The following is a 72089-nucleotide window of genomic DNA, read 5'->3' on the forward strand; positions in this document are numbered from 1 at the left end:
AAAATATTGTAGTAGCAGGAAGTACAGTCAGTTCCCTCCCCAAAACAGTTCTCCAAACAAATATTTTAAAAATGCACCAGGCAGAACCCTAATTAGGAAATTAAAAACAAAACAAAAACTCTAGTCATTCTTTTAGACCAATTCTATAGAGGGAGACAGAGAGGTCTGCTGACAAAGGGGACAAGGAATGGCCAGGAGCATGTGTGGCAGATGGATGACTCCAGCACAGGAAGAGGCTGTCTGTGTGCCTGGGCCAGAAGCCATCTCAGACCCAGCTCAGAGAGGCTTAAATTTGCTCATGGAGCAGGAATATGTACCAAGTGTCATTTATTATGCAGTTCTAGGGCAGATTGCAGAGAGGACTTGTACCCGAGTAGCATCCTGGGGAAAAAGTCATTGGTCCTTGGCTGTGTTTTGAGAGAGGAGCAAGTTCAGAAGCAAATAGCAGCTGTGTGGCTCATACATCCCAGGAGAGGAGAGGGAGTCTCATTTCCTGCGGTTAGCCAAGTCTGAAACCTGAAGCAGAATAACTAGGGCGAGAATCCCAAAATAAAAGGGAGCCTGGGTGACTCCATGAGACTCCAAGTATTTTTTTTTAAACAAAGTCACTTTATTATAAAATTTTTTGACAGTATATATGCATGAGTAATTTTTTTTATAACATTATCCCTTGTAATCATTTTTCCAAATTATCCCCTCCCTCCCTCTATTCCCTCCCCTCGATGATAGGCAATCCCACACATTTTACATGTGTTACAATATAACCTAGATACAATATGTGTGTGTAAATCCAATTTTCTTGTTGCACGTTAAGTATTAGATTCCGAAGGTATAAGTAACCTGGGGAGATAGACAGTCGTGCTAACAATTTACATTCACTTCCCAGTGTTCCTTCACTGGGTGTAGTTGTTTCTGTCCATTATTGATCAGCTGGAAATGAGTTGGATCTTTTTTATGTTGAAGATATCCACTTCCATCAGAATACATCCTCATACAGCATTGAAGTGTACAGCGATCTTCTGGTTCTGCTCATTTCACTCAGCATCAGTTGATGTAAGTCTCTCCTGCTGGTCATTTCTCACAGAGCAATAATATTCCATAACCTTCATAAACCATAATTTACCCAACCATTCTCCAATTAATGGGCATCCATTCATTTTCCAGTTTCTGGCCACTACAAAAAGGGCTGCCACAAATATTTTGGCACGTACAGGTCCCTTTCCCCTCCTCCGTATTTCTTTGGGATATAAGACCAATAACAGCACTGCTGGATCAAAGGGTGTGCACAGTTTGATAACTTTTTGGGCATAGTTCCAAATTACTCTCCAGAATGGTTGGATTCTTTCACAACTCCACCAACAATGTATTAGTGTTCCAGTTTTCCCACAGCCCCTCCAACATTCATCATTATTTGTTCCTGTCATCTTAGCCAATCTGACAGGTGTGTAGTGGTATCTCAGAGTTGTCTTAATTTGCATTTCTCTGATCAGTAGTGATTTGGAACACTCTTTCATATGAGTGGAAATAGTTTTTACTTTCATCATCTGAGAATTGTCTGTTCATATGCTTTGACCATTTATCAATTGGAGAATGGTTTGATTTCTTATAAATTAGGGTCAGTTCTCTATATATTTTGGAAATTAGACCTTTATCAGAACCTTTAACTATAAAAATATTTTCCCAATTTGTTACTTCCCTTCTAATCTTATTTATTGTTTATACAGAAACTTTTTAGTTTGATGTAATCAAAATCTTCTATCTTGTGATCAATAATGATCTCTAGTTCTCCTCTCATCATAAATTCCTTCCTCCTCCACAGGTCTGAGAGGTAGACTATTCTCTGTTCCTCTAATCTATTTATGATCTCATTCTTTATGCCTAAGTCATGGACCCATTTTGATCTTATCTTGGTATATGGTGTTAAGTGTGGATCCATATCTAATTTCTGCCATACTAATTTCCACTTTTCCCAACAATTTTTTTCAAATAATGAATTTTTATCCCTAATGTTGGTATCTTTGTGTTTGTCAAAGACTAGATTGCTATAGATGTACCCTTTTTTGTCTTTTGTACCTAATCTGTTCCACTGATCGACTGGTCTATTTCTTAGCCAATACCAAATGGTTTTGGTGACTGCTGCTTTATAATATAGCTTTAGATCAGGTACACCTAGACCACCTTCATCTGACTTTTTTTTCATTAATTCCCTTGCAATTCTCGACCTTTTATTCTTCCATATGAATTTTGTTGTTATTTTTTCTAGTTCATTAAAATAGTTTCTTGGGAGTCTGATTGGTATAGCACTAAATAAATAGATTAGTTTGGGGAGTATTGTCATCTTGATTATATTCGCTCGGCCTATCCAAGAGCACTGAATGTCTTTCCAATTATTTAAATCTGACTTTATTTTTGTGGCAAGTGTTTCGGAATTTTGCTCATATAATTCCTGACTATTCTTTGGTAGATGGATTCCCAAATATTTTATACTCTCAACATTTGTTTGGAATGGAATTTCTCTTTGTATCTCTTGCTGTTGCATTTTGTTGGTGATATATAAAAATGCTGAGGATTTATGTGAATTTATTTTGTATCCTGCCACTTTGCTAAAGTTCTGAATTATTTCTAATAGCTTTTTAGCAGAGTCTTTGGGGTTCTCTAAGTATACCATCATGTCATCTGCAAAGAGTGATAGTTTGATTTCCTCATTTCCTACTCTAATTCCTTGAATCTCTTTCTCGGCTCTTATTGCCGAGGCTAGCTCTTCTAGCATCCAAGAAGTGTTAAACAAAGTCAAAAGGACTGAAGAAAAAAAAAAAAGAAAGAAAGAAAGAAAAGAAAAGAAAATGTAAGGTCCCTCATAGCAAAAACAACTAGCCTGGAAACCAGACCAAGGAGGAAAAAATTTAAGAATCATTGGACCATTGAATCAAGAGCCCAGACATCATATTTCAAGACATCTTAGAAAGAAATCACCTCAGAGTTTTAAGAGCTCTTAGAACCAGAGGGCAGAGTGGAAACAGAAAGAATCAATGAGTCTCCACTAGAAAGAGACTCCAAAATGAAAATTCTCAGCAACATTATAATCCAAAAAGCAGAGCTTCCAGGTCAATGAAAGAATACTACAAGTAGTCAGAAAGAAAAAAAGAAAAAAATCAAGTACTGAGAAGCCACAGTCAGGATCATACACAATTTAGCATTTTCTACTATAGAAGACCAGAGAGAATCGAATATGATATTCCAAAAGACAAAAAATATGAGCTTACAGCCAAAAGAACTTACTCAGAAAAATTGAGTATAATCTTATAGAGGTTCTGAGGGAAATGAATTTTTAATAAAAGAAAAGACTTCTAGGCCTTCCTGATGAAAAGAACAGAGCTGTGTAGAAACTATGAAGTACAAACCCAGGAATCAAAAGAAACTTTAAAAGGTTAGTATGTTAAATTGCTCAATCATCAGGAACTAAATAAACTAGGATACACTGCCTGCCTCTTAATAAGAGGTGATGTGTGTGTCCCCTCTGAACCTTATAACCCTCTGAAATCTTAGAGGGAGTCTAATTTAAAAGAAGATCTGGAAGTGCTTCCATTATGTCTTGATGATCTGAAAAGAAAAATGAAAGGGGAAGGAAAGAAAAATACATTGGGGGAGGAAAAGAAGGAAAAGTTTAGGGAAATGTATCAAGGTGCACAAATAGAGGAAGATAATGAAACAAGAAGAAAGTGATGGGAAGAGTAGCTGATACTAATCCTCATTTGAATCTGTCAAAGAAAGGAAGAATACACACACAAAATTAGGCAAAGAAATATATTTTATTCAATAAGGAAATAGGTAAAGGGGGAAAGGAAGTGGGAAAATTAGAATAAGAATAAATTAAGGGAGGAATCAGTCCTAAACAAGCTCCAAGAATGTAAGAAAATATAATGCTCCTGAGGTGATGAAGAATAGATATATAAGGCAATGCACATAAATTGGGAAATGGCTGAACAAATTATGGTACATTGGTGTAATGAAACACCATTGTGCTGTTAAAAAATGATAAACAGGATGGTTTTAGAGAAATCTGAGGAGACGTATGAATTGATGTAAAGTGAAGTGAGCAGAACAAAAGAATAATTTATACCATATTAATAAATACTATTATATACTATATAAATATATTAAATATTTAATTGATTAAATTAAGGAGAAATTCTTTCTTGTAAAAAACAAAGAAAACAATAAAAAAAAATTTTAAATCCTAAATGAAAACAGTACTGGAAAACAACTGAACTCAGATTAAAAGTAATGATCCCTATTGATTTCAAAATGTAAAGAATTAAATATACTTCTGTTTTCTCTATAGAGATGAATTAGCACATAGGTTGTTTCATGCTCAGTAGATATAATTATTGTATCTGATGATTTTGCTTAACTATTTTCCTTAATTTCAATGGAGGGTGCTATGGTGATATCAGGAAATATCTTTGGTGTAAAACACAAAATGCATCAATAAAACTTTTTTTTTTTTTTTAAGTTACTGATGACTTGAGGATATATCTTTTTCCAGATACAGAATGGCTCCAGCTGCGACCTACCTGTTCACAGAGAAAGTGCCTTAAACATCCAGGAAGGAAGTGGTGATATGTAGCTGACATTTGTTGGGTCTGGGATGTTTGTTACATATTGAGCACTCTGGAATAGATTTACAAAAGCAAAGATGACATGATCTCATAAGTATAGATTTAGAGATTAGAAAAACTTGAGATATCATCTAATTCACTCATTCATTTTTACCAATGAAAAAACCAAGACTTAGGTGAAGTACTTTGCCCAAGGTTATACAAATAGTAGGTAGCAGGGTTGAAATGAAAAATCTAGGTCCCTCAATTCCAAACCTATACATACATATGAATTCACATATATATGTATGCATATATATATATATATATATATATATATATATATATATATATATATATATATATTCATATATCCAAACCTCCTATAACAAGACTGGCCAAGGGCAATACAATTTGTAAAGCATGTACAGGTGTTCTGTGACTATTTTTTAATTCTCAATTGACTGCTAAGTCAGAACAGAGTGTGAATATAAAAATTCCAAATAGATAAAAGCTTTCTGTCTTTCCCTGTTGGCTTTTAAATGAGGAAAGATGCTATAAGCCTTGGATAGGGGTGGCCTTCCCACACCTGGTTGATATGTGTCTCTGTTGTGGTTTTTTTTGTTGTTGTTGTTTTGTTTTTTTGAGACTAGGGTTAAGTGACTTGCCCAGGGTCACACAACTAGGAAGTATTAAGTGTCTGAGGCCAGATTTGAACTCTGGTCCTCCTGAATTCAGGGCTGGTGCTCTATCCACTGTGCCACCTAGCTGCCCCTCTGTTGTGTTTTGAACAAATGTTTAGAAGTGCCTACTATGTGCCAGCTATACTAAATACGAGGGCTACAAAGCAAAAAGTAAAATTACTGCTTTCAGGGAGTTCACAAGTCTAATTAGGAAATCAGTATTATGTAGGTGTTTAGAGAAATTTTTGTATGTTGTCTCATTGGCTTCCTTATCTTTAATGAAATTATTATTTCCATAATTTGTTCTGTAATCCACTTATTCTTTAGGACTAGGTTATTTAGTTTCCAATTAACTTTATTCTGTTTTTCAAAGACTCTTTGTAATTTTTGAATTGCAAATTTGAATGTTTTTTTTTTTATCACATTATGGTGTGGAAAAGGAACATTCAATATTTCTGCTTTTCTGCATTTGTTTGTGAGGTTTTTATGCCCTAATACACGGCCAGTTTTTGTGAGGGTGCCATGCACAGCTAAGGGACAATTATAATCTTTTAAAAATATTCTCTAGAGGACTCATACCTAACTTTTCTAAAATTCTATTCATCTCTTTAACTTCTTTTTTATTTAGTTTATGATTAGATTTATCTAAATCTAAGAGGGATAAATTGAGGGCCCCCACTAGTTTAGATTTACTGTCTATTTCCTCCTGTATCTCCTTTAACTTTTCCTTGAAGAATTTGTATACTATGCTATTTGGTCCATATATGGTAAGTAATGATATTACTTCACTGTCTATAGTACTTTTTTGTAAGGTGTAATTTGTTTGATTATTTCTTTTTAATAAGGTCTACTTTTGTTTTTGCATTATCTGAAATCATGATTGCTATCCCTGTCTTTTTTACTTCAATTTGAAGTAGAATAGATTTGATTCCAGCCCCTTATCCTAATTCTGTATGTATGTTTCTGTTTCAAGTGTTTTTCTGGTAAACAACATATTGTCTGACTCTGGTTTCTAATCTATTCTACTATCTTCTTTCATGTTATGGGTGAGTTCATCCCATTCATATTCACAGTTATGATTGCTAATTGTATATTTCCCTGTACCCTATCCTATTTATCCTTCTCTTTTTACCCTGTCCCCATCTCAAGAATATCTTTTGTTTTTGATTCCTACCTCCTTTAATCTATCTTCTTATTTTTAAAAAATATATATATTTATTTTTTTAAAAATTTAATTTAAATATTTTTAACTAGAGCCTTTTATTTTCAAAATATATACATGGATAATTTTCAACATTCACTCTTACAAAACTTTGTGTTCGAATTTTTTCCTCCCTTCCCCCCATCCTACCCTTAGATGGCAAGTGATCTAACACATGTTAAACATGTACAATTCCTCTATACATATTTCCACTTTTATTATGGTGCACAAGAAAAATCAGATCAAAAAGGAAAAAATGAGAAAGAAAATAAAATGCAAGCAAACAACAACAGAAAAAGTGAAAATGCTGTGTTGTGATCCACACTTAGTTCCCACAATGTACAGATGGGTACAGATGGCTCTCTTCATCATAAGACCATCGGAACTGGTAAAGAGCCATGTCCAGCAGAATTGATCATTGTATAGTCTTGTTGTTACCATGTACAATGATCTCCTGATTCTGCTCATTTCACTTAGCATCAGTTCATGTAAGTCTCCCCAGGCCTGTCTGAAATCATCCTCCTGATCGTTTCTTACAGAACAATAATATTCCATAACATTCATATACCTTAACTTATTCAGCCATTCTCCACCTGAGGCACAAACACTCAGTTTCCAGTTTCTTGCCACTACAAAAAGGCTGCTACTAACATTACCCTCTTATTTATCATCTTTTCCACTCTTCCCTTTAATCTTTCTCTTAGCCATTTTCCCTCCTACTTCCTTGTGAGGCAAGTTGAATTTTTGTGCCCAGCTGTGTATGTGTGTGTGTGTGTGTGTGTGTGTGTGAACCAATTTCAGATGAGTGGAGATTCAGCTATTGCCTGATCCTCTTCCTTTTTTCCTTTTCCACTATATAAAGTTTTCCTTGAATGCTTCTTTTATGTGAAAGTTTTTCCTTTTTCCCCAGTGCTTATGTCCCATTTGCTTTCCTTTTTGAGATTTTTTGCTCATATTCTTTTTGTTGTCATCCACTCATTTTCTCACCCTATTTTTTTGTGTTTAGACTTTATGTTAGATTTTGGACCTCTGCTCACTTCTGAGAAGAATGACTAATTTGAGTCTAATTGTACCAACAAATTGGTATAATTCAAGAAAAGATCCTTTCACTGTTCTTCTGGCCCTTACACAGGTTGGCTCCTTCTTTCTCTCCTGGAATTGAGTAATGAGCAACAGAGCTGCTAAAATGCCCAGTGGTAGGGTCCTCTGGTATCTCTGTCTAGATTTCTAATACCTAAACATCCCTAAATGCTGGACTTTGCTCCCTTTTATTTCTGCCATGGTTATTGTCCAATAACTGGGTTGTGCTCCTGGCCATTTCTCACCCCAGTACCCACAGGTCTTTCCTTTTACTTCCTAAACTTCTGTGGGGTGAAAAAATGACCGTAATTTAATTCTTGGCTTTCCACTCAGAATTAAGTTGACATGTTTTCTGGGGTCATTATAAAAGAGGTTTGGGGGGCTTTGGTAGTTGTAACCACTTACTCTGCCATCTTACAGAGGGAAGGCAATAGAATTAAGGGGGAACTGGGAAAGACTTTCCCCTTCTCTTCCCTTCCCTTCTATCCTTCCTTTCTCTTCTATCCTTCCCTTCCCTTCTATCCTTCCCTTCCTCTCCATTCCCTTCCCTTCCCTTCCTTCTGACTTGAAGGAAGCCAGGGAAACCGGGAGGTAAAGGTGACTAGGAAGGATATTCCAGGCGTAGGAGACAAGCAACAAAAATGCCTGAAATTGAGGAATGGAGGGTCTTGTTGATATATAATAGCAAGGATTCCAGTGTCACTGGACTGATATGTGAGGGTGAGGATAAGGTATAAGAAGACTAGAAAGGTAAGAAGGGACTAGGTTATGAAGGGCTTTCAAATAGAGGCTTTAGTATTTGATTCTGAAGGTGCTAGGGGTGCACTGGAAGTCACTGAGGAGAGAGACCCGTGCTTCAGGAAAATCACTTTGTCCCAGAGGATGGACCGAAGTGGAAAAAGATTTTTGGCAGGGAGACCCACCAGCGGGCCATTGCAACAGTCCAGGTGTGAGATAATTAAGGGCCTGAAGCTAGGGTGGTACAGAGGAGAAAATGGACTTTTTAGAGAGATGTTGGGTAAAATGGTCAGGCTTTGGTGAGCTGGAACACAAAGGTGACACCAAATAAAGATCAAGGACTCACCAAAATTAAGATCACCAGGGTATCTCAGAAAGGAATAACACAAATTCAGAGAAGTCCTGAAGATGCTATTTTGTTATTTGGGGTTTTCTTGGCAAAATGCTGGGGTGGTTGGCCATTTCTTTCTATAATTCATTTTACAGATGAGAAAATTGAGGCAAATGGGGTGAAATGACTAGCCCAGGGTCCCATAGCTAGTAAGTGTGTGAGGCTGGATTTAAAGTTAGGTCCTCCTGACTTCAGGGCTAGTGCGTGTGTGAGACATCCCAAAAAGAAGTAAAGTAATTGAGATTTCTGGGACTCAATCCCTCAGACCTTGAATGAGTCCGCACCATATGACCTGTGGCCCAGGGGGTCTCCAACCCATAAGTTACTCCAGTTCAGGTCTCACATGGACAAAGGTCATCCTCAGAGAAGTGAAGGTCGGGATTTTCTCTTTTCTCTTGATGGCTCATTTTCTATACTAGGGAATCTCTAAAAAGATATAATAATAATAATGATAATGATAATAATGATAATGATGATGATGATGATGATAATAATAATAATAAATAGTATGGTTTATGTCTGGAGTATCACCCAAGGTAATGGAGTCAGACATAGAATACTGATTTATTTCGTCCACCACTGAAAGTCCCTAAAGCCCGGAAGACATCGAAACAAGCATTAACAATAATAGAAACTTAAAACAATACCCCATTATACACATTAAACTCCCCCCAAAGGGAAAACCAGTTATGGAGGACTGCGGAAATAGAACTTTCATTTCACACCGGGCCTGCCTGAACAGCCCAAAGGACAGATTTCCCGGCCGGCCCCTCGTGGCTTGGACTGTCCGAATCCTTCGGCCGCTGTTCCCCCTTCCCCTCACCCACCCTTGCGCCCTTTTCCTTGGGGGGTACACTTGCTCTCCACGCTGGTTGCGGCGATCTTCTCCAGATCTAGTCTCTGACCAGGGCTGCAGCACCCATTCCTCGGGCTCGCGGTGGGTTCAGGGAAGAACACATTAAGTGTTGGGCAGATGCCATGTGTTGGGCAAGCACGTGGGTGGTGCATTCACCCGCCAGGGCTGGCTCTGGCAGAAGGACGGCTCACTGCGGGGACGTCAGCGCCTGCTCCCTCCTCGACCCTACGTCTATACAATGGGGCACTTGAGGCCGCCCGGCCCCGCGGCTCGCGCGCCCAGGTGCACACGTTGTCGGCTGTGGCCCCGGACGGATGGCGGAGGGGAGAGAACGTGGGGGGGGAAATGCGAGAAGTAACGTGTTGGGCAGAAGGCACAGAGCGCGGTGGATGAAGGAGAAATGAGACCGCACTGAGAAGACTGAGCAGACCTGCGGAAGCCGGGCTCCAGGTGAGCCGGAGGGTTTGCAGGATGTGGCCGGGCGGAGCTTCCTGACTGGGAGCACTGCCACTCTCCGATCTAGGAGGGGTGCTGGGGGGCAGTGGAGGGAGCACCAGCCCCGAAGTCAGGAGGATTTCAAACCTGGTCTCAGACACAACACTTCCTAGCTGTGCGACCCTGGGCAAGTCACTTACCCTCAGCCTCAGCAAAAACAAAAAGTGCTTGCCATTTCGTTTTTCACACCTGTGTGCTTCTAAAGTCATCATACTTTATTTAAGAAGTGTCTATCTCGAGCCCACGTAGTATTCTGTTTTTAAAACTTATCAATGAGAAGGACAACCATTTCACCTTTTCCTCCAAGCCCTGCAGTAGTGGTCCTGAAGGGTTAGGGTTACTAAGTATCTAATGTATCCCAAGCGTTTTGCTAAGAATTGGAAAACACAATTCCTGGCACCTGGTGAAAGTGCTGGCTCATACTAGGTGAGTAACAACTGTTGAACTGCTGAATTATTGAGAGAAATTAGACTAGAACCCTGTGCTTTGAATTCACTATCTAGTTAGTGTTTTTTCCCTAACAGCCAAAATTTAAAATTAATGAAATAAAATACAAGTCTGCCTTATATAAAAAAGGAATTGAAATACAAAGGCAAAAATACAATATTCTTTGCTTTCAAGGAGCCTAGATTCTATGGGGTCATCAAGAATATGAGTAAGTAAAATAAAAAGAAAATGAGTAAGGGAAAGGTTTCCCCCAATTGATGTAGTACAGAATGTAGTTTTCCATGATGAGGTGGGCTTTAATATATGAACAAGACTTACTAATGACCACCAGTCCCTTTTATGAAATTCAGAGGATCATGAAAGAGAACAGTGTGATGGAATGAGCAAGCAAATAAACCACCTTTCTGGGGGCTCTAAGATAAGTTACAGAATTCAAGAGCTGGAGGCAGTTTTGGCATTTTATTTATACCAAGGGGCATCGATTGAGGGTGAAGAGAGTTTCTCTCCTTCTCTACACTGGCCATTTGATTGGAACTACAATCAGTTCCAGTAGGAAAAGTGGGAGACATTGAGCCAATAGGATCAGTAGGAGAAAGACAGAGAGACAGTCACTAAAGGAAGGAAGCAGCTAAAAGGAATATAATTCCTAAAAGAAGAAAAAAAAGTCAGACCATGGAGAAGCTGACCCTGGCAACCTAGCTGAGTATTCCACCCTTTTATTACACACAAGATAATCATGGGTAGAAAGTAAACATATTTATCAAGTAGTAAATACAAGTAATAAAACAGTTGTAGGAAAGTTATACAAATTAGGTTAGAGAGAGAACATTTTATCTTAATCGGAGAGAATAATCTCAATAGAGAATTATGCTCTTAGTAGTTGCTGAGAGGGCAATTACAGGGAATTAAGGGACATATTAGGAGATCTTTCATCTGCCAGTAAGGTTTGTACTTTGCCTCTTGGCCTCCATTTTTAGCCACTATTCTCTTTCCAGTCTCTCCACATAAAAAGTGAACACAGTGTCACATTTTTAGGGGTCTGTAGCTTCATGGTGAAGAAAGGCAAAAAATAGGAGTGGGATGGGGAAACAATATATATCAACTATGTACAAGCAAGATCTATGCAGGATAAATTGGAAGGAGTCTCAGAAGAAAGACATCACTATTAAGGGAGCAGGAAAAGGCTTCTTATGGAAGGTGGAATTTTAGCTAAGAGCCAAAGAAAGTCAAGAGGCAAAGATGAGAAGGAAGAGAATCCTAGGCATGGGGATAGCCACTTAAAATCCCAGAAGTGAGTGTGTGGGCATGAGTAATGTGTAAGAGGATGGGAAAGGTAGAAAGAGGCCAGATTACCCAGGGCTTTACAAGTCAAACAAAATGTCATATTTAATCCTGAAAGTAATAGGGAGCCACTGAAGTATTTAAGGGAAGTAGGAGGTGAGAAGAGATGATAGAGACATGACATGATATGCTTATGATCCAGTTTGATAGGTGGATGGAGACAGAGTACAATAGACAGAGACCAAGGCTGGGAGGCCAGCCGGCAGGTTATGACAATAATTTATCACTAATATTCTTTCAACTCATAGAGCTAGTGAAGCTGAGGACTTTAGAGTCAGGCTCTGAAAGCCCAGAACCACTGCTGTCAAACTCACTCCCCATCCTCTCTCCCCCTCTCCCCCACCAAATCATTACTGTACTTCAACCAGGCAGCTACATCTACAATCTCCTCACCTGAAGGAACTGGGATTATTCATTTGAAACAGCTAAACAAGTGGAATAGAGGATGAAGTAAAAGAAGCTCAGGCCCAGGGAATTTATCCCTCAGGGGGAAGATGGGCCTGAAGGCATGAAAAAGGCTAGACACAAACTCTCTGATCAGGGAGGAGTGTCTTTGTTTTGTTGTTGTTGTTTTAGAAGTTTAATTTTTTTTTATTAAAGTTTTTTTTTTATTTTTAAAAACATATGGATGGATAATTTTCAGCATTCACCTTTGCAAAACTTTGTGTTCCAAATTTTTTCCTTCCCTTTCACCCACCCCTTCCCCTAGACAGCAAGTAATCTAATATATGTTAAACATGTGCAATACTTCTATACATATTTCCATAATTGTCATGCTGCACAAGAAAAATCAGCTCAAAGAGGAAAAAAATGAGAAAGAAAACAAAATGCAAGCAAATAACAACAAGAGTGAAAATGCTATGTTGTGAACCTCACTCAGTTCCCACAGTCCTCTCTTTGGATGTGGATGGCTTTCTTCTTCACAAGATCATTGGAATTGACCTGAATAATCACAATGTTGAAGAGAGCCATGTCCATCAGAATTGATCATCATATAATCTTCTTGTTGCCATGTACAATGATCTCCTGGTTTTGCTCATTTCACTTAGCATCAGTTCATGTAAGTCTCAAGGAGTGTCTTTGTAAGAGTTTGTTCCTGAATATTCCTAAAGTGCACAGAACATGCATAGGAATAAAAAAAATCCTCTCTTAGATTAGCTTTTGGCTTTCAGTCTCACATGATCCTCATAACAAATCTATCAGGTGTGTAATTACATGATGTTCTCTCCATTTGACAAATGAAGAAACTGAGACTGGGAGAAATTAAGTTCACTTGTTCACAGTTAGTAAAGGATAGAATAAGAATTCAAATGCAGGGGTAAAAGTGAAAATATGTTTAGAAGAATCATACATGTTTAACCCATGTTGAATTACTTGCTTATCTGGGGAGGAAAAGGAGGGAGAAATATATGGAATACAAGGTTTTGCAAGAGTGAATGTTGAAAACTATCTTTGCATATATTTTGGAAATAAAAAGCTACTCTTATTAAATTAAAAAAAAAAGAATTCAAATGCAGCTTTGTTAGTGGAACGAATAGTTGCTTGAAGATGGAATGGAGAGTACAGGTAAGACCTTATTTTGATTAAGTTTTTTAGCTAATTGGCTAAGTACCTGAAACTCCCACTATTAGTTCAGAGAAAAGGATGTTTCTTTTTGGACCTTATGGATTTTTCATTCTCCTGACTGCTATTGCTACTGATCAACCTAGGCTGGCTTCCCAAATGTGGGTGACGTGGAGAGCTGTGATTGCCAATGCATACCACAAAGTGTCTATCTATATCTTTGTTATCTTTATGTAGTAAAAGAATCTTTTTTGCTGTTTCCTTGACTCACTTTCACCACATTTTGATTTTGCCCTTAGGACCAATATAAATCTGGCCCAGAAACACAGGTTTTCTCAACCTTTTGGAGTCAAAAGGGTTTGTTGGATTTCCTCAAATGGCCTAGCTCTTTGTGAGGGGGGTTGAGGAAGGAGGGTAAGGTGGGGGTGTCAAATCAGCTTTCTAGCTTTCTTTCTAGCCCCTTTCTAGCCCCCTCCCCTTCCTCATTGGTAAAATGTGGTTAAGAATGCTGACACACCCTGCTGCACAAAATTGTTGTGAGGAAATAATTCATAAACCATGGTAGTATACCGGGGAGCTATTATTAATTTGCCTCCTGTCTGAATTTCTTGTCTTTCTCTTACTGTTTTATAAACAGGTCCCTACTTGTAAGTTCTTTATATTTGTACTGGGGCTGACTCTGCCAGAACTCTTTCAGAGATTAGCCTGTCTGCCATGATTCTGCCTCCAGCCTCTCAAGTACCTTGAGGAATTTGGAATGTCTTTTTTCCACCTCGGCTTAGCCAATACCAGCAGTATTCCCTCATTTTAGGGGATTAGTGCCTGGGAACCCAGTTCCATGAAGCCATTTAATTATTAATTGGCTTTTACAAAGGAATATTTACTTCACAGATGTAGCAAAAACAAACATTTTCCTTTAATGTTGTAGGATTGCAATTCCCAGGATACCACCTGGTTTGGGGCTGGGATGAGTGGGGAAGGAGTCTCATCTTAGTTCTCACATAACCTTTGTTCCATCAAGTTCACATCTAAAGATAGCATCACTTCAGGTTTCCACTGGTTTGGAGTCCTGGACCCTAGAACATCAGATCATTTGCAGCTAGGCTGGTTGTGATATTTTGCCTGGATTCATGGGTTCCTCTGGATTGAACTCCTGGCCCAGATGAAAGAGTCCATTCCTTGCATCTAGAACAGAACCTAGCTGCCCCCAAAACATGGTGGCTATGACTCAGTCCCTTTTGAAATAGCCAGTGGAGGAAAAAAGATTAATTTCCACCATTCCCACCATAGGCCAGTGAATTCTGAGAAAATGTGAACTATTCTTCAGGTCTCACAATTTCTCCAGAAGTAGCAAATGGCCTCCACATAGATGATTCATTTTAGCAAAAAGATGGGATCTGTACATGTGCCAGATCTACATTATATACTTTGAAGTAGGAAGTTATTTTCTCTGTTTAATTAGCCAGTTCTCCTGTACCTTAGTCTCTTCCTTCGGAGACTAACTTCTATTCTTGTTTATAGATTTTTTTGGGGAACATATCTGGTGTATGCTGTATCCCCAGTTAGAGTAATACTAACCAAAGTGGAATAAGTTATCTTGAAATGGGTTACCCCATCATGCAAGCTCACACCCAAAGATAGCATCACTTCAGTTCTTACTGGTGTGGAGTCCAGAACTCATGCATATCCACTCACCTGGTGCTAGGTCAGTAATTTCTGAATCCTGGAAGTCCTCACTGGAAATCATCAAGCAAAGGCTGATTGACTATTTGTCTGATATATAATAAAGAAATTCTCTTTCATATGGGTCAGTAGATAGTCTGAGATTCTGTTATTCCCTTATAATTATACCTCAGATTACTTTGATTAATATTTTTTAAAAGAAATGCCCATTAGCAGAGCTTCTAGATATTTCTGTTAAGCATACAATTTTCATTGTAAAAGAATTGATCACAATAGTATTTGATCTGTATGAAATTTTCTACCTAAAAAAATAGCATTATATTATTTTCACCTGTTTGTTGTTGTTATTTGTTTGCTTCTTTTTTCTCATTTTTTCCCCTTTTGATCTGATTATTCTTGCACAGCATGACAAATATGGAAACATGTTTAAAAGAATTGTATATATTTAACTTATATCAGAATGCTTATTGACTGGAAGAGTGGGGAGAGGAGGAAGGGAGAAAAACTTGGAAAACAAAGTTTTATAAAATTGAATGTTGAAAACTATCTTTACATGTATTTGGAAAAATAAAGTATTGTTTAAAAATAGCATTAAGGTCAAAGGAAATGAATAATTTTCAGATGATAACCATTCTGGAGAACAATTTGGAACTATGTCCAAAGGACTATCAAACTGTACATATCATTTGATGCAGTAGTGTCATTACTGGGTCTATATTCCAAGGAAATCAAAAAGAAAGGAAAGGTCCCACATGGCCCAAAATGTTTGCAGCAGCTCTTTTTGTGATGATAAAGAACTGGAAAATGAATAGATACTCATCATTTGGGGAATGGTTGAACAAGTTGTGGTATATGATGGTAATTGAATATTATTGTTCTATAAAAAATGATGACCAAGATTTTTAGAAAGTCCCAGAAAGATTTATGTGAACTGGTGAGTGAAACAAGTAGAACCAGGGATACATTGAACATAGTAATAGCAAGATTGTACAATGATCAACTATGAAAGACTTGGTTCTTCTCAGTGGTTCAGTAATCCATGGCAATCCTAATAAACTTTGGATAGAAAACTCCATCTGCATCCAGAAAGAGAACTGTGGAGATTGAATGTAAATCAACACCTGCTATGTTCACTTCTTTTTTCTGGTTTGTTTGTTTTTTTCCTCCTCTCATGGTTTTTCCCTTTTGTTTTGATTTTTTTCCTCCCAACATGAGTCATAAAAAATATGTATTCAAAAAGTTAATAAACATGTATAACCAGAAAAAAAATTAAGAAATGGGAAATATAGTATTAAGGAATAATAAAGATTCTATGATCTCAATTTCTCTATGAAACTTAAGCAGTTAGCAAAAGAGACATGACTTGTTTTTTTTCCCCCAATATGTATGATTTTAGTTCATTTCAACTGTTGTTGGTCTGACTTTAAAAAGAACATTGACAAATGTTTATTGATAATAATGAAATATACTTCTCTCTTCTAGGTAGAGATACTGAGATATATACTGTCAGAAATAATCAATGACCCCGGTTTGCTACAAGAAATGGTTTTACCTATATCAGATTGCTTGCTGTCTTGGGGAGGAGGAAGGGAAGGAAGGAAGGGAGAATTTGGAACTCAAAATATTACAAAAATGAATATTGAAAAATATTGTTACATGTAATTAGAAAAATAAAATATTCTAAAAAAATTTTAAATGGTTTCGGGGGAAGTGGTGATATTAGGAAATGGAAACTACGTTTTTAAAGCACTCACAAAACATTCCTTTTATGAAGAACAACAATCCTCCCTATATTTAATATTGAACAAGTTGGTGGTAATTATAAAAACATTATCTAGAAATTTTAGGGTCTTATGCTCCTGTCTTTCTGCCAATAAATAATCTAATGGTCTTTTGAAAACAATGGCAGTAGGGAATTTGTTATAGACAACTTTGGTGAATTAAAAAAATGTACTTTCAAATACTATGAATAGTCACTATTTTTGGAAATTCTACTAATAGCCTTCTTATCCATGAAGGCATAAAATTAGCAGTTCATTCCCTCTAGTTTTTCCATAGTTTTGTGCGTAGATTGCCAATAGAGGGTGCCCACTTCTCACCAGAAACAACCATTGGGAAATTGGTGTATTCATGGAGGGAATTTTGTTAATCCCACAGGTTGTTAAAATTTAAGGGTAATGATTCTAGGAACCAAACAACAGACAGTGCCCAGAAGCTATCCAAACACTAAATGCATAATGAGTACTTTCTGCAGGGAAAGACATAGCCACCAAGTCAGTGAACTGGCTTCTCTTTCCCTTTAAGATTTAGAATTAGAAATTAGGATGGGTGATGGGTTAGTCTACATACAGTACATATGAAACAAATTGAAATACACAAACATCTCTAAAATGTAATTCCTGGGTATACTCACTCCTTCCCTTCTCTCCCCATCCCATACTCCACTGAGTTTTATTCATCTTTTAAAGGATGTTAGTAGGAAAAAGCAGTCTATCTTTCACACCTTCTATCTCATTTGTAAGGAAATATGTTCTTCTTGAAAATGTAGCTTTAATTTTCACTCGAAATCTTCTTCAACAATCACACATCAGGTCCCTGTCAATGTAAAGTGCCATATTTAATGTATTATCTTATGGTGCAGTAGGAGTTGTGGATGGAAGAGAGCTGGTCTGATTGCTCTCCCCCACTTTCTTCAATGGTTTCCAGTCCCAAGGAAACTGGGGTGCGAACTTAGTAGCAGCCCGAGGCTGGGATGTGGCCACTGTTTATTGTAGTATTTATTTATTTCTTCCCTATTTAAGATGTACTTTAAAAAAAAAAATAGGTTCCTCAGAGGATAGTCTACCTCTCAGACCTGTGGAGGAGGAAGGAATTTATGACCAGAGGAGAACTAGAGATCATTATTGATCACAAAATAGAAGATTTTGATTACATCAAATTAAAAAGTTTCTGTACAAACAATACTAATGGAAACAAGATTAGAAGGGAAGTAACAAATTGGGAAAATATTTTTACAGTTAAAGGTTCTGATAAAGGTCTAATTTCCAAAATATATAGAGAACTGACCCTAATTTATAAGAAATCAAACCATTCTCTAATTGATAAATGGTCAAAGGATATGAACAGACAATTCTCAGATGATGAAATTAAAAACTATTTCCACTCATATGAAAGAGTGTTCCAAATCACTACTGATCAGAGAAATGCAAATTAAGACAACTCTGAGATATCATTACACACCTGTCAGATTGGCTAAAATGACAGGAACAAATAATGATGAATGTTGGAGGGGCTGTGGGAAAACTGGGACACTGATGCATTGTTGGTGGAGTTGTGAAAGAATCCAACCATTCTGGAGAGCAATCTGGAATTATGCCCAAAAAGTTATCAAACTGTGCATACCCTTTGACTCAGCAGTGCTACTATTGGGCTTATATCCCAAAGAAATTTTAAAGAAGGGAAAGGGACCTGTATATGCCAAAATGTTTGTGGCAGCTCTTTTTGTTGTAGCTAGAAACTGGAAGTTGAATGGATGTCCATCAATTGGAGAATGGTTGGGTAAATTATGGTTTATGAAGGTTATGGAATATTATTGCTCTGTAAGAAATGACCAGCAGGAGGAATACAGAGAGGCTTGGAGAGACTTATATGAGCTGATGCGGAGTGAAACGAGTAGAACTAGGGGATCATTATACACTTCAACAATGAGACTGTATGAGGATGTATTCTGATGGAAGTGGATATCTTTGACATAAAGAAGATCCAACTCACTTCCAGCTGATCAATGATGGACAGAAACAACTACACCCAGAGAAGGAACACTGGGAAGTGAATGTAAACTGTTAGCACTACTGTCTATCTACCCAGGTTACTTATACCTTCGGAATCCAATTCTTAACGTGCAACAAGAAAATTGGATTTACACACATATATTGTATCTGGGTTATACTGTAACACATGTAAAATGTAAAGGATTGCCTGTCATCTAGGGGAGGGAGTAGAGGGAGAGAGGGGAAAATTTGGAAAAATGAATAAAAGAGATAATGTTATAAAAAAATACTCATGCATATATACTGTCAAAAAAATTATAATTATAAAATTAATTTTAAAAAGGAAAAAAAGAAAAAAATTAAAAAATTAAAAATAGAAAAATAGGTTCCTGTCTCCTCCCCTCCCCCCCATATTACTGATGAAGTTTTGGAGTGTTGTGTCATTTTTTACTGTGTGATTTTTTTTACAGATCTTGGTGCTTTTTTTGGAAATGCTTTATGTCGTGTTATAGCAAAATGAACCGTATTAGTAATGTTGCCTTGGTTTACCCAATTATATTTACAGAATAATGGCAAAAACAAACAATCCCCCCTAAACCCAAGGTCAATTCCCCATTCCTGGGAGCAAGTCAGTTTATCAGGAACTCATAGAGCACCAGGCCTTGAGTCAGGAAGATTCATTTTCCTGGGTTCAAATATGATCTTAGACATTTACTAGCTATGTGACCTTAGGCAAGTCATTTTACCCTGTTTACCTCAGTTTCCTCAACTGTAAAATGAGCTGGAGAAGGAAAAGGCAAACTACTGCAGTATCTTTACCAAAAATCCAAATAGGGTCATGAGGAGTTGGACACAATAAACAATAAAAAATCAGCAATCTCTTTCTGGTAGATTGGGCCACTTCCTATGAAGTTGGGCATACATTAATTATTCCTTTCTTACTAACTTAAGGTATTTTATATATTCTAAGTTGCAATCATGAGAAACCATATTATAAACTACATAGAATAATAGGAATATGGAAGAACAATAGTCTCCACAATGATCTTAGTACAAGTTACATAAATATTTAACATTCTTTTCTACAAATGTATTGACTAACCGAACATACACTGGGGAAATGATAAGGTACCACTTTATCATTGACAGTAAGAAGATCATTAATGTTAGGGGATAAAGGACTAAATAGGTAGGCTGTAATCAATATATTGCCCCTAATCAGCATCTGGATTAATAGAGAAAATAGAGCCCAATTGAGAAGGGACTTTGCATCCAGGCTGGACTATGGTATAGATCGATAGTTGTGACCTCTCCTGGATTCTACTCCAGTTCTCAGAATGCAACCGTTATATTTCAGAACCACTGCAATCATTCTAGTTTTTGATCATCTGGGGCACCAAACCTTTCCCACAATTGCTTTTGTCTTGGTTTCTGCCTCTCCCTCTAGGGGCAAGATGACTTGGGCCCCCATCTCTCAACTTCCTATTTCACATTCTTCCCAGCAGAAAAAGGCCCAGCAAGGATATTGTGGAACTTAATAAAGCAATGTACTTGAAAAATCCATCTAACTTTTGACTCTAAAAGTATTTATTTTGTAGTGATTTTTTTTTAAAAATTACTGCTTTTAAGAGTTTGTGTACTTTATGTAAAATAGACAGTTTCATTTTCCATAGCTCCACATCCTTCTCAAAGAAATCTCTCATAAGAAGCTCTTTGTTACCGGGAAAGTCTCTGGGCTAATTTAGTTGTTAACAATTCCATTTCCTTTTCTTCTTCTAGGAATGCCGTTTCTCTTGTCAGGTATAGAAAGTAATCGTGTATTAAAGAAAGACTCTGTCTCTCTGTCTCTGTCTCTGTCTCTTTCTGAAAATATTATCCAAAGAAATTCTTGGCGTGGCTAAAGTACTGACTTTTAGAAGTACTCTAAGTATTTTAAATTACTTTAAATTACTTCTCTGTTCTATCAGCCCAGCATGGAGCTGTTTTCCAAAAATTGCTTGTGAAACATCATCTAGGCAATCTTTGAGGACTTAACCAGACATAGTGAAAGTTACAGCGATGTATTTGTGTTCAGGAACATGGGGTTGCACCTTAACATGTGTTGCACATAAAATGAGCAAGCAATTATGTTCTGGTCGTTATCCTGTGAAATGAAAACCAGACTTGTTGGACTGATGCTTTAGCTAGTGACTTGTTAATAGACTACAGGAGAGAACGCACTAAAGGCAAGGCAGTAGGCTAATAAGACCTAGCATCTGATGAAAAGCAGTGTGTAAACAGAATACCCAGGGTTTCATGGTTATACTCACTGAGTCATACCTGCTGAGGGCCTGTATGCCCATCAGGGGCCCAGATGGCAGAGCCAGGTGCAGTTTGGTATACTCAGAAGGGCTAGAAATATTATGTTACATCCCACCTAGGAATAAGGGCAAACTTGCCAAGAATACATACTTACATGAATGATCACATTCCTGGAACAGTTTGCGTTGCAAGGTGTACATAGGTGATTGCCAGAAACATGAAGCTTTGGAGACTGAATGTCGTATTTTAGAACTTTATATTATAACCTAGCCCTTGACCCTGAAGGCCACATCATAAAGCTGCTGCTCTATCCCCAGTCTGTTTCCAGATTTGGCAGCTTCACCCTATCTGCAGTGAACAGATGACGATCAGAATCACAACTGCAGTGCCCAGAATCTTAAGATTCTGTTATGATGCTTCCCCGGTCCCAATGGGATAACAGGTTCATAGTTCAGGGAAAGTCCAGGCTTTTGTCTTCATCTGCGCTTCTCTTCCCTGCATTGGCTCTGCTCAGAGCTCTGTTTCATGAGCAATGGCCAGAATCTTGGGGCAGCAGAGAAGCTCACCTTTGTCTAGAGTTCTTCTTGGCCAAATAGGACCACATGGTCCTGCCCCTGTGGCCCATTGGTCTTTAGCCTGCAGACATAAAGCAGCAGCTCTTTGATTTGTGTGAGGAGTACTTGCACCAGTGATAACTGGCCCATGTCTGATGTGGCTCACCAGTGGTGAGGTACGAGTTCAGAGGGACTATGAATATAGCAGTGGTGGGCACTGGACTAGCACGCCGTTCACATAACGCCGCTACTTGCAGTTTGGGGGACAATTAAAAATTTCCAATTGTGTCAACACAACCCAGGGGCCCTTAATAGTAGAGTTATTCGGGAGGTGTGGGAAGAGATACAGAGTGACTTCCTAAGTGAAGCAGCCTGAGGCAGGTGGGCTTCAGTTGTGAGAGAGGAAAGAGTTTAGTGGATGGAAGTGTTAGAGTATGTCGATCCCTGGATCCCAATGGGCCTTTCCCATGACGGGGAAGCTCGTAAGTTCTAAACAGAAAATTCATTGGTAAGGAAATAGACATTATCAACATGTAGCCAAGCCCCTTCAGAGCTGTCCAAGACCCACCTGACATCAGAAGTAATCCCATCCCCTAACTGCTGGTCCAGGACAGTCCAGCAGTGGTTCATCTCAAGAGAATTCTATCCTTGACCCCAATTCCAGGAAAAAGTCCAGAAGATTTCAGGATTCCTGCAAAATGAGAACTTGACATCCTGGACTTAATGTTTCAGAAGGGAGTCTATTGGCAAGGTGGGATCGGTGGAGGACATAGAGGATTTGGGATTGGAAGTCAGGTACAGCCTCAAGGAAATAAACAATAAAGGCAGAAATTCCCAAAATGATATGGTCATACTCACAAATCAAGAGCTATGGTCATGGGGAGTGCTGAGCCAATCTGCTCTCAGATAGTCACAATTCTCAGTTTTGGGGTTTTTTTTTATACCCCTTTCTGGCTGCAGGTGGGCAAGCCACCTGCAGGAGGGTGTTTTCCAGAAGGTCTGGGAATAGCTGATTCTCCCTGGAGGAGTGGGTACAAACATGTCAAAAAAATCCTCTATGCAAATTAAGGTCGATTTACAGGAACCAGGGAAAGAGGGCAGGGGTTGCCAGGCACACATAATCCCTCCAAGGTCAAGAGGTTCAAGGTTTCTAGTTACTTGATCTCACTTGATAGTAACTTAATAGTATGGGTACTAATCTTGCTGGGAATAGCTCAATGTGCAGATTGCTGTTTCAGAAGGCAGCATGGGCAATATCAGGGACAACAAAGTCAGCAGTCAGGGCCTTGTGACTATTTTATATTACACAAATTATACATAAAAAGCCCCAAACACAATCATTTACTACCTAGAGTATTGGGCACTGGAGATAGAAAGATTTTTTTAAAAACCAATCTCTGCCCTCAGTTAGTTTACCTTTGACAGGAGGGAAACAACTTGTTAAAAAAAAAAAAAAGCATATATATATGTGTATATATATATATATATACATATATATATATATATATCACAAAATAAGTAACAATTTAAGAAGGAAGATGAGAACAGTAACAACAAAGGAGATCTACTAAAGCTTCCTCTAGCACCTACCTGAGCTTAGTTTTGAGGAAAGCAAAGGGTTCTGAGAGAGAGAGAAGGGGGGAGAAAGTGCATTTCAGAGCACAGGCAAGGAGATGGGAGACAGAAAATTAAGTAGAGCATTTTGACTGGACAATAGAATGTAACCCTCCTAGGGAAACTAGTGAGAATTGTGGATGGAAATAGGATATGAGCCAGATGTGGTGACACACACCTGTAATCCCTGCCACTGGAGAGGCTCAGCCAGGTACATTACTGGAGTTGGAGAGTTCTGAGCTTTAGTAGGTCAATAGCCAACTGAGTGTCCACATTAAGTCCAAAGTCAATATGGAGGGTTTCTGGGGGAGAGAATCTCAAAAGACTGCCCGACAAGGGGTGAACTAGCCCAGGTTAGAAACAGAGTAAGTCAAAGTTTCCATGCACATCAGCAATGGATTGGGCTTCCAGCCTCATAGAGATAAGGAAATTTCATCTCAAAAACAAAGCCACCAAAAATTGTGTGATTGGGTGTATGTGTATATGTGTGTGTGTGTGTGTGTGTGTATGTGTGTATGCACACAATATGCTATCTTCAGATATGTGTGCATTTTGCAATATACATAGGTATTATGTATAGGCATATGTATATATATATATATGTATAATACTAGAAAATGGCATTTAGCATTTTGGTACTTCATATATTAATTATATTCTTGGAATTAAAAATATGAAATGATTCCAAGTAGTTTAAGTGGAAACTTTTTGTATCATTTGGAGTTTTTCCCATGGCTATTTTCCTTTTTTCTCTGCTTTTTAAGTTCCTATTTCATAAACTTCCATAGATTTTCCTCCTCTCCTCAATTCAAAATACATCATATTCCTCTGGGAACTTCTAGTTAGCTATTCATTTGTCCTCCTATGTAGGCAAAACCAGGAAATTGCCCAAACACACACAAACACATACATGAATACATGTAAAGGTTTAGAAATAGACAACTTTCCAGAACTCAGGTTGCCCTTTATCCATATATTCATTCATTTGACAAATACGTGGTAAATGTCTTGTTAGTGGAGACGAGACAAATAAGACACACTGCCTTCAAGAAGTTTACATTAGAGTAATGAAGATGAACTAAATAGAATCTGATGAGAGATATACAAAATGCTACATTCTCTCCCTCCTCAAATTTCCCAAGAGCACTTTGGATTTCTCCATTGATGTGTCACAATTTACCTCATTTATAGAGAAAGGAATTGGTGTTCTTTAAGGTCTCTTCTCAGCTCCAAGATCTCAGAATTCTTTTTCTTGCCCCTTTTCACTGAGAGCTCATGTAGTCTGCTCCTCAAGTCATTCTAAAAGTGAAGACAAAGCCATGGACAAAAGGGAAATTCAAATGAAGCTCATTTGACTTCAATTTAAAAATATATATTTTTATTGGCATCTTTTGGTTTTAAATCACTTACATTTCTGAATGTCACTCTTCTCCCCCAGGCCCTCCATTTCAGTGACCCATTCTTTGTTTAAAAAAAAAAAAAAAAAAAAAAAAAAAAAGGAACTTTAGAAAATTAGTCAATACATTCTAAATCTCATGGTATATGCAATATGGAGTACCTTTGTAAAGAAAGAAAAGAGGTACATTTTTTTGTATCTTCTTTGGGGCTGAGCTTGGTTATATTGGATCATTCATAGCTGTTGGATCAACAGCATATTGAAGTGTCCGTCTTTCCAATTGTGGGGCAGGTAGGGGCGAAATAGATAGAGAACCAAACCTATCAGAAAGACCTGAATTCAGATCCAACCTCAATCCACCCTAGCTTCATGACCCTGGGTAAATCACTTAACGCTCTTTGCCTGTGTTTCCTCATTTGTAAAACGAACTGGAACAGGAAACAGCAGACCATTCTTTGGCAAGAAAACCTCAAATGGGAACTTGAAGAGTTGGACATGACTGAACAAAAACTTTTTAAATGCTTCTCCTATATTAAATATTCTCAAATTTTTGATATGACTTCAGTTCTATAGACAGTTGAGTTTGAAGCTTCGGGCATTTATTCTGATGCCTTTGATAAACAAGTCTTTTACCTTGTTTTCTCTACAAAACTCAAATCATTTTTCTCTTATTATGGGAGAGCTGGAATGTAAGTCTCTTGACAGCAAGCCTCTTTTACTTCTATCTTTGTATCCTTAGTCCCTAATACCATCTGGTACATATTAGTGCTTACTATGTGCTTTTCTAGTTGAATGGAATTAAAAGGTTTGCCTTAAAGGATCATGGTACTAACAACAAGAGGTTGTCTGCCACAGTTCACTCATATTAGCATTTAACCCTGACTAAGTAAGTAAAAATGAGAGTAATGATATTTGAACTACTAGTTATATAACAATATCATTGTAAGGATCAAGTAAGATCAAAGCAATGCAATCTCTTTCTAGCCCTGAAGTACTATATAATTGTATTATTTTTATGCCTTCCTAAGTATTTGGTTTCTGCCAAATCAAAACATGTGCTAGCATTCTATAGCCAGCCTTCGAATATACACATAATTGTCTTTGCAGTTAGCAAAGAAAACATGGGGCTTGCTTAGTGGGTGGTGATGAGGGGATGTATCTTTTCTAAAAGAAAGAGCATCTATTGCAAAAGGAAGATACTTTAGTTCTTTTGATATAAAATAGATCAACATGGCTGGGGTTGAAGTAGAGAAAATGGCCTATACTTGGTTGTTGTCGGTGCATTTTTATTCATATTTATTGAGGAAGACTATGGAGCTTTGCATTTGAAGTGGAGAGAATTCATCTGCAGAACTAAAACAAGATCAAAATTATGCTGAAAGGGCTTCCAGTGGAGGCTGTTTAGTTTTTTTTTTTTGTTTTTTTTTTCGTTTTGTTTTGTTTTGTTTTTTGAGAAGTATACTTTTTGGTAGATAGTTCTTGGTACCTCCTAAGATTTAGTTTTCTATTTGACCTCCCACTATTGATTTAGTTTTGTTTTATTTTATCTTTAAAAGTGTATGAATACATTTTGTTTTTGACAGAAGGAAAACTTGTCAATGATTCAAATAAGTCCTCTTATGAATACATTTTCCCCAAAAGTTTATCTTTTAAAAATCATATTTTAATGATTTAATGATATCTTTTGTTTTCACATCACCAAAAATTTTCCTCTATATCTCTTTTAGAGAGTCATTCTATACAAAAATCTGTTTAAGTCTCTGTTTATTGGAGAAAAGACAAAGATAAATAAGATATACCACCTTAACGAAGCTTACTAGAGAAAGATAAAATATACAAAATAATTAAAGTCCAAGATAAAACCTAATGAGCACATGAGATGCACAAAAAGTGATAATTCTTCCTACTCCAAATTTCCTGAATGTATTTTAGATCTCTCCAGTGATCTATTACAATTTATTTCATCTATAGAGAAAGTAGTTTTAGAACTAAAAGGGACATCAAAGATCATCTATTCCAGCCTCAGAAACAGACTCAGGGAGATTGGGATTTTCTCAATCTTACCGAAGTAATAAATGCCAAAACTAGGATATGAACCCCAATCCTGTGGTTTTAAATTCAAAATTCTTTCCACAAATCATGATTCTTTATGTCTCTTATAAGACATTCCAACTCTCACTCATAACTTAGGTCCCTAGTGGGTTCAGAAACAGGAGGGGCAGTGGGACAACTATAACTCTAAGGATCACAGGAGGCTAGTTCATGAGTACCCAACAATATGTTTCCCATTTACAACTAGCCATTAGAATTAGTTTTTAGCAAATGCATTCTTAAGGTGACATAGTAAGAATAACTGATAGAAATAAATCTATTCCCCCTGTCTACCTTTGAAAAAAAATTCCAATAAATATATACATCATCCTTGGGAGAGAGTGAATGACACATGTATTTTATGTATAAATATATAACAAAGATAAAAATAAAATCATCCTTTCTTTGTAAAATCTTTTCTTGTAGTTTCTTGTAGAGTCCCCATGCAGCTCCCCTTAAATGTATCTCTCTTCTGGGTGGGCATCACAGTTGGGTTCTCAGGTCTGCTTCTTTTTTAGACTTTAGTCTAAGGTTAAAACTTCTAGAAGCTCATCAAGAGGAATAACACTCTCCGAAACTGTCTCCTCTCTTGAATGATTGTCTTTCTGAATCCATGTTTGTCTTCCACATCCCTCTCTGCTCCCAGGGGATGCATTGTCTGATCCAGTCTTTTTAGTGATATGACTATTAGTGAAGGGAGAAAAGAGAAAATTGCCTTCTTCTCCCAAAAGTGATTTCCTTCTGATAGTTTATGTTTTTTGGTTTTCTATGCTTTACTCACCCTTCTAGGATCTTCCTTTTTTTTTTTTTAATGTTAGCTTGGTACTGTACTTTATTCCTCAATACGTCCATTAATAAATGTAGATCTTCTTATAGAGAAAGCGGGTTTTTTCAAAAAGCTATTTTTTATTTTAAAATAATATATTGTCAAGCCATTCTCCAATTGATAAATAGTCAAAGGATATGAAAAGACAATTTTCAGTTGAAGAAATTAAAACCATTTCTAGTCATATGAAAAAATGTTCTAAATCACTATTGATTAGAAAAACTCAAATTAAGACACCTCTAAGGTACCATCTCATATCGCTCAGATTGGCTAAAATGACAGGAAAAGATAATAATGAATCTTGGAGGGGATGTGGGAAAAACTGGGACACTAATAAATTATTAGTAAAGTTGTGAAATGATCCAATCATTCTGGAGAACAATTTGGAACTATATTCAAAGGGATATCAAACTATACATACTCTTTAACCAGTAGTATCTGTATCTCAAAGAGATAATAAAAAAGTGAAAAGGACCCACATGTGTAAAAATGTTTGTAGCAATCCTTTTTGTAGTGGCAAGGAACTGGAAATATAGTGGATGCCCATCAGTTGGAGAATGGATGAATAAGTTATGGTATATGAATGTTATGGAATATTATTGTTCTATAAGAAATGACCAGCAGGATGATTTCAGAAAGGCCTGGAGAGACTTACATGAACTTATGCTAAATGAAGTGAGTAGAACCAAAAGAGCATTGTATACAACAACAATAAGATTATGTGATCAACTGTGATGGACTTCGTACTTTTCAACAATAAGGTAATTCAGGTCAATTACAATGGACTTATGATGGAAAGAGCCATCTGCATCCAAAGAGAGAATTATGAGAACTGGGTATGGATAACAATAATATTTTCATCATTTTTATTATTGTTTGCTTGTTTTTTTTCTTTCTCATTTTTTCCCTTTTTGAGCTGATTTTTCTTGTGCAGCATGATACATGGTTAGCATATGTTTAACCTATAGCGGATTACTTGCTGTCTAAGGGAGGAGAGCAGGGAAGGGGAGGGAGAAAAATTTGGAACACAAGGTTTTACAAGGGTGAAAGTTGAAAATTATCTTTGCGTGTATAATAAAAATTCATTTAAAAAATAAAATAGGCCTGGAGAGACTTACATGCTAAGTGAAATGAGCAGAACCAGAAGATCATTATACATGACAACATCAATATTATATGATGATCAATTCTGATGAACTCTTTCCAACGATGAGATGACTGATGACAGTTTCAATGATCTTGTGATGGAGAGAGCCATCTACACCCAGAGAGAGGCCTGTGGAAACTGAGTATGGGTCACAACATAACGTTCTCATCTTTTTATTGTTGTTTATTTGCATTTTGTTTTCTTACTCACTTTCCTTTTTGATCTGATTTTTGTTGTGCAGCAAGAGAATTGTATAAATATGTTTACACATATTGGATTAACATATATTTTAACATGTATAACATATTTTGGATTGTTTGACATCTAAGAGAGAGGATGGGGAAAGGAGGGGAAAATCTGAAACACAAGGCTATGCAAGGGTCAATGTTGAAAAATTATCCATGCATATGTTTTGAAAATAAAAAAAAACTTTAAAAACTTTTTTAAAAAGCAAAATAAAATAATATATTTACCTTTAAACAACAAAAATAATTAAACATGCTTACAACTCTGCATTTTAAAAATGAATTGCATATAATATTAAGATCAAGGGGTCAGGATACTTGGATTCTAATACTAACTCTTTCGTCAACTAGCTGTGTGCCCATGAATAACCCATTTCACTTCTCCATGCTTGTTTCTTCACCTATAAAATATAGAGAATAACATTTGCTCAGGCAAATTTGTTTAATTGCTTTCAGTTAATATGTAGTGACTAAACACCTTCTATGTGCTAAATAATGTGGGGAATAAAAGAATTGCAAAATGTAGTCTCTGTAGTTCAGAAAAGAGTTCCTAAGAGGTCTCATGAGGTCTCCACAGAGAGAGAAAAGGACCTCTAATAACCTTGAACTGTGAATTTGTTCTTTGTCTATACATGGTTTTCAAGTTTAAACCTACTCTCTTCAGAGAATTTGTGTGTAGGTGGAAAAGTATCTACAAATCCTGTCTACCCAGTTCTGTATTTTTTGGTAGCTTTTTGCTTGTTATATTTCTCAGTAAATACCTGCTTCTAAAAGCTAATTAAGTCTGGCTGACTAATTGGTAATCAATGGGGAGCACACAGGGTGAGAGTGTTACAAACCACAGCTCCCTAGAGTTATCCTTAGAACTCTGAGAAGTTATTTGTTCTCTGGGAACCCAACCTGCCTCACTTGAGTGGGTGTTGAGAGAGGGAATGTCCCAGAGGTGGTGATATAAACTAAATAGAGAAGGAGACAGAGATAAAGAGAGAGACAAAGAAATAGAGACAGAAAGAGAGAAAGAAAATTCACTTTATCTTAATTTCAAATTCATCTCAATTGCAAGCAAATTACAACTAAAATACAGGTATATTTACAGATCAGGCTACTGGCTATGATCAAAATATCCCAACTATTTGATGGCCCCTAATCCTAATGATAAATTCAGTTCTTTGGGAGGTTGAAAGAAAAACATACAAAGAGAAATATAAAGCAAGTATCAGAAACCCGAAGGCAGTACTCAAGATGATTTTTCAGTAGCAAACTGAGTCATTGCTGCTACAGGCACTCTAAGCACACTCATGGAGTGAGTAAAATTTGCCTTTGGCAGCCTCCCACTTCCTTTTTCATCTTCCTTCCCATTTCTTGGCACACACTGTTTTTCATTGCCTGTGTACCCACGGCACAGTCCCTGTGCATCTGTGGCATGTGGCATCTCACCTAAAACTGCCTCTCCTGAAGGAAATTCTGCTCTCTCTCTTCTCTCCTTTTTATTAGTAAAGGGAAATTAAAATGGACGTAGAACAAGCTGAGTTTGCAAATTGCAGAAGAGGCAGAGAGAGAAAGGGGGGGGAGGGAGAGAGAGGGGGAAAGAAAGAGGGAAAGAGAGAGAGAAGGATAGAGAAATAGAGAGAAGGAAGGAGACAGAGAAGGAGGGGAGGAGAGAGAGGAGGGAAGGAGAGCGAGGGGGAAGAGAAAGAGGGAGAGGGAAAGAGAAAGGGAGAGAGAAAAACAAGAGACAGAGAGGGACCGAGGGAGAATGAGAGGGACAGGGAGAAGGAGACAGAGACAGAGACAGAGATAAAGAGGGGATAAGTGGAGACTCCCAGCTTGGAGATAGTTGGGTCTTTGATATCTGAGCCATGACTCTCAGGCTTTGGCAGCAGGATATTTAAAGCTACGAGAAGCACTGTCCTGTAACATGTTTCTTCTATCCCTGAAGGACCAATGACATCCTTAGAGCTCTGCTCTTTCCCCCAATGTTTGTCCCCCACAGAAGAACTGCCAGTCGCATTGCTGATCAGAAGTAATCAAGAAGTTAGAAAGAGATGCTTCTGTAGAGCTACTGTAGAGGAAATATAGTTTTTAACCTACTTTTGTTGTTGTTCATTTTTGTCCAACTCTCCATGACCCCACTTGGTGTTTTCTCGGCAGAGATACTGGAGCCATTTGCTTCTCCTGAGCATTTCACAGATGAAGAAACTGAGGCAAACAGGGTGAATGACTTGCCCAGAGTCACACAGCCAGTAAGCCTCTGAGTGCATGTTTGTACTCAGGTCTTCTTAACTTCTGGCCTGGTACTATCCACTATTCCATCTAGCTATCCTCAACCAGAGTCTTCTTAAAGCTTTTGTGTGGTTTGTAAGTCTTTAACATACCAATTTTAATAACTTGAGTACTAGAAGCAAAAAGTACAAAGTGCAAATAGCATTTAAAAGAAAATGCAATTTTCTCCTCATAGTTAATGTAGATTTCAGTTCTGTCAACTTGGCTTCTAGGGACAGAATTTACTTTCTCTTCTGCAGGAGTCATTTTCCCTTTGCCACAGAATGTGATGTAAATTTAAACGGTTGTATAATGTACTTGTCCCAAACTTGAGTCAATTTGCCTTTAAATGGCAGCTAAATATTATTCTATCATATTTAACTCTAACAATGCCCCAGGATATTGTTTGCCTGATTTCCTAAATTTGGTGAGACATCCAAGTAGAAATATCCCATGGGCAGATTGGACTTTGTAAGAACAAGTCAGAAAAAAATATGGAGAAAAGAGGGTGATGGATGTAAAAAGTGAGAACATTGGGGTCCAGAATCTAGATGGAGATTAGCCTCCTAATTCAGGTAATCTGTTTCTTGCATATTCTGTGTCTTCCTATATATGTGCATGCCATCCCTCCTTATATTGAAGAATGTAAGCTTCAAATTAAGATAAGTCTGAGGTATTATACAGACCTCTCAGATCTTCTAAAAGAAAAGATAATTATAAATTTTGGAAGGGATATGAGAAAATTGGAACACTAACACATTGTTGGTGGAACTGTGTACGGCTCCAACCATTCTGGAGAGCAGTTTAAACTTTGGGCTATCAAACGGTGCATACCCTTTGATCTAGTAGAGTATCCTAAAGAGCTCATAAAGGAGGGAAAGGGACCCGTATATGCAAAAATATTTGTGGCAGCTCTTTTTGTAGTGGCTAGGAACTGGAAACTGAATGGATGCCCATGAGCTGGAGAATGTCTGAATAAGTTATGGTAGATGAATGCTATGGAATGTTATTGTTCTGTAAAAAACAACCGGCAGGATGATTTCAGAGAGGTCTGGAAAGATTTACATGAACTAAGCTAAATGAGATAAGCAGAACCAGGAGATCATTGTACACAACAGCAACAGAGTTGTCATAATCAACTCTGACTTTTTTCTTTTTTTTTTTTTTTTTATGTTTTTTTTTTTTTGTTTTTTGTTTTTTTAATTTTTTATTTTATTTTATAATTATAACATTTTTGGACAGTACATATGCATGGGTAATTTTTTACAACATTATCCCTTGCACTTACTTCTATTCAGATTTTTTCCCTTACTCCCCCAACCCCCTCCCCCAGATGGCAAGCAGTCTTATATATGTTAAATATATTACAGTATAATTTAGATACAATATATGTGTGTAGAACCGAATTTTTTGTTGCACAGGAAGAATTGGATTCAGAAGGTAAAAATAACAGTTTACATTCATTTCCCAGTGTTCCTTTTCTGGATGTAGCTGGTTCTGTCCATCATTAATCAATTGGAATTGGATTAGCTCTTCTCTATGTTGAAGAAATCCACTTCCATCAGCATACATCCTCGTACAGTATCATTGTTGAAGTGTATAATGATCTTCTGGTTCTGCTCGTTTCACTCAGCATCAGTTGATGTAAGTCTCTCCAAGCCTCTCTGTATTTCTCCTGTTGGTCATTTCTTATAGAACAATAATATTCCATAACATTCATATACCATAGTTTACCCAACCATTCTCCAATTGATGGACATCCATTCATCTTCCAGCTTCTAGCCACTATGAAAAGGGCTGCCACAAACATTTTGGCACATACAGGTCCCTTTCCCTTCTTTAGTATTTCCTTGGGGTATAAGCCCAGTAGTAGTATGGCTGGGTCAAAGGGTATGCACATTTTGATAACTTTTTGGGCATAATTCCAGATTGCTCTCCAGAATGGTTGGATTCTTTCACAACTCCACCAACAATGCATCAGTGTCCCAGTTTTCCCACAGCCCCTCCAACATTCATCGTTATTTGTTCCTGTCATCTTAGCCAATCTGACAGGTGTATAGTGGTATCTCAGAGTTGTCTTGATTTGCATTTCTCTGATCAATAGTGATTTGGAACACTTTCATATGAGTGGAAATAGTTTTAATTTCATCATCTGAAAATTGTCTGTTCATATCCTTTGACCATTTATCAATTGGAGAATGGCTTGATTTCTTATAAATTAAAGTCAATTCTCTGTATATTTTGGAGATGAGGCCTTTATCAGAACCTTTAACTGTAAAAATTTTTTCCCAATTTGTTACTTCCCTTCTAATCTTGTTTGCATTAGTTTTGTTTGTGCAGAAACTTTTTAATTTGGTGTAATCAAAATGTTCTATTTTGTGATCAATAATGGTCTCTAGTTCTCCCTTGGACACAAACTCCTTCCTCATCCACAAGTCTGAGAGGTAAACCATCCCATGTTCCTCCAATTTATTTATGATTTCGTTCTTTATGCCTAAATCTTGGACCCATTTTGATCTAATCTTAGTATGTGGTGTTAAATGTGGGTCCATGCCTAGTTTCTGCCATACTAATTTCCAGTTTTCCCAGCAGTTTTTGTCAAATAATGAATTCTTATCCCAAAATTTGGGATCTTTGGGTTTGTCAAAGATTAGATTGCTATTTTTATTCACTGTCTTGTCCTGTGAACCTAACCTATGCCACTGATCAACTAGTCTATTTCTTAGCCAATACCAAATGGTTTTGGTGACTGTTGCTTTATAATATAGCTTTAAATCAGGTACACTTAGACCACCTTCCTCTGACTTTTTTTTCATTAGTTCCCTTGCAATTCTCGACCTTTTATTCTTCCATATGAATTTTGTTGTTATTTTTTCTAGGTCATTAAAATAGTTTCTTGGGAGTCTGATTGGTATAGCACTAAATAAATAGATTAGTTTGGGGAGTATTGTCATCTTTATTATATTCGCTCGGCCTATCCAAGAACATTGAATGTCTTTCCAATTATTTAAATCTGACTTTATTTTTGTGGCAAGTGTTTTGTAATTTTGCTCATATAATTCCTGACTCTCCTTTGGTAGATATATTCCCAAATATTTGATACTATCGACTGTTATTTTGAATGGAATTTCTCTTTGTATCTCTTGCTGTTGGATTGTGTTGGTAATGTATAAAAATCCTGAGGATTTATGTGGATTTATTTTGTATCCTGCGACTTTGCTAAAATTCTGAATTATTTCTAATAGCTTTTTAGCAGAGTCTTTGGGGTTCTCTAAGTATACCATCATGTCATCTGCGAAAAGTGACAATTTGATTTCTTCATTTCCTACTCTAATTCCTTGGATCTCTTTCTCGGCTCTTATTGCCAAGGCTAAACTCTGACTTTTTTCAACAATGAGGTGATTCAGGCCAATTCCCATAGACTTGTGATGGACAGAGCCATCTATATCCAGAGAGAGGGCTATGGGGAGTGAGTGTGTTGGTTAAACATATGCTATACTTCTAAACATATTTCCACATTTATCATGCTGCACAAGAAAAACCAGATCTAAAGGGAAAAAATGAAAAAGAAAAAAAAAAGCAAGCAAACAACAACAATGACAACAAAAAATATTATGTTGTGATTATTCAATCCCCATAGTTCTCATTCTGGGAGCAGATGGCTCTTTGTATCACAAGTCTGTTGGAATTGGCCTGAATCACCTCATTCCTGAAAAAAAAATAGCCAAGTCCTTCATAGTTGATCATCACATAAACTCGTTGTTGCCTTTTACACTGTTCTATTGGTTCTACTTACTTCACTTAGCATCAGTTCATGTCTCTCTAGGCCTTTCTGAAATCCTCCTGCTGATCGTTTCTTATTGAACAATAATATTCCATAACATTCATAGACCATAACTTATTCAGCCATTCTCCAGTTGATGGGCATCCACCGTGAATTTGTTTTTTAAAATATTTTGATAACTATATTTTAATCGAATTGGTATTCCCTGTAATCTTTTCTGTTTTATTTCACATATATTTGAAAAGGTCTATGAGCTTCATAAGGCTGCCAAAGGTGTTTGTGACACAAGAAAGCTTAGGAGCCTGTAAATATTATATAAATATTATGATTTCCTACTGAAGTTGTCAAAAAAGAAACCACCTCTGTTTTCACCAGCCCACAAAAGCTCTACTTTGAGGGGAACAAGCACATGAAATGTTATGCTCTTGAAATCCTGTAAGTAGCCCCAGTTCAAAAACTAAACCCAGAACAATTTCAGGGCTTAATCAGATAGGTTTAATTATCTGTTTAATTAAAAAAAAAAAAAAAAAAAAAAAAGGAAAGTCATTCTTGGGATGGAAAATGTCATTCACATCCAGAAAGGAGAACTCTGGAGATTGGATGTGGATCAAACTGTAGTATTTTCACTTTGTTTATTTGCTTGCTTTTTCTTTCTTGTGGTTTTCCCCTCTTTTGATCTACTTTTTCTTACACAACATGACAAATATGGAAATATGTTTTAAAAGACTGCACATGTTTAACCTAGATTACTTGTTGTCTTGGGGAGGGGAAGTAAGGGAGGGAGAACAAAATTGGAACACAAAGCCTTACAAAAATGAATGTTGAATACTTTAACATATTTAACCTATATTGGTCTACCTGTCATATGGGGGAAAAGGGATAAGGGGGGAAAAATTGGAACAGAAGGTTTTGCTGAACAGGAGGTCAATGCTGAAAAATTATCCATGCATATATCTTGTAAATAAAAAGCTATGATTTAAAAAAAGTTAAAAAAAGAAAATTTTTAAAAATAAAATCAATGTTGAAAACAATCTTTACATGTATTTGAAAAAATAAAATATTATTAAGAAAAAAAGAAAAAGAAAACTATCTTTACATGTATTTGAAAAAATAAAATGCTATTACAAATGATCGTATTTTACTTTGTTACCTAAATCAACTGCAGAAGACTTGCTAAGGTTGCTAGGAATAATCGGATAACTTAGCTTCTTAATTAATTAAAGAGCATTGTATAAGGATTAAGACAAGCACACAGCTCCAGTAAGAGAGCAGATGGGAGAGTTGAAGTGATTTCCCTCATTTAGTGCCTGGCAAAAAAGAGAGGGCCTTGTAGACAGCTGGCATGTTTAACGGACAGAGGTTTGAAGCTCGGGTTTCTTGACTAGAGAAAATAAAATTTAAAAAATAGAAAAAGACTAAGGAATCATTGCAGCCAAAAGTTACTAAGAGAAAAAGAGGCCGTTGGTCCAGTGATCAGATTGCCTGGAGCTGAGAGAAAGTAGAACTAAGAGAAAAATTGCCAAGAGGAATCTAAGCACTAAAGGATGAATGAAGTTAGAATCCTAGCAAGAATCTTGCACTTAAAAGCATGGATTATGTTCTTTGTGCCTGGTTTTTGTCAAAAGTCCTATTTACCTACAGTTGCGTTTGGTATACACCTGACAAACGTTTTGGATGAAATTCTAGCCCAGAAGGGACATCTGTCAAAATTATCTTCCTTTTTTTTTTTTTCCCCTTTCAAAATATAATTATGCTTAATCTTTTTTTTTTTTTTGGGGGGGGGGTGTTGGGAGTATTTTATCTTCTCTCCTTTTTTAAAATTTACTTATATAAACAAACACTTCATCATTGTTTTTAAAATGTAGATTGCCATAAATTATGAGAACAAGACAGTTTTGTCCTCTCTAGATCATGGTTTCCTCATCTACGTCATGAAGGAATTAGTCCCTAGATGATCTTTATGATCATCAGCTCTAAGATCCCAAGATTTATGATCACAAGTGGGATTTCTAAACCTCCCTTATCCTTAAAAATACAGAGAATTACAAAAGAAACAGTTACATTTGAATATAATTTCCAAAATTAAAATTTTTTTTAAAAATATATTTCCCAAGTATAGTTGGAAACAGGAAAGAAAGATAATTACCTTCCTGGTAGAGAATTCTGGGGAATTGGTGCAATAGGTCGGTAAATTTCAAGCTCTCCCGATTTCCCCCACAAATAGAACAAATTTGCGCCTTGAACATAGTTAAAAATCAAAGTTTGGGACAGAACAGGAGTCCTCCAGGGACAACCGGAGAAGATCTGAACGCAAGACCCCAGACTGGGCATTAACCTGTCTGAAATGCAAACATCTCCAAGGTAGCTCCGCAGAAACAGCAATGGGGAGCCCGGGGGCTAGCTGACTGTGTCTGGAGCCGCAGCAGGAATCACCGAGACTTTCACCTCTGGGACTGTTTGTGGAGTCAGTTTCGAGTCCCGGAAAATTGAGAGACCCTCAACTGTGCTGCAGAACTGCGGCCCTGGGGAACCAGCACCCAGTGAGCGCAGAGGCAGTGGGGCAGGGATGCTGCTGACTGTGGGCACTTGCAAGTGGGTGGAGCTCTTGGTTCGAGGATCCTGGTCAGAATGGACAGCTGAAGGGAAGCTTGAGCACCATCCCCCCATTTTACAATTAAAGATGCTTACACTATTTAAAAAAAAAATGAGCCCGCCATGGAAACATATTATGGAAACAAAGAAGATCGAGGGTTTATATTCAGAGGAGGACATTTTAGTAAAAAGAAAAAAAAGAAAAAAAAAGTTTCTACCCCCAGTGTATGGGGAAATGGTTCTCTGTCCAGAAAAAATTTATAGAACTCAAAAAAGAAATGAGAGACACTGAGGAAAAACTAAAAAGAAAAAGAAAAACCATCCAAGAAAAACAAGAAAATTATGAAAAAAAAAGTTAATCAACTAGAAAAAGAGGTACAGAGTCTCAAAAATGAAAATAATTCTTTGAAAATTAGAATTGGGAAGCCAGTGAAGCCATGAAAGACCAAGAAATGACAAAACAGATTATAAAGGATGAAAAAATAGAACAGAATGTGAAACATAAGAAAAACGACAGATCTAGAGATCAAGAAGTGAAAATATAAGAACAATTGGATTGCCAGAAAGTTGTGACCAAAAAGAGAACCTTGACACAATAATGTAATAAATGATGCAAGAAAATCATCGTGGAGTGATAGAACATGAAAGGAAAGTAGAAATAGAAAAAATTCACCGATCATCATTTCAAAGAGAGCCTTTGTGGAAACCAAATTGGAATATTGCCAAATTTTGAAATCCCCAGCTCAAAGAGAAAAATTTGTAAGAAGCAAGGGAAAAAAAAAAAATCAAACAATTCAAATATGCTGGAACTACAATTAGAATTATACAAGACTTATCAGCAGCTGTAATAAAAGACTGCAGATTCTGGAATCATATCCATCAACAATCAAAAGAGCTAAGTCTGCCGACAAAATATCATATCCAGCAAAATTATTTATAATTTCGAATGAGAAATATTGGACATTCAACAAACTTGCAGATTTTCAGGACTTTTCATCAATAAAATCCAAACTTAATAGAAAATGTAGCATTTGGGAGCCAATATGAAAGATCAATTTTAAGGAACTTAACATGGACAAAGTGTTTAAATATGGACAAATTATTTATGTTTAAGATTCCAAAGAACAATTTACAAGGAACTTAAGTAAAGATGAATTAATAAAATTTTTTTTTCTACCAATGTGTATACTTTCTTGACCTGGTAATTTGTTGTTATATATTTTGAATCCTCTCTGATGTTCTTGTGGATACATGACAATGTTTGCTTTTGTTTTGCTCTATTTTGTTTTGTATTTTCTTGGTTTTTTCAAATAAAATAAATTTTTTTAAAAATAAAAAATAGAAAATAGAAACAAATAAACACTTTTTAAAAAGATTTTTTAAAAGATTTTAAAAGATTCATTTTGAAAATTTTCCTCTGAAGAAGTGTCATCTTCACATTTGATATTTATTTAAAGCTTATGTGTTTTAATAAAGAGAAATGTCTTTGATATACAAAAGCAGAAAGTCATGGTTATGGGGCAGCTAAGTGGCACAGTTAGATAGAGCACCAACCCTAAAGTCAGTAGGACTTGGATTCCAATTTGGCTTCAGACACTTAACACTTCCTTGCTGTGTTACTGTAGGCAAATAACAACCCCAATTGCCTCAGCAAAAGGGAAAAAAAAAAAAAAAAAGGTCATGGTTAAAATATAGAAGATGATTTTACACAAAAGATTTTCCATTTTTAATCTTTAGGAAAAAATATTCTGATTATATGCAGTGACGAATCTCCTAGCTTGGTGGCTGTCTACAAAAATTTTCAGTGAATATTAATCAGAGAAATTCAAATTAAGACAATCATGAGGTACCACTTCACACCTTTCAGATTGACTAAAATGACAGGAAAAGATAATGATGAATATTACAGGGCATGTGAGAAAAACTGCAACACTAATACATTGTTGGTGGAGTTGTGAACTGATTCTGGAGTGAAATTTGGAACTATGTCCAAAGGACTATATATAATATGCATAGCCTTAGATCCAATAGTTTCTACTGGATCTGTATTCCAAAGAGAATATAAAAAAGGGAAAAGGACTTATATGTGCAAAAATGTCTGTGGCTGCCCTTTTTGTAGTGGCAAGAAACTGGAAACTAAGTGGATGTCCATCAGTTGGAGAATGGCTGAATAAATTGTGGTATATGAATATTATGGAATATTATTGTTCTGTAAGAAATGACCAGCAGGAGGATTTCAGAAAGGCCTGGAGAGACATGAACCGATGCTGAGTGAAATGAACCGAACCAGGAGGTCATTATAAACAGTAACAGCAAGATTATACAATGATCAATTCTGACACATGTGGCTCTTTTCAACTACAAGGTGATTCAGACCAGTTCTAATGGTCTTGTAATAGTGAGAACCTTTTACATCAAGAGAGAGGACTTTGGAGATTGAGTATGAATTACAACATAGTATTTTCACTTATTTTATTGTTGTCTGTTTACATTTTTTTTCTTTTTTCCCTTTTTGATCTGATTTTTGTTGTGCAGCATGATAATTGTGGAAATACGTATAGAAGAATTGCACATGTTTAACATACATTGGAAGGGTGAGGGAAAGGGAGGGACAAAAAAATTTTGGAACACAAGGTTTTGCAAAGATGAATATTGAAAACTACATATATGTTTTGAAAATAAAAAGCTTTATTAAAAAATTTCAGTGACTTATTGAAAGCTAAGAAAACTTAACAATAGGAATTACACTAAAAAATGCCAAGAGGTAACAACTTTTTCACAAGATGTGTGGGACTAATTAATTTCATTATTTCACTTTATTATAATCAAATGTACTCATTATATATACTATGCAGTACAGAAGTGAAGAGATTCTTTGCAAGTAAATTAGACTGTTCTTAGTCAAGGATTGAACATTATAAACTTTAGTTTGATTTAATATTATCTTCTGCAAAAGTCTAAAGGATTCTATATATCAACTGAAATGAAAAATGAAATGAATCAAATGAAAAAAAAAAAAATGGCAACAAGCCCATAAGCTCAGGTATGAAACAACAGAACAATTCAGGTGGGAGATAAAGGAAAGGAGTTCCCACTCTCAGGAAATCAGAAATTCTAGTTATATTTCCATAAAGGTAGACCTGAGAGGGCAAGACTTGTGGGAAAACTTGACCACTAAAGCAGCAGGAAACACAGTATTTGATAGAAAGAACAGTGTATGAGGGAGCGAGACTGATGATTGTTTTCAAAACCTCAGGAGCTCATCATGATAGCAGTAGCATTGGGCTTATGGCCAGCTTGTTAGGAAGCCAGCTTGTTATTGCCTGCTTTCATGGCACTGTTGATCATCTGGAACCTGCCAGAGTTGGTTGCTCAGAGTGCCCACCCAGAATGTTAGTGAGGGGTAGCTGCTGACGGACCTACCCTGAGAGAACCTGAATTCAAATCCCATGTCTGATACTTATCTAGCCTCCCTGTCTTAGTTTTTCTCATCTGCAAATCGAAGAATTGGATGTAATGGCTTCTGAGGCTTTTTTTTCATGCTCTAGCATCCACAGTCCTCAATGAAGTTTTCCCTGACTTCTGTGACTGCTAATATCCTCTCCTTTCTCATTACCTTGCATTAGACTTATATGTTATACAAATCATAACTCTACCTTAGTAGAATATAAGTTTCAAAAGGGCAAGAAAATTTGTGGTTTTGTCTATATATCCCTAGTACTTAAGACAATGCTTTGTACTTAGTAGGCTTAATAAGTATTTATTGAATTAATTTGAATTTTGTCTCAGAGGTTTACAGTGTTTGAAGTATTTTTACTTTTATTATATTTGTCCTGTGTTTTAATAAAGCATTAATTAATTAATATAGCATAAATTAGGCATGCTTTGTTTTGTGTTTTATGATAGTATTAAGTATTTTATAGATGGGGAAACTAAGACAAACTGTTAAATGACTTGCAAAAGTTCACAAAGCTAGTAAGTATATTAAATTTGAAGAAAAATCTAACTCCAAATTTATGATTTATGATATCTTTAAGACTACTAAAGAAGGCTTAATATATTTTATTATTTTGAAGATTAGTAATATTTCAGTAGCTTTTATATATATATATATATATATATATACACATATACACAATTTTGAAAGGTTTGATACATTTTAAGTGTGGTTTTTTCTTAAATTTAAAAGTCAAGATGTGTTCTAGAAGAAAGCATATCCAACTTTAAAATGGAAATCACCAGGAAAATATGTCATGACAATATTGGAATACATCTATTCTTTTAAATGAAAAATGTTCTTCAAATAGAAAAGAGAGTTATAGCTGTTTCCTAGCCAGCCCTGGTGATGCTCGAAGGTAGATCCCCAGGATATACAATAACCCTTTTGGGGATAATGAACTCAACTGGGTATCTTTTTCTGCCAAAGTTTACTTAACGAGTAATGTAATGTTTTAAAGTCTTTTCTGTCTATATGACATGAACACAAAACCTTTGCTGTCCTAATCACCCTATTTTCCATGATCTCTAATAGGCTGGGGATCACAAAGTAAGCATTGTAATTGCAGGAATTGCTTATTACTTTGTTACATCCCAGGCACTGAGTGGTACAGAGTTGTACTCACAGTAGTCACTCAGTAAATCATGGTTGGATGAAGGAATAAATCTTTACTTTGGACATCTCAAATGGAATGTGCTGTTTATTCACCTACAATTATCAGTAATTGCTTTTATCAGTGGAAAAATTTTCTTTTCCACGGCAATAATAAATATTCGGTTCAGATTCCTGCGTTTTTATCTAGAAGTCAGAAATATAACTACAGTAACATCAAAACAAACACTGAGAAATCTCTCTTGGGCTTCTCTGTTTGCTAATGTGGTTTCAAATTATCTGTTATGAGCACTGTGTTCCAGAATAATATTGATTGTTTTTCAGATAATGCAATTCATGGTTAATAACCTGGTCAGTTCTTGTTCAGGGAAATATTTATTTTGTTCAGTAATGTTTGACAGGAAAAAATGCATTTTAATAAATAAAAAATTAATAAGACCATTTCCTTAGGTATGTTTTTAGAAAAAGATCCTTATTAATCTTCAACATAAAGAAGATCCAACTCACTTCCGGTTGATCAATGATGGACAGAAATAACTACACCCAGAGAAGGAACACTGGGAAGTGAATGTAAATTGTTAGCACTACTGTCTGTCTGCCCAGGTTACTTATACCTTCGGAATCTAATGCTTATTGTGCAACAAGAAAATGGTATTTACACACATGTATTGTATCTAGGTTATATTGTAACACATGTAAAATGTATGGGATTGCCTGTCATGGGGGGAGGGAGTGGAGGGAGGGGGGGGATAATTTGGAAAAATGAATACAAGGGATAATATTATAAAAAAAATTTAAAAAATTTAAAAAAAGAAAAAAGAAAAAGATCCTTATTCAAGTTGGACTAGATGGCAGAAGTCCCTTGCAACTCTGTGATTCTTTGATTCATAAACTCTCATTTTTAGCAATGAATGAAGAGGACGCTATTTGCTCTCAATTGCCTTTTGGCAACTTTTAGGGCTTGGTCCTGAAGAATAACCTGATCTAGGCAGCTGATGGTACAATGGGTTAGTACCCAGATTGAAATCCAGTTTTGGTCACTTCCTAACTGTGTAATCCTAGGCAAGTAATTCAATCTTTATTTGTCTCAGGTTCATTATCTGTAAAATGGAGATACTAAAAGCTCTTTCCTCCCAGGGTTGCTGTGAGGATAAAATAAAATATTATTTGTAAAATATTTAGTAGGATGCCTGATACATAATAGGTGCTTGATCAATACTTGTTTCTTTCCTTCCTTTGATGAATTTTAAAATATTATTCTAAGAAGGAATCCATAGGTTTCATCAGACCATCAAAAGGTCATCAAAGATGAAATACTTTACAGATGAAGAAACTGAGGTCCAGAAAAATGAAATTATTTGACCAAGATAAGATAATTCTTTAGTGTTAGAGGTAGCCTTAAGAAATAATCTTCTACCTCCCAATCTGTATTATATAGACTAAGGTCTGGCTCAGCAGCCAATTCAAACACTTAGACACAAGTCAATAGAACATAGGGGATACTCTATACATTCTCTGAATGGGGAAAGGGTCCCTCATCACACATCTCTAGAACTCTCACCAAGCCTCCACATATCCTGGAGCAGAAAAACCTATTGCTTATGTTCATTGTTTAGTTCTTCCTTCCCTGTCCCACTGATCCATATCCAGTTTCCCCTTTCCTAGATATATAGTCACAGATTTCATAGATTATTACAGTTAGGGAAGACTCTACTTATAATCTGGTCCAACCCTGCATGTTTTACATATAAGAAAACTGAGGGTCAGAGAGATAAAGTAATTTGCCTATAACTATACAACTAGTAATCAATTCTCCCAAAGTATTACCACTCGTGTTCCTCAAAAGTCCTTGTATTTGCTTCTCAGTGTTCATGTTCACACTTTCCCTTCCACTTCCCATCCCTTGTCCTCCTTCAGTAGAATATAAGCTCCAAAGGACCGAAAGAGCCTCAGTTTTTTGGTTTTTATGTTCTCCAAACTACTTAGAGAGCAGCTTTGTACAGCCAACCAACAGTTGGTGTTTATTAAATATTTGTTATTTAAATGGTAGAGAGGAGACTCCAACTAGTTGTCTTAGTCCCACTTCATGCTTTTCTTATCATGCAGGTATCCTCTCTCTCCCTCCCTTCTTCCCTCTCTTTCCTTCCCTCCCTTCCTCTATTTCTCCCTCCAACTCTCTCTTCCTCCCTCCCTCTCTCTTCCCTCCCTTCTTCTTTCTCTCTTCTTCCCTCTTTGCTTCCTTCCTTTCCTCCATCTCTCCTCTCTCTCTCTCTCTCTCTCTCTCTCTCTCTCTCTCTCTCTCTCTCTCTCTCTCTCTCTCTCTCTCTCTCTGTCTCTCTGTCTGTCTTTCTCTTTCTCTCTCTTTTCCTTTCTCCCTCTCCTCAATCTCTCTTTCTCTGTGTCTCATTCTCTCTTTCTGTCTTTCTCTCTCTCCCTCCCTTTATCTTTTTCTCCCTCCTTCTCTGTCTCCCTCTCTCTCACTCTTTCTCTCCCTCTGTCTCTTTCCCTCCCTCCCTCCTTTCCTCTCTTTCTCCCTCTTTCATCCTTCCTTCCCTTTCTCTCCCTCTTCTTCCCTCCCTCTCTCTCTGTTTCTTTTTCTCTCCCTTCTTCCTATCCTCCCTCCCTTCCTCTCTCTCTCTCTCTATCTCTTTTTCTCCCTCTTCCTCTCCCCCTCTCCCCATCCCTCCTTCTCTTTTTCCTTTATCTTTCTCTACCTCCCTATTTCCCTCTCTTTCTCACCCTCATACACTCACATACACATTCTCACTCATCACCACCCCCACACACAATCAGTTATCCCTCATATAGGGAGAGCTCAAAACACTGTGGCTTAGAGACCACTGAGGGACATGGTTTTTAGGATGATCATCATACTTCCTGGAAGGCTTCCGAGAGCCCTGAATAATGAGATGGAGAATAGAAGGAATACCCTAGAATTCAATTCCAAAAAGATGTATTGAGTTCTTCCCCTATGTAAGTGGATCTGGAACATCTGCATTGTTAAGACAGAGATTAATGCAGAAATCAGACTCTTTCCTGTTTTGAAAGTGGGGAGACAGGAAGGTAGAAGATTTGAAGTGTTTGAAGGAGGAAAAGTCTGCACCAAAGACAGAAAAATAGGACCCAGAAATGGGATATTGTAAACCACTATTTTTCCACTCTTGCCTAGGGCTGCTTCTCCAAGTGCCCCAGGCACAAATAGGAGCTGTGTGCTGAGGTGTGTTTGTCCTGGGAACTGTGGGTAGGCACATGGCTCATGAGCACCCTGTCCTGCCCCTCACAGACAGACCTGGCTATGAAGAGTCAGCACACTGCCATAAACTAACCTAAGTGACAAATAAAAGTGGCCCCTGGTTTGGTAAAGCTGCCTGAAAGAGGGACCCTGCAAGTGAGCCAAAGATCCCATATTTAGAGCGTGGGGGTCCTGGCCCAGTAAAATCCTGCTCCCCATGCTGTTTTCTTGAGAACACTTGCCTTCTATTATTGGTGTACTTTGAGTCATGAGTCTTCTGGGAGAATTTGCCAGGGCTAATTCTGAAAGAGGAACTGTCAGTGAGTGCTTTGGGTTTGTGTTCTGAGTAAGCAGCTGGGAGGGAGGGCAGAAAGGTTTCAAAGTGAGAGTTGTTCTAGTCTACAGAAAAAAGTTTGCAGTTCTTATTGAACTTTCCAAGTGACTCTCTTTGGGGGATTTGGTTGTTTTTAGTAGGAAGCAAATTGAATATAAAAAGGATGAAAGTAGACAGTTATTCCTCCTAAGAGTCAGAATATGTTAGGAGAGGAAGGAATAAATGACAACTTCACCTGTGCTAACTCCCAGCCTCCTGTGCAGAAGTACTGAATATCTTGGGTACCCAAAAGTCTACATTATTCCTATCATTTCTTTACCCCAACTCCCACATGTCTATCTACAGAACTGCCACAACTTCCTTTAACTAAGATGTAATCTTCAAAGTTTGACATTTAAAATTCTTTGCTGACTACAAACGAATTTGACTTCAGTCAATGTTCTATCCACCATACCACCTACTTGCCCCTATAGGTTTAGTTTATTTTGTTTTGTTTTGAGGGATTTGGGCAAGAGAGGAAATTGGGGTTAACCTAATAAATGTCTGAGGTTGGACTTCCAAATTCTTCATTGAGAACAATAAGGTTTAGTTATTCATACATGATCTCTGATATGATTGTACTGTAAGCCTGATCCCCTTCCAAGCCATTTCTTCCTATAATAACACATTTAATGATAGAGTTCTGTTTTGACCTTTAAGTGGGGAGAGCTGCATTCTAATCTTGAGTATTCTATTAACTAGATGTGTGACCCTTTGAGCAAGGTACCTCACTTCTCTGGCTTTAGTCTCCATATTTATAAAGTAAAAGGTCTTTGAGGGCAGTTTCTTGATTCTAGTCTTACCTTCCCTTTTCATCTTATACTCATATCTCTTCAGTTCCTAAATACAATTCTCCTGCTTGTATCTGCACAACAGTAAGTCATTGTTTGAAGTCATAACATGATTAGACTGTCAGAGGTACAAAATAAACAATTCATTAGTGCATGATACATAACAATTAGTATTCCCTCCCAATTTTGTGGGAAAGTGACATTTGCCTCTGTTTCATTTGTCAGCCTTAGATTAATTTCCAACAGTAAATCAGATTCTGAATATACTGAATCTTTCCATGGCTGGACTTTCTGCACACTCATCATTTGACTATATTTTACCATAACCTTAATTTTTTTCTCTAAGTTGTTAAAAGTGTGCCACTAGGCTACTTAAAAGTAGATGACAGTGAATAGAGCAATATGGGGGTGGGGGGGTGGAGGGAGTTGGGGGAGGGGAGGTTGGAATCAGGAGGACCTGAGTTCAAATCTGTACTTAGATCTTTACTAGCTGTGTAAAGGCTTTTAATCTCTATTTACCTTAAGCCATTGGAAAAGGAAATGGCAAACCGCTTTAGCACCTTTGCCAAGAAAATTACAAATGGGGTCATGAAGAGTCAGGCATGACGGAACAACAAGAAATCTGTTGATGATTTGATAAGGTCTTCAATCCATTTACTTCATAAGCACCAAGAGAAAAGGGAACTATAGTGGCAATGTGATTTTAAAATAACGCATTTAGTTGATTCAAGAACTCTATTTCTTTATTTAAAAAGAATGATGCTTAACTCTGTCTTAAGGATAAAAGTTCTTTTTTTTTTTTTAAGTAATAGAAGAAACCTTAGAGATTATCTAGCCCCAATTAATCTTTTACATTAATGTAATTATTAATAATGTTAGTAACTAGTTTTGTTAAATGAATAAAAACACCAACCAATTCTGAGGCTAAGAAAAATTAGGGTAATTTGCTCAACATCAATAACATACAACTAGTTAGGAGCAGGGTCAGAATTAGAACCCAAACTTCCTGATTTTAAGTCTCTTGATCTCTGGTGTGGAACAGTTTTGAAATAAAGAATCTGTGGCAAAAATGACAGGAAAGATAATGACGAATGTTGGAGGGGATGTGGGAAAACTGGGACACTGTGGAACTGTGAACAGATCCAACCGTTCTGGAGAGCAATTTGGAACAATGCTCAAAATGTTATCAAACTGTGCAAACCCTTTGATCCAGCAGCGTTACTACTGGGCTTATATCCCAAAGAGATTTTAAAGGAAGGAAAGGGACCTGTATGTGCAAGAATGTTTGTGGCAGCCCTCTTTGTAGTGGCCATAAACTGGAAACTGAGTGGATGCCCGTCAACTGGAGAATGGCCGAATAAATTGTGGTATATGAATGTCATGGAATATTATTGTTCTGTAAGAAATGACCAGTAGGGTGATTTTAGAAAGGCCTGGAGAAACTTACATGAACTGATGCTAAGTGAAGTAAGTAGAACCAGGAGATCATTATACTTAGCAACAACAAGACTATACAACGATCAATTCTGATGAACGTGGCTCTCTTCAACGATGAGAGGATTGAGGCTAATTGCAATGATCTTGTGATGGAGTCATCTGCATCCAGAGAGAGGACTGTGAGGACTGAGTGTGAGTCACAACATAATATTTTTATTCTCTGTTGTTGTTTGCTTGCATTTTGTTTTCTTATTCATTTTCTTCCTTTTTTAATCTGATTTTTCTTGTGCAATAAGATTATTGTATAAATATGTTGAATTTAACATATATTTAGCATGTTTAACATATATTGAATTACTTTCCATCTAGGAGAGGGTGTGGGGGGAAGGAGGGAAAAATCTGGAACACAAGGTTTTGCAGGGGTCAATGTTGAAATTTTATCCCTGAATATGTTTTGAAAATAAAAGGCTTTAATTAAAAAAAAAAAAAACTATCACCAAAAAAAATTGTATAAATAGGATACAAAAACATCAATATTAACATATATAAGGGTCTCATTTGAGTTACTTATGTTATAATAAACATCATTAATATTTGGAATCTATAATTTTAAAAAAAGAAATAAAGAAATCTGACATTGCAAATACATTGTAATCAAAGAAAAAATGTTTTTGAACTCTTTTGAACTCTAATTACCTATACATGCATTATCCATTTGAATGTATATTTGTACAATAGAAACGCAAACAGGGATAGAAGTAGAAAAGTAAGACAGTCTGTTTTCAGAGAGCTTACATTCTCATGGAGAAGAAAATATTGGGGGCAAATTTCAAATGTAAGTCAGATAAGAGGACCTCATGGTTCTTAGGGTGAAGCAGGAAGGCAGATATTAATGTCTCTTAAAATAAAATGTCTTTAATACTGATAGAATCATATCATTTTCTAAAGCTGAATCATTCATCAGTGCCACAGACTTTGATGGCAAGAATTTTCTTTATAGATAATTTTTTTAAAATCACCATTGATTAGAGAAATGCAAATTAAAACAACTGCAAGGTGCCACTTTACCTATCAGATTGGCTAGCATGACAGAAAAAGAAAATGATAAAGTTGGAGATGTGAGAAAATTGGAACACTAATGTTTTCTTGGTGCAATTGTGCACTGATCCAGTCATTCTGGAAAATAATTTAGAATTATGCCCCAAGAGTTATAAAACTGTGCATATCCTTTGAGTCAGCAATACAATTACTAGGTTTTTATCCCAAAGAGGTCATTAAAAAAGGGGAAAGGACCAATATGTACAAAAATATTTATAGCAGCTCTTTTCATGGTGGCAAAGAATTGGAAATTGAGGGCATGCCCATCAGTTGAAGAATGGATTGTGATATTCTTCTCTAAAAGGTAATCTTCTCTTGTTGGGTTTTCTTGGGGTCTCTGGAGGCAGTCTTAGTTTCAGTTCAGTAATCACCCCAAATGCAGCCAGGTATTAAAGTCCAAATCCTTTATTGTCTCTTTCCAAGTCTTGTCTCCTTTTCAGCGGCCCAGTTAGCTTTCTCAGAGGCCTTCTGTAGTCTTGGTTCCGAGGCTTGAGCTCTGGCTTCTGAATCTCCCAGACTGAATCCTGGTTGAGGTCTTATATATGCTCTTTTAAAGCTGTGAATCTTGTGGAATTATAGTAAGTACTAAGTACATGTACTGAACTAGAGAACTGTTAAGCATCATGTTAAATAACCATTGTCTCTATCAATTCTACTGACTTAGTACCTTATAAGAATCCTTTGTTTCAAGTTCAGAGTTTTGGCCTAAAATAATGGATGAACAAGTTGTGGAATATAAATTCAATAGAATATTATTGTGCTGTAAGAAATGATGAGCAAGGGGCAGCTAGGTGGTGCAGTGGATAAAGCACCAGTCCTGAAGTCAGGAAGACCTGAGTTCAAATGTGATCTCATTCATTTCACACTTCCCAGCTGTATGACCCTGGGCAAGTCACTTAACCCCAATTGCCTCAGCCAAAAAAAAAAAAAAAGAAAGAAAGAAAGAAAGAAAGAAAGAAAGAAAGAAAGAAAGAAAGAAAGAAAGAAAGAAAGAAAGAAAGAAAGAAAGAAAGAAAGAAAGAAAGAAAGAAAGAAAGAAAGAAAGAAAGAAAGAAAGAAGGAAGGAAGGAAGGAAGGAAGGAAGGAAGGAAGGAAGGAAGGAAGGAAGGAAGGAAGGAAGGAAGGAAGGAAGGAAGGAAGGAAGGAAGGAAGGAAGAAAGAAAGAAAGAAAGAAAGAAAGAAAGAAAGAAAGAAAGAAAGAAAGAAAGAAAGAAAGAAAGAAAGAAAGAAAGAAAGAAAGAAAGAAAGAAAGAAAGGAAGGAAGGAAGGAAGGAAGGAAGGAAGGAAGGAAGGAAGGAAGGAAGGAAGGAAAGAAGGAAGAAGAAGAAAGAAAGAAAGAAAGAAAGAAAGAAAGAAAGAAAGAAAGAAAGAAAGAAAGAAAGAAAGAAAGAAAGAAAGAAATGATGAGCAAATAGATTTCTGAAATATATAAAGATTTACATGAATTAATGTTGAGTGAAGTAAGAAGAAACCAGAGAATTATTGTACACGGTAATAGCAACATTGCATGATGATCAACTAGGAAAGATTTGGCTCTTTTCAACAATACAGTGATCCAGAAAGATGAGACTTTTATCAGAGAAACTTGCCATGAAAAATTTCCTCCAGTTTCTTGCTTTCCTATTATTCTAAACTGTATTGGTTTTGTTCGTGCAAAACATTTTTAATTTAATGTAATCAAAATTAGTGGATTAAAATTATCTTTGCCCAGTTGTTTCCTCCTGATATTAGCTGATATATGCTTTTCATTTTGTATATCCAGCAGAATTTAGCATGGTGTTAAGCACATAGTATATAATATATATTGTTCTGTTCCATCTGTGTTGGTAATAGAGGTCATGTTCCTAAGTTTAAAAAGCCAAAGCTTTTTATCATCCACCAAGTGAAATTCCAGTGATGAATGTCTTTGCTTAACAACAAGCTGGGATCATTCTACCTCTCTTCCTTCTCTTGTATTATATTTCTCTATGTATCATATAATCACTATCCCTTATATGTGTTCTACAGCTTTGTCCATACTGTCTTCTGTGCATAGTATGAGTTTCTTTCCCTCTTGTCTCCCAGTGAATTTCTATTAATTCTTAAAGCCTGATTAAAACACTGCCTCCTTCACAGAGCCTTCGCTGATGTCTATATTTGGCAATTACTTACATACTACTTTGCTTCCAACCAGATATTATTATGCACCATTACTATTTGTTTATATACTCTAATAAGAATGGTTTCAAAACTGTAAAAAAAAATCTATAAAACCCTAGTTCCATATAACTGCAAAACTATTAAAAAAAATACATTTTGAGCACATACTCCTATGCATGGGACTTAACTATAAGTTATACATATAAATTACTGAATTAATGGTATGTATTTTATAAAACACATACAAAAATAAATAACTTTTTCAAAGGATGAGATAGATATAAAATAAACAAAAATTTTAATAGTTATTTTATTAAAAATAGAAAACCCTTATTAATAGTTATTAATAATTTAGTGAGCAATGTGATTGAATATGCTTAATTTTTTTAAATTTATCTTACCATTGTGTTATCAGCCACTCTAGACTCTGATTTTAAGTTGAGTTGGTTGCATTTTTTAATTTTTAAAGGCAATCATATCCTAAAAAGGAGACCTCACAAAGATACATAGAACCAAATTGAAAAGGTGCTTTGTCAGCTGCTCTTATTAAATCATTATGCTCATTTTTCAATCCCATTCACCAGCTATGCAAAAGTTTTTATTGAAATTTGGATAATTTCCATTTTGCCTAATTTCAATCAGTTGTTCATGCAAACTATTCAAAATGCTATATTTTTTATGTTCAATTCATAGGTTCAAAACGTCATACTGTCATTAACATTTTCAGGCACAAAAATATACTTAGGGTGAAGCTCATGGTAAATGATAATAATTGCAAATCCATATCTTTAAAAATTTTCTTGATAACTCTAATTTTTTTTTTTGTTCAACCTGGTCATTTATGATTAGATTAACATTGCTTTTTCCTAGCTGCTGAACAACAAGTCCAGTCGTTTGCTTACTCACATTATTGACGTATTTAATCTGTAGTTTCTTTGTAGGAAATCATTTTTTTGTAAGAATCATTTTAAGCTATGTGCTTATTTTCTGAGGGTAACTTCAGTTATAACTAGCTAACACAATCCATGAATCCATTTAACTGGGCATGTGTAAACTGCAATATGTCACAATATACTGTCAATGAATAAAAGAGTGGGGGTTCCACTGTCAAGTTGAGGGCAACTTCTATTCTTCCCTCTTGAATCCTATACATGACATGTCACCATGGAAAATATATTCTGAAGGAGAATATCACTGTCGCTCCATAGAGTAAATTTAGTAGTTTCAGTTTTTAAGGATAAATCAAAGTTCTAACATTTCTTCCTTGACCTCAGTGAATTCTCACACATAATTACCTTAGACACCCCTGAATTATCAGATTGTAAGTTCCATGAGTGAGAGAGACAGCTAGGTGGTACAGTGGTAGAGTTTGGGTGCTGAAGTAAGGAAGATTATCCAGCTTCAGCCACTTCCTAGCTGTGTAAAGCTGGGCATGTCACTTGACTCTATTTGCCTTAATTTTCTTAATTGTAAAACGAGCTGGAAAAGGAAATGGCAAACCACTCCAGCAACTTTGCCAAGAAGACCCCAAATGAAATTACGAGGCAGCCAGGATTGAAATGACTGAACAACAACAAAGTTCCATGGTCTAATTTAGGCTTTGTATCTCAGGAAGTAGTAATGTGGTGTTTTGTCCTTAGCCAGTTATTGAACTGATAATCCACATTGATTGGACAGTAAATTGTAAGTTACCTCCTCAATGAAATAAATAGCCTCACAAGACTTAAAGCAGTTCCCATTGCCTTCAAACTACCTTGCTTTTGCCAAGTTCTTCCCCTCTGGCTAGCTTATTCTCAGGTCGTAACTCAGAAGTGTCTAAGAGGAACACGGTTGCTCTTTCAGGCAGCAAGTGGACCATTAGAGCGTCACTGCTGCACTCCATTAAATGAGCACTGGTTGCCAAAAGGAATAAATGACTGCTCATTTAAAGAACATTTATTAAGTTCCATCCTGTTTGGATGCTGATACAAATACAACAGCAGTAGGAACTACAGGACCCTCTCTCAGGGAGGTTACTATTTAACTGGATTCTTACATTGTAGGATGCTAAATATATTCATGTTTGTCACAATGTTATTAACTTAAACACAATAGGCTTGTTCAGATGACAGAATATTCATTCATTTAAATTTTCATTTCATTTCATAAAATTCATTCATTTAAATATTCATTCAAATATAATAAATTTAATAAGCAATTTAATTAATTAAATCTACCTAGATAATCTGATCCAGGTGTGGCTCTGTGCATTACACAGCTTTTTGGAGCCCCTGGTGAGAGTTGGGTGATAGGCAGGCACCAAAGGTAGATAAGCAGCCCTGAAAGGGGCTTGACAAGCTGTCATACCAGAGGTACTCTTGCTCCATGAACACCCCCACACACACATTCGATATTAATAAGAAAAAGGAAGAAACCCCTGCCTTCAAGCAGTTTACAATCTAATTGGGGAAGACAACACACAAAAGGAAGCTAAAAGGAAGAGAGAATGTACCTTGATTGCTGGGACGTGATAAGGTGGAGTCTAGGCAGTTGACCAGAAGTGCCTTCGCTTTTTCTCTCAGTCTCTTATTAAATCTGGCTTCCAACCTCCCATCATTCCACTGAAACCACTCACTCCAAGGTCACTAATGCTCTCTTAGTTGCCAAATCCAATGACATTTTCTTAATTATTGTCTCTGAATTCTCTATAGATTTGACATTATTGATCACTCTACTCTCTTCTATCTAGGCTTTCAAGATATCAACCTCTCCTAGTTCTCCTCCTATGAACCTGACTGCTCCCTCTCTGTCTCCTTTCCAGGATCTTTTTCCAGATCACAACTTCTAATTCCCAGTGTTCCTCAGGGTTCTATCTTGGGCCTTTTTCTCCCTCTATACTATTTCACTCAATGATCTCATCAGTTCTCATGAATCTAATTACCATCTCTATGCTGATAATTATGGGATCTATCTATCCCTCCTGCCCCAAGCTTTCTGCTAACCTGCAATCTTGCCTCTCCAACTGCTATTCAGATATCCTGGGTGTGTAGGAGATATTTTAAACTTAGTATGTACAAAACAAAACTCATCTTCCCTATCCAGCCTTCTACCTTCCCTACTACTATTGAAGGCAATACCAACATCCCAGTCTCTCAGTTTCAAACCTAGCAGTCATCCTGAATCTTTTCCTGTCCCCAGTATAAAATCTATTGCCAAGTCTTTTGATTTCACCTTTACAACATCTCCCAGATATACCCCTTTCTCTGCTCTAACACTGCCCCCATCTTCGTGCAGGCCCTCAACACATCATACCTTTGTTGTTGGTTAGTCATTTTTAAGTCATATCTGACTCTCTGTGACCCCAGTTAGGGGTAGCAGAATTTGTTTTTGTTGTTCAATCTTTTTGATTGTGTCTAACTTTTTGTGATACCTTTTGGAGTTTTCTTATTACGTTTGTGAAAATATAAAAGAATAATTGTGATATTGTTATCAAGGTTTCTATGGTATACATGTCCTGGGGGGGGGGGGGGGGAGAAGGATAGTTCAATATTATCTCCTTTCCCTTTCTTCTAAGTTTTTGTTTAAACACCTAAAACTTTTTGAGTACCCAACCTGGTGTTGTGAATCTAGTCACCTGTCTCAGCAGAGGATTAGAGCAATGATCAATAAATATTAATGTTTTTGGGTTCCTTTGCCCCTTGCTCTTCAGGCACCATTGATGAAACTATATTAACAGGCTATATGTTTATCTGAGAATAAGCATGTCTGGAAACACCCTTTTCTTGTTGCGTTAATTTCCCAGGCCCCTGTGCAACTAAGAATATTTCACAATCGCTAACAGAATAATTCAGGTGTTTGCAGCTGCAAAATTAATGCAAATGTACAGAATTCTTCAGAGAACAAAGAAAAAAAAAAATCCCAGCAGAAAGAGGGTTTTTTTTTTTTTATTATTGCTGCCCATGCAACAAGATGGATCATAAGCATCAGACTTTTAAAGAGCACAGAGTTATCCATAAATACCTTTATTCAGAAACCAAATGAAAATGAAAGAAAATATCAGATGTAAATTTTAAAAATGCATTTTATTAATATGTTTTGTTTCTGTATTTCTGTAATTCTGTAATTTTGTTTCCGGAACTTTTAAAAGAAAAAGAGGAAGAGAAGAAATAATACATCAAAAAAAACTGACAATATATGCAATATCACACACCCATGGATCCTCTACTTCTATAAAAAAGTATGGGGGGGAGGTGGTTTTACACACACACATACAGACACACACACATGCTTCTACACATATACTCACACACTGACATAGATTATCATCCAAATTAAGTGATACAAAAAGCTGTGATCCATTTTTACAATTGTCATTTACAACTTCCCGTTCTATTTTCTCCATATATTCATTTCTGAACCCAATGATGACATTTGAATCAACATCCTGCTTCCTACCATAAAGGCCCTCCCACATAACACGAAGTACAGCTATCGGGCAAAGAGGAAATTTATTTCCAAGTGTGACTTATAGTCATATCCTGTAGAATCCCCTGATATATCATACTCCGTCTTATCAAAGTGAAAGGTTTTCTCTGACACATTATTAACATCCTCTCTCTCTCTCCCTCCACCACCTGTCCTAGTTTTACTTATTACCACATGTAGGTAGAATAAGAGAGAAGAAAACTTAACCATTTCCAGTATTTGCTTCCTAAAAATTATTTTACCATCTAAAAATAATCATATAGTGTTACTGCCTATTCAGCAGCCTAACTATATTATCACTTTATTAATGGAGAAGATGAGTTTATCACTAATATGTCTTGGAATATAAACTTGGCGGTAGGAGGAATTGGGTCCATATTGTTCTCCCATTCACCCTAGCCAATTAAGTACTTCATAAATGCTACTTTTTGGGGATGATTCATTGAGATAAGAATTCAGTTTCCAATTTCTCTTAACCTAATGGTCCATGATGGGATAGTGAAAATTTTAATTATATGCTATTCATATCAAGGCTGAGGAGTCTGAGACTCCCCTGCTGTTCTCTCTCCAGTGAAAAAAAAAAGGCCAATTAGAGAGTAGCTCATAGCCAGAGAAAGGAACCCCAAAGAGTTCACCGTATTTGAATCAGCAGATCAGAACTTAGAAACTTTATGATACAAATCAGGATAAGATATATAAGAAGTTAGGTTTGAACTCTCCAGATCTCCAGCTTTTCTTTCTTGCTGATAGAACCAAATTAGGGATCAGGCTGCAAGAACAGGGCAAAGTCAAGGATCTCCCCCACTTCCTTCAAAGACAAGAAACAATAATCCTGATAGTTCAAAAATGTAAAGGCGATTAACTTTGCTTCTTAAAAATTTGTCAGCAGTTGCTCAACTGTTTTGATGTTTTATGAATAAGTTACTAATCTTATTATTATATAAATTATTAAACAGGTATGTTCTAAAAGGGAAATTTTTTATGAAGAAATGAGTGGGTGATGGTAGCTGTTCTTCCACATTGAGTAGCTGAATATTTTTTTTTTTCTTGCTTTGCTTATGTATCTGGGCTTTATACATCTTTTATATGTGTAATTTTTGGAACTCAAACCTATATAAAGAATTAAATAAACTAAAAAATCACTTATTCCAAACTGAAGTGGAAATTTTTCTTTTAAAAAATAAGTTTTTATTGATGTTTTCTGTTTCTTATATTATAGTTATCATAAATATCTCCCCTTCCCCCTTGCCTAAAAGACATATGACAAATAGTATTTTTCAGAAAGAAAAAAAATATCAGCACAACTGATTGATACATTGAAAAAAAGTTTAAAAATGTATACAGTGGGAATAACAGTGGACTTCCCAATTACACCAATGGGTAGACTGAGGGTGTCTCATCACATCTCTTCATTTGAGTTCTGTTAGATCTTTATAACTTTGTTATGTTTACTTTTAATTTTTTTGGTTTGTGTTTCCTTTCATTTACATTGTCATGGTAACTGTATGGGCATCTAGATAGTGAAGTAGATATAATGCCAAGCTTGAAGTCAAGGAGACCTACCTTGCTGAGTTCATATCTAGCCTTCGACACTTAGTTTTGTGACTCTGGACAAGTTACTTAACTCTGTTTGCCTCAGTTCCTCATATGTAAAATAAGCTGAACAAGGAAATGGCAAAGCAGTCCAATATCTTTGCATGGAAAACCCCAAATGAGGTTATGAAAAGTCAGACACGATTAAAATGACTGAATAATGAGAAAGTTACTTACTATGTATGTTGTTTTTTTGACTTGGTTTACTTTGCTCTTCATCAGTTCATATTTATCTGTATATACTTTTCTATATTCATCACACATTTAATTTCTTATAGCATAGTAATAATATTCTATTACATTCATGTACCATAATTTTTTAAGATATTCCCCAATTAATGAGTCTTGACTTTTTGGATATAGATTTTTAACTATCACAAAAAAGTAATGTTATAAATATTTTGGAATATAGGGGGCCTTTTGAAGTAAAATTTTAAATTCTCTATTTTCTCTCCCCACAAACCCTCATATTTTGACTAGAGTTCAGGCCATTTTTATTTTGACACAGATATCCATAACAAAATTAAAGCAGCCTCATTAACCTAAGGCTGTGTTTTTTAATAGAACCAAATCCACATTGAACTCTCTTCTTAAATTAAGTTTGTATGAATAACATTACCAGACATTTTTTCCTCTAGAAAATTTAGAAGAAAATTTTATAAGATTTTTAAAAACAAATTTCCAAATTACCTTCCATAGATTTATGGACTGCTTTCAAATAGCCTCATCTTTATACAGTTCAACACCATGAAAGAAGTGGTGAAGTGGGCCAATTTCCTCAGTTATTTCCTGGAGAGCAATTCTGTGAATCCAAAGGGGTTCTGGGAATAGAAAGAATAAAACAGGAATTGTTCCTGAAAAAGCAGGTGCCCAGTCTACTACTCAGGCCAAATTCCTTTATAGTAACATTTCTTAAAGAATTATCTAGGCTGTTTCAGGAAGAAATTAATTTCTCACTATAATCATGCTACTATGCAGTTTTAGTCATAGGATCATTGACTGAGAGCTGAGATCCTAGAGACTATCTAAAGATTCTTAAACTGGGTTCTGTATCAAAATCTTGAAAATAACATATTGAGGATGTGTTAGGATCCTTAATCAAGCACAATTTTTATTTCATAGTCTGTGAAGTTTCTTTTTACTCTTTGAATCTGTGATTATATCAATCAGTCCAAATGTCATCAGTGATCCCAACATTGAAATGAACAAACATCTCAATAGGAGAAAACAGGATAATTTCAGAATTTTATTTGTTTGCTTTAAAAACTATTTTGATATGTGTATTTTGAAATAATTGGTTTCCTTTTTAATTCTATGCATCTTATTTTATGCATTTAAAAACATGTCTGAGAAGTCCACTCATCAGACTGCCAAAGCCATCCATGACACAAAAAAAGGTTAAGAAGCCTTAATTAATCCAACCCCTCTCATTTTACAGATGAAGAACCAGTAAATTAAGTGATTCTCCCCAAGGTCATACATTAGTTGGATCACTCCCAAGTTCTTTGACTTCAAGAACCATATACTATTTTTCCACTGCACCAGACTGTGATTTCTTGCTCAATGGAATTATAGTGACAAATAGAAGATAGATATTTCACTGATAATCTGGCAGATGTCCAGACGATAAAGATCATGCCAGATGGGGATCAGTGGAAGGAACTAGAAATGGAGGAAATTGAGGGGAGTATTCAAATATTTGAAATGACGTGACATAAAAGAGGGATCAGAGTTGTACACTTGGCCCCAGTGTACAGAACTAGGAATAATGGGTAGAGGTTGCAGAGAGGCAAGTTTGGGCTTGATGTCAGGAAAAATTTCCTAATAATTAGAGCTGTCCAAAAATGGAATGTTTTGTTTGGCTCCAGAGATGAATACTAACATTACAAGTATAGATTGCCAAGAGTTGGTAGAAAACTTCGTAATTATTAGAAACAGTGATGTGCTAACAAATGTTTAACAACCAGCTTTAAGGGGAGAGAGGTGATGTGAAGAATTATCCATTACTCACTTTAATCTGAATTATCAACATTTTCCCATCACTTTCTTACTATTTGATTAATAAAACAATAAATTAAGCCTTGATAGGTAGCATTTACCAATTTCTAAGGTATAAAGGCCCACAGCAAAAATTTATTGACTTCTGAACCAGTTAGGATTGCTAGCTGTATTGGAACCCATATTGGAACTATTCAGAAGTGAAATGGGATAGTACTCCCCAAGAGGTAATGTGTTCCCATCACTAGAAACAAAACCTTAATAATAACTTATTAAGGATGTGTTAGGGTCTTTAATCAAGCACAATTTTTATTTCATGGCCTGTGAGGTTTCTTTCCTCTTTGAATCTGTGATTATATCAGTCAGTCCCAACACTGAGATGAACAAAAATCTCAATGGGAGAAAACAGGATAATTTCAGAATCAGTTAAGAAATAAAAGAATGCTGAAACCTTTATTCCCATTTTCCACTCCCATTTTTCTCAAGATTCTTAGGAGACATCTAATGGTAGTCAGCAAAAACTGTCCTCTTCTATAACTTTGAGAATAGAATACCTGTATCACATGCCTCTTAAATTTTGAATTTGTTTTTATTTGCCATTTTCATGGGTTAATTCTCCCATTATAGCTAGTTACTATATGAAGTATTTACTTTTCTACTGACTAACAAGAAGCATTATATACATTAAGTGACAAATATGCTTAAAGTTCAATTGCATATACTGCTTCTTTTTTAAAAAAAAGTTTATATATCAATTTTATATATCAACTTTGTGGGTTTTTATTTAATATTTTTCCTCAATTACATGTAGAGATAGTTTTCAACATTTATCTTTGGGAGATTATGAGCACCAAAATTTTCTCCCTCCCTCTTTTTCTTCCCTCTTCCCAAGATAGTACTCTATCAATCTTTATAGTCTCTTCAAATGTGGCTTTCCTCTCTTCTATCTCTGGTGCTTTGACTATATTTTCATGGACACTCTACTGAATGACTGACCAATGTTGCCAACCAATTCATTGGAAAATCCACCAGATAAAAGAACAGTAACTTAAACAGAGGACAAATTTAAGTCAGAAAGCTGCATTGAGAGACAATAGACAGTTTATTTCAGTGGAACATTTGTGATGATGCTTGAGGGCTTATAATGTGTGCAGAGAAAAATCATGATTTTCAAACTGCCTGACATTTGTATTGGTAACATCCTGATCACATGATTATATAGCTGATAAGTTATGATTACTAGCAAAGCAATGAGGGAACTCTTCTGGTACAGTGTAAAAAAACTAAATGAGCATATGTGAATGTTTCTGATCATCTATTGGTGTAACATGCATTCCTGGCAGTTACAATTACTAGTCTGTCCTAGGCCCAACAGAGTACCTTTGACCACTGACCTTTGCAGTGTCAACTCTACCTGGCTCGCCTCCTCTGAGGCCTTCAAAGGTCTCTGGCCACGATCTCTTGAATCTATAGTTTAATAACCGGTAGCGCACTCAAGAACAGCCACGTGTAATCTTAAAAGACTTTATTATACCTACTCACATAATGCCCTGACTTGATGCCCTGACTTGTTGGTTCCCTAGTGAATACCTGGTCAGAAGACCCACGTGTTCACTACCAAAATCCTTACCTCTCTGCGCTATCCATCTGCTTGGCTCAGGGAGCCAGGTTAAAGAGAACGACTGCTGTCTGCAGTGGGCTTATAAAGGGCCTGTGAGGTCTCTCTCACACACAGCTAACCAGTGAGAGAGAGTCATCACCCATTATGAAGCTATCTCAATATGGCCAGGATCCCACCCACTGGGCAGTCCTAATATCCACAGAGATTACTTCTGGGCCTCAATCTCCAGTTGCACTGTGGCACCGCCCATTTAAAGGGCCCTTACAATTCCCTTCTCTTGTTTTTCAGAAACCACATCCTTACATATTGGGAATACTTTGTGCCCAAATGTTGAACTTGTGTAGTGGCTTGAAAACAATTTGATAACAGGTTGAGAAACTGTGAGAAAGCATCTTAGTCAGAAGCAGTTAGAATTTGATGTAATTGCTGTATGAATACCAAAATCTAACTTTAAAATATTTCTTCTATGTCTCTTTCTTTCCTTTAGTCCTACCATCACCATGGTTCAGGTGCTCATTACCTCTAGCCAGTAATAGCCTTCAGATTGGCCTCTTTGCTTTAAGTCTCTTCTCACTTCAGTACATCCTCCATTCAATTCCCCAAAGTCCAAATCTGACTATGTTATATTTCTTCCATTCAATCAATTCCAATGGCTCTCTGTCATCTCCAAGATCAAATACAAAATTCTGTTTGGCAATCAAGGCTCTTTATAATTTGGTCCCCTCCTACTAGTCCATCTTCTCATACCTTATGCTCCTTTATCTACTCTGCTACTCAGTGACACTGATCTCTTTGCAGTTCCTTGCCCTAGATATTCCATCCCCTAAATCTAGGTAATTTCATTGGCAATTTCATTCCCGAATTTCTCTCTTTCCTCATCTCTGCCCCTTGGCCTTCTGGATTTCTTTTGTGTCCAAGACCAAATCCCACCTTCTATGAGAAACCTTTCCTGACTCCCTAATTCTAATGCCTTCCTTCTGGGGTTATCTCCAATTTATCTTGTATATGTATAAAGGGAATTTGAGAAAGGGGAATTGAGAAAGCCTTCAAGGAAGAAGTCACATGGCAACTGGATGAAGACATAGTAACATTCTTATCAAATAGTCAATTTATTTTGACCTTTCAGGGCTTTCCTTTTTTGGAACTGATCCAAGGTTATACTTTCAAGGTTAGTTCTAATTAGTGTTCTGGTGTTCTGGTGTTCTGGTTGGTGATTCCTTCTCCAAGCTATTAATATATTTACTATACATTTTAACCAAATCAGTTTGAGAACACTGCAAGTATTCAAAATAATAAACAGGGTAGAGTGAGCAAAGGCAGAGAGGGCACCAGCAGCATTTGCAGTCCTTCAGCAGCAAAAAAAAACAACACAACTTAATACTTAATAAGCAAGCATAGGAAAGGAAGGAACTTTAAAAATGAAGCTGCCAGGAAAGGGTTGAATGAGCTCAGTCCCCGTACCCTAGCTCTCTCTCTTCTTCAGCTCTCTTAAAGACATGCTTCTTGCTGCTTGCCCTGTGGTTTCTGGCACTTGTCCTAGTTACAAAAAGTCTTAGTTATAGCTCTGCAAAAATTATTTCTAACCCTTTTTGTGCACAAAACCCCTTCAACCAGACAACTGTTATGCATTGTACATTCTGTATAATATAAAGTACCTATATTTCATAATACTACTTTCTTTTTTACTCTAATATTAACAAAAAATTATAGCATAGCAAGGATGTCTTCTAGAGACAAGACATCCTTGAAATGCTAGATTCTCATTACAACCAATTCTCTGATTTCTAACTGTAGCAGAGAATTGCCAATGAGGGCCCATTTCTGGGAGTATGCACAGGGAATCCATGTGAAGCTTTGGGACACCTGCTTCTAGAAATTGATGATGATATGAAGAGGAAGAGACTGACTCTTCATTTTTGTAAGCATGGGAAGTTATTCTGTAACTGTTTCCTGTCTGATTACTGTGTAGTGAAGCAAAGGTCTTTTGGTTGGCTGCTGAGCTGGAACTGAGTGTGTATACAAAAACCACTTACAGGCCAGATTTGTTCTTTTCTAGGGAAGTAAGCAACAACTGCTTCAGGGCTCTTGATGGAAGAAGATGTTGGGCTCTCCCTCTTCAATCTTCCTTCCTCCAACCTCACCCCTTGAAGGCAAGACCTTGCTGTTGCTACAGTCCTTATTGTACGTTTTCCCCCTCTTCTATTGTTAGGTAAAGAAATACTTGAAGACAGAATGACCTGGGAAGATACAGAGGTTCAGAAATGGGAAGATAGCCATGGTAGTTAATAAGGATGAAGAGGTAATGGAAACCCTGAGGAGCAACCTGAGGTATCCATCCCAGGTGGATAGAAAGCAGCCACAGCTCTATGTCCTATGAAGAAGTGATTCAGTCCATCAGCTAGTCACATTGAAAAGTAAACTGGGTGGGGGGAATGCTTTGTACCCACTTTAACTTTAACTTTGAGTTAGTGCTTTGACAAGAAAACCTCAAATGGGGTCACAAAAAGTCAGAAGTGAGAGAAAGGAATGAATAACAAAAAAAAGGGGGACTGACTGAGGTAATGAAAGGGAGAATGTCCCTAATTTGGGTGGATGCTTTTGTTGTCTTATCAAGAAATATTTCTTTACAAATGCTAATTGATATTACTGTTAACTGCTTAATGTGACATTAAATGATATTATCGGAAGAGATTGGGCAGCACTGGATAGAGTGCCAGGTTTGAAGACAGGAAGATTCATCTTTCTGAGTTCAAATCTGATCTCAGACACTTACTAGGCAAGAAGAAAATGGCAAATCACTTCAGTATCTTTGCCAGGAAAACGCCCAGTGGAGTCACAAAAAGTCTAATTTGATTGAAATGACTGAACAACAAATTGGGGGAGATAGTAACTAACCATTGACATAAGAGAAGAACATGCCAGAATGGCAAGAAAAACACTTCTAAACCTTCAGGGGTCTCCATAGAACTTTGAGGGGGAGATCTTGCTAATAATCCCTAGGGCTTCAATTTGCTAATGCAAGGAAGTTGGAATAAGAACCCTCCTTTTTTTCTTCCTCCCTTCCCCAGACTATGTAATTGCTATATAATTTTTTTTTTAATTAAGCACTAGGTGTTTTTGCTTCAAACGTGCTCAGCTACCTTGAACATGTATGCCCTAATAGACAAGCAGAGTGAGTATGTGGTAAATTAGTTACCCCCATTGATAGGAATTTAACTACCAGGTGGTGCTATTAGCCATTCATTCATTGGAGAATACCCTGCTCCCTCTAGTGGTTAACAGATCCATTTCTGGGGAAGCAGTGCTGAGTAAGCTCTGTGCTCTCTGTAGTTTATTTAGCTCAGTCACTCTTCCCGAGGACACTAATTCATCATAAAGGGGCTATATGGATTAGTCAATCTTCCCATTAGAATTCAGCCTCAAGTCCCTATTCACTTTCATAAATCTGCCTTCCTTTGATTGTGCTATATTTCAAAGACTGTTATTTATATAACCTTAGTACAATGGCATCAACTTTACAAAGTAGCACTTAAGCTTACTGCATGTAGAATTCAGTCTGCATAGAATCAATAAGCAAATAAACAAAATGTAATAACCACGGACTACAATGTATAATGAAACAATAAAACATCTTCTAAGTGACTTCCGGTCTAGCTTCTTCTGAACCCTGGGGATATTCCAGCAAAAGGCTCTAGGCGTGAGTTTGGTTTTAGTTCCCCAATACTGCTTCTTTTTGAGTAGATAATGAATTTTTACTCCATTGGCAAAAATTGAATTTTTACTCCATTGGCAAAAAGGCAGAATGTCTAAGAACTGGGAATCTCTGGAAGAACTCTTAAATTGGTATTTATGGGGCAGAGAACAGACTTGGGATCTAGGTGGACTAAGGATTTTAGATCAGTTTATGGCATGGAATTTAGGATTATATGTGAACTGAAATTCAGGAGGATTGATATTTGGTCTTAGAAGTCTGGTTGATATGATTTTAGAAGCCTTGTCACTGAAAGGATCTTCCTGGCCATTTGTTTTTAACAGAATATGAATCTTAGTTCAAGGTCATAGAAAACATACACAGAGCAAAATGAGATGGTTTGAAGGTTGGCCCCAGCTAGTAAAAGCATCAGAGAGAGTAGAATTGGAAAGGAAACTATAAGTCGTATAGTCCATCCCCTTCATTTTACAGATGAAGAAACTGAGGGTCAGTGAGATTAAGTGATTTGCCCAACACAACATGAGTAGTAAGTGACAAAAGTGGGATCTGAATCCAAGGTTTTGGATCCAAACCTAGTGTCCTGCTCCTCTGTTCTAGAAAACTGACTTTAGATTGAGCTGGGCACTTTTTGGACATAGACCTTCTCTACCATAGACATTGTTCAGAACCTTATTTGAAACTATGTCCATCATGTATACATATATTGTATTTAACTTATACTTTAACATATTTAACCTGCCATCTGGGGGAGGGGTGGGGGGAAGGAGGGGAAAAGTTGGAACAAAAGGTTTTGCAACTGTCAATGCTGAAAAATTATCTATGCATAAAATTTTTGTGAAAATTAACTGAACAAATAAATTTTAAAAATAAAAAATAAGCTATGTCCATATTTAATTACTATATTTTTAAAAAGATACAGAAAATATGAAAAGGTTCAGAGAACAACTACAAATATAATGAAGTTATGGAAAACAGGTTCCCTTAGGGAAAGTTAATGGAAATAGTGTATTTGTCTTATAGAAGGCTGGAGAAGAACAGGACAGTTACTTTTATCAAATTAAAGGGTTCTTATAAAGAGGCTATTGATTATCTGCTTTTCAGGTCCATGGATGGTTTACATTAAATCAGAAATTTCAGAGGAGCAAACAGAAAAAAAATTTACCATCAAGGTACCATACTAAAATAGGATACCAAGTGAAATTCTAAGAATATCTTCAGTAATTCAATTCAACAAACATTTAAGTATATTTTATGTGTAAAATATGGCTAGGAGTGGTGATACAAAATTTAGATAATAATTCCAAGCCTCTACCCTCACTGGGTATTTCCTAGCTTCTTCATACCAACTACCTTGCTACAGAGCATGCCTGGAGGTTTTTACTTTTGCCTCCAGAATTTCTGCTCTGAGATTCCTCTGTCCTTAAGACCTCATCTGGTTCACAATTTCAGGCAGGCCACAGTCGTATTTGTCTTCACTTCTTACTCCTAAATATTTTCTCATCAACTGACTTGTCATTATACATATACTCTCCTGCTACTTCCCAAGGTATACATCAATCTACTCCCACTCAGAGTACCCTTTCCTGGTTGGTCACTATTCTCCTATTATGTGTTCCCTCTTTGATTAAAATGTAAACTCTAAAATAGGGACAGACTTTACACATGTCATGTGTTCAACACCGTGAATGGCAGAGTAAGTAGTTAATTAAATAGTCATTCACTTATTCAAAGAATTTATAGTCTTGTGGGGGGATGCGACATAAACAGAAGGATACAAAATGTTGTTATTGTTCACTCTTTTTCAGTTGTGCTCAGCTCTTCCCGACCCCATTTAGGACTTTCTTGGCAAATATTTTTCATTTCTTTCTCTAGCTCATTTTATGAGGAAACTGAGGCAAAGAGTTAAGTTACTTGTCCAAGTATCTGAAGCCAGACCTGAACTCACAGAGATGAGCCCAGCTTCAAGTCTACATGCCCCTTTTTGTCTGAAGGGGAAGGTCAGAATAAGGGCATCAAGGCTTTAAAGGATTAATGGATGTTCAATAGGCAAAGAAGAAGAGGTATAATAAAAAGCTAGACCAAAGGCATGAAGACATTAATGTATATAATGAAGGAAGTGGGAACAGAAAGGGTGGTAGGGTGGTAAAAGTAGAGAGTAACTCATTATGATTAGACTTCAGACCCTATAGAGACAAAGACAGAGAGAGAGAGAGAGAGAGAGAGAGAGAGAGAGAGAGAGAGAGAGAGAGAGACAGAGAGAGAGAGAGAGAGAGAGAGAGAAAGAGAGAAATGGGGTATGAAGTGATGCCAGGTTGGAAAGATTTTAATTTTCTTGAATGTAAAGGAACCAGAGAAAGTCCAGGAAGTATCTGAAGTCTGAGATTCAGAAGAGAAAACCTATGTATCTGATTGGTTTTTCATCTCTGATGATCTAGGAGAAACATGTCAAGGCCTGGCAGCAAACTCCATATCCCTCCTCTCTAAACCTGAGGCGATTTTTCATGGGAAATTCTAGCTTGGAAGATTTCAGAAAAAAGGGCAGGGCTAGAGGACAGGGGAACTATAGAAAGAACCTATATAAATAAACCTAATGGCTTGGAGAGGCCCCAAAAAAGAGGCATAAAAAAACCCCAACTACTACCGATACAGATAATTAGATTTAATTAGACACACTGGCAATTGAATCTCTGTTAGAGATTCACATAGGACAGCCTAGAGAAACTTCTATTTGCTTTAAGGCTTAGCAAGAAAGTGCTATTTGGGACTTTCAGTTAGATAATAGAACAGTAAGAAGTAGAAGAAACCAGAACTGCCCAAATAATCTTTAAAAAATTAGAAAACCTACCCAGTTTCCCTCCTAGCTCATTGAATATGAAAGAGAGAAAAAAATTAGAAATTAAAAAAGAAAGAAAAAAAGAAAATCATCTGGTAAAAGAAAGAAATTATAACTAAAGCATTTGCTATTTGGGACATATAGCAGATAGAGCACTGGGCTTAAAATCAGGAAGACTCACCTTCATGAGCTCAAATCTGGCCCTAGACACTTACTAGCTGTATGATCCTGGGCAAGTCATTCTATTTGGTTTGTCTCAGTTCCTCATCTGGAAAATGAACTGAAGAAGGAAATGGCAAACCACTCTAGTATGTTTGCTAAGAAAACCCCAAAATGGGCTTACAGAGAGTCAGAAACAAACAACACAAATCCTGCTTACCCAGGGTCTGCATTGACTCTTACCCCTTTCATCTTGGTTCATTACCTTCCTAGATATTCAAATATGAGAATCATCTACCATCTCCCATTTTTCTTTTTTTTCTCAATAATATTTTTTCAATTACATATAAAGATGGTTTTCAACATTCATTTCTGTAAGATTGAGTTCTCAATTATTTCTCTCTCTCTCTTTTATCTCACCCACCTCTCCTCAAGATAGCAAACCATCTGATAGAGATTATACATGTACAATCATCTTAAACATAGTTCCATATTTGTCAAGATGTGAAAGAAAAATCAGAACAAAAGGGGAAAACCATGAGAAAGAAAAAGCAAACAATAAGAACAACAAAAGATGAAAATAGTATGCTTCAACCCACATTCAGTCTCCATAGTTCTCTCTCTGAATATGGATGGCATTTTCCATCCCAAGTCTATTGGAATTGTCTTGGATCTCTACGTTGCTGAGAAGAACTATGTTGATCATAGTTGATCATCACATAATCTTGCCCACCTCTCCTTTTCTTATCAATTTGGGTTGAAGGGTCTCAAGGCATGAGGGTCTCTTATCTCACTGCCTACCTCACTTATTTATTGACCTAAGCCCCTCAGGACTAGAGACCCATGAACACTAAGGCTTCACCTAGCTAATAAGAAAACTGCCTAGAGCCTGGAAAACCCCAAAGAATTCTCCTAAAATAGTTGCCAGATCAGTGGGAACTCCTTCAAATTTCCCTTCCCCACCATCCTGTTTGAGAAGAGGGCAACCATTCTCTGATTTCCTCCTACTCCAACTAGCCTTGCTAGTCTTAGCTGAAACTAAAGCAGTGGGGATTCCCCACCATTCAGAACTCTTTCTCAAAAGATGGTATTAATCAGACTGAGGTTTCTCTGCTGCTGAATCACCTTCCCCCTGTGACTATATTCAAATCAAATCATATTGTTCAAAATTTTTTAAATTACTTAAAAATAAACAAAACCTGGAACAATTTACAAATTAAAAAACCGACAACTAGGGAGATTCCTATAATCAGTAAAGGAGAAACTTCAAGCTAGCTGAGTTTTTAACAAAAATAGTAATATACTTTGCCTGTTATTAATTATATTTGAGAATATTTATATATATAGCTATATACACATACATATGTGTAAGAATAAACATGTGCTCTTTAATACGAATAATCAAATTAAGACTTGGGCTAAACCTTGGCAATAAGAGTCGAGAAAGAGATTAAAGGAATAAGAGTATGTAATGAGGTAATTAAACTATCACTCTTTGCAGATGATATGATGGTATACTTAGAGAACCCCAGAGATTCTAATAAAAAGTTAATAGAAATAATTCACAACTTTAGCAAAGTTGCTGGATACAAAATAAACCCACATAAATCCTCAGCATTTTTATACATTACCAACAAAATGAAACAGCAAGAGATACAAAGAGAAATCCCGTTCAAAACAAATGTCGAGAGTATAAAATATTTGGGAATCCATCTACCAAAGAAAAGTCAGGAATTATATGAGCAAAATTACAAAAGACTTTCCATAAAAATAAAGTCAGACTAAAATAATTGGAAAGACATTAATTGCTCTTGGATAGGCCGAGCGAATATAATCAAGATGACAATACTCCCCAAACTAATCTATTTATTTAGTGCTATACCAATCAGACTCCCAAGAAACTATTTTAATGACCTAGAAAAAATAACAACAAAATTCATATGAAAGAATAAGAGGTCGGGAATTTCAAGAGAATTAATGAAAAAAAAGTCAGATAAAGGAGGCCTAAATCTACCTGATCTAAAGCTATATTATAAAGCAGCAGTCATAAAAACCATTTGGTATTGGTTAAGAAATAGACTAGTCGATCAGTGGAACAGATTAAGTACACAGTACAAAACAGGGTACAACTATAACAATCTAGTGTTTGAGAAACCAACTTTTGGGATAAGAATTCATTATTTGAAAAAAACTGTTGGGAAAACTGGAAATTAGTATGGCAGAAATTAGATATGAACCCACACTTAACACCATATACCAAGATAAGATCAAAATGGGTCCACGATTTAGGCATAAAGAATGAGATCATAAATAGAGGAACAGAGGATAGTCTTTCAGACCTATGGAGGAGGAAGGAATTTATGACGAGAGGAAAACTAGAGATCATTATTGATCACAAGATAGAAGATTTTGATTATATCAAATTAAAAAGCTTTTGTACAAACAAAACTAATGCAAACAAGATTAGAAGGGAAGTAACAAATTGGGAAAATATTTTTACAATTAAAGGTTCTGATAAAGACCTCATTTCCAAAATATATAGAGAACTGATTCTAATTTACAAGAAATCAAACCATTCAATTGATAAATGGTCAAAGCATATGAACAGACAATTCTCAGATGATGAAAGTAAAAACTATTTCCACTCATATGAAAGAGTGTTCCAAATCACTACTGATCAGAGAAATGCAAATTAAGACAACTCTGAGATACCACTACACACCTGTCAGATTGGCTAAGATGACAGGAACAAATAATGATGAATGTTGGAGGGTATGTGGGAAAACTGGAACACTGATGCATTGTTGGTGGAATTGTGAAAGAATCCAACTATTCTGGAGAGCAATCTGGAACTATGCCCAAAAGGTTATCAAATTGTGCATACCCTTTGACCCAGCATTGCTGTTATTGGGATTATATCCCAAAGAAATACTAAAGAGCGGAAAGTGACCTGTATGTGCCAAAATGTTTGTGGCAGCTCTTTTTGTCGTAGCTAGAAACTGGAAGTTGAATGGATGTCCATCAATTGGAGAATGGTTGGGTAAATTGTGGTATATGAAGGTTATGGAATATTATTGCTCTGTAAGAAATGACCAGCAGGAGGAATACAGAGAGGCTTGGAGAGACTTAAATCAACTGTTGCTGAGTGAAATGAGCAGAACCAGAAGATCACTATACACTTCAACAACAATACTGTATGAGGATGTATTCTGATGGAAGTGGAAATCTTCAACATAAAGAAGATCCAACTCACTTCCAGTTGATCAATGATGGACAGAAATAACTATACCCAGAGAAGGAACACTGGGAAGCGAATGTAAATTGTTAGCACTACTGTCTATCTACCCAGGTTACTTATACCTTCAGAAGCTAATAATTAATGTGCAACAAGAAAATGGTATTTATACACATATATTGTATCTAGGTTATATTGTAACACATGTAAAATGTATGGGATTACCTGCCATCGGGGGGAGGGAGTGGAGGGAGGGAGGGGATAATTTGGGAAAATGAATAAAAAAAATTTAAAAAAAAAAAGATAATGATGAATGTTGGAGGGGATGTGGGAAAACTGGGACACTGATGCATTGTTGGTGGAGTTGTGAAAGAATCAAGCCATTCTGGAGAGCAATTTGGAACCATGCCCAAAAAGTTATCAAACTGTGCATACCCTTTGATCCAGCAGTGCTACTACTGGGCCTATATCCCAAAGAAATACTAAAGAAGGGAAAGGGACCTGTATGTGCCAAAATGTTTGTGACAGCTCTTTCTGTAGTGGCTAGAAACTGGAAAATGAATGGATGTCCATCAATTGGAGAATGGTTGGGTAAATTATGGTATATGAACATGATGGAATATTATTACTCTGTAAGAAATGAAGAGTAGGATGAATACAGAGAGGTTTGGAGAGACTTGCATAAACTGATGCTGAGTGAAATGAGCAGAATCAGGAGATCACTGTACACTTCAACAACAATACTGTATGAAGATGTATTCGGATGGAAGTGGATATATTCAACATAAAGAAGATGCAACTCACTTCCAGTTGATCAATGATGGACAGAAACAAATACACCCAGAGAAGGAACACAGGGAATTGAATGTAAACTGTTTGCACTGTCTTTCTACCCAGGTTACTTATACCTTCGGAATCCAATTCTTATCGTGCAACAAGAAAATTGGATTTACACACATATATTGTATCTAGGTTATACTGTAACACATTTTATGTATGGGATTGCTTGTCATCTAGGGGAGGGAGTTAAGGGAAGGAGGGAGGGGGAAATTTGGAAAAATGAGTACAAGGGATAATGTTGTAAAAAAAAAATTACTCATGCATGTGTATTGTCAAAAAAATTATAATTATAAAATT

At 36.5% G+C, this 72089-nt stretch overlaps 1 long non-coding RNA gene across 1 annotated transcript; it reads right to left on the reverse strand.

Moving 5' to 3' along the window:
• Positions 1 to 24537: 24537 nt before the first annotated feature.
• Positions 24538 to 58190, reverse strand: LOC141543380 (uncharacterized). Its single transcript, XR_012482432.1, has 3 exons — positions 58085 to 58190; positions 24726 to 24776; positions 24538 to 24614 (listed from the first exon to the last, which is right to left on the reverse strand). It is a non-coding gene; the product is annotated as an uncharacterized LOC141543380 (long non-coding RNA).
• Between the last annotated feature and the right edge of the window lie 13899 nt (positions 58191 to 72089).

The sequence above is a fragment of the Sminthopsis crassicaudata genome, chromosome 5 (assembly GCF_048593235.1).
Source record: "Sminthopsis crassicaudata isolate SCR6 chromosome 5, ASM4859323v1, whole genome shotgun sequence".
NCBI lineage: Eukaryota > Metazoa > Chordata > Mammalia > Dasyuromorphia > Dasyuridae > Sminthopsis > Sminthopsis crassicaudata.